The sequence below is a fragment of the Bemisia tabaci genome, chromosome 8, assembly GCF_918797505.1.
Source record: "Bemisia tabaci chromosome 8, PGI_BMITA_v3".
NCBI classification, from domain to species: domain Eukaryota; kingdom Metazoa; phylum Arthropoda; class Insecta; order Hemiptera; family Aleyrodidae; genus Bemisia; species Bemisia tabaci.
The window spans coordinates 42,342,052-42,413,683 of NC_092800.1; the positions used below are offsets into that span (position 1 = coordinate 42,342,052).

The 71,632-nt window shown below is 38.6% G+C and overlaps 4 protein-coding genes across 7 annotated transcripts; 1 reads left to right on the forward strand and 3 right to left on the reverse strand.

The window, feature by feature from the left end:
* Positions 1-6,050: 6,050 nt before the first annotated feature.
* Positions 6,051-20,823, reverse strand: Atac1 (Ada2a-containing complex component 1). Of its 2 annotated transcripts, none has more exons than XM_019040436.2 (7): positions 20,635-20,823; positions 17,982-18,130; positions 14,197-14,313; positions 12,355-12,543; positions 10,962-11,064; positions 9,242-9,597; positions 6,051-8,280 (listed from the first exon to the last, which is right to left on the reverse strand). In XM_019040436.2, the coding sequence occupies exons 2-7, from the start codon at positions 18,105-18,107 to the stop codon at positions 8,023-8,025; spliced, it is 1,149 nt and encodes a 382-aa protein (XP_018895981.1). In that variant the 5' UTR covers positions 18,108-18,130; positions 20,635-20,823; the 3' UTR covers positions 6,051-8,022. The 2 variants fall into 2 exon arrangements, with proteins under 2 accessions (XP_018895981.1, XP_018895980.1); XM_019040435.2 differs by lacking the exon at positions 20,635-20,823 and adding an exon at positions 20,314-20,612.
* On the reverse strand, positions 15,174-16,595 carry LOC140225298 (cyclin-dependent kinase 1-like). Its single transcript, XM_072303700.1, has one exon. It carries the CDS (start codon positions 16,420-16,422, stop codon positions 15,481-15,483), a length of 942 nt encoding a protein of 313 aa, XP_072159801.1. The 5' UTR covers positions 16,423-16,595; the 3' UTR covers positions 15,174-15,480.
* Positions 20,824-25,843: 5,020 nt separating the features above from the next.
* On the reverse strand, positions 25,844-39,744 carry LOC109029796 (RUS family member 1). 3 transcript variants are annotated; one of them, XM_019040440.2, is made up of 10 exons: positions 39,527-39,744; positions 38,191-38,319; positions 36,718-36,887; positions 35,333-35,493; positions 33,422-33,614; positions 31,786-31,901; positions 30,839-31,041; positions 29,640-29,899; positions 27,850-28,054; positions 25,844-27,230 (listed from the first exon to the last, which is right to left on the reverse strand). In XM_019040440.2, exons 2-10 carry the CDS (start codon positions 38,261-38,263, stop codon positions 27,127-27,129), a joined length of 1,485 nt encoding a protein of 494 aa, XP_018895985.2. In that variant the 5' UTR covers positions 38,264-38,319; positions 39,527-39,744; the 3' UTR covers positions 25,844-27,126. The 3 variants fall into 3 exon arrangements, with proteins under 3 accessions (XP_018895985.2, XP_018895983.2, XP_018895982.2); XM_019040438.2 differs by having other exon boundaries at positions 39,457-39,744; XM_019040437.2 differs by having other exon boundaries at positions 39,449-39,744.
* Positions 39,745-44,198: 4,454 nt separating this feature from the next.
* On the forward strand, positions 44,199-53,144 carry LOC109029799 (retinol-binding protein pinta). The gene is made up of 4 exons (XM_019040444.2): positions 44,199-44,551; positions 47,370-47,778; positions 49,240-49,591; positions 51,572-53,144. Exons 2-4 carry the CDS (start codon positions 47,404-47,406, stop codon positions 51,718-51,720), a joined length of 876 nt encoding a protein of 291 aa, XP_018895989.2. The 5' UTR covers positions 44,199-44,551; positions 47,370-47,403; the 3' UTR covers positions 51,721-53,144.
* The last annotated feature ends 18,488 nt before the right edge of the window (positions 53,145-71,632 follow it).

Below are 71,632 nucleotides of genomic sequence, written 5' to 3' on the forward strand. Positions count from 1 at the left end.
AGACAGTGGTTCCTTACTGAAAAATGTAGTCCAGTGGTGGGACACCCTGGTTGGCACTACTTCATATAGGTATAGGTAAGAATAAAATCACCCTTCTCTAAGGCAGTTTCTTAAAATGGAATATAACAATATAACAAGCTTACTATTTCATCCAGAAGGAGGGTGACTTTTTAAAGGAAATTAACGAACTGCATAGCTTCAAAACTCAAAACACGATTTATTAATGAAGATCAAGTAACAAAAAGTATAAAAAACAAGTAAAAAATACTTAAAAATACATATTTACGTTTTAATGACTAGACAGGTGGCATTTAGAGTTCTACGAGAACATGATATATTTTAAGAATCGGAATAATTTAAAGTTTACTGATCTCAAAAACGAGTTGCAGAGAGATAGTGTCAAATTCATGGAGGAATTGAAAAGCTTGCCTGCAGAAGAGCATCATCAAAAAGTGTTCGTTATGAAAGCAAGAAGCATTCGCAAAGTTGACAAAGCAACTTAGCACATTTTGTTGTAATGAGGCAATAAAGCTTCTACCGCCACCTAGCGGTAGCTGCTGTAACCTCTCTTACTTGTTATTGTAATGTTCAGACCGGAATAAAAGGCTCCTTTTCGTACTCCGTATTTTATCGCATTACTTATTTATTAGATAGCTCAACACATTTTGGCCACTAATTCTGCATATCCGTTGGGCCATCATACAAAAATGATATAAGTTTTTGAAAGTCCGCAGATTGTAAAATGTACTTTCAAAACAAAGACAAATTTTACAATACACTCTTCTGTGGGCAAACGCTTAAAGTACTGTTGTAATGGCAGGACACTAACAGGGATTCCGTAACAAATTAGAAGAAAGGGGTATCACCCTCGATGAAACGCAAAAAGAGTCTCCAATCTGAAGATGCTCCTTCAAAATGTTAGAACAAAATCACAAGAATACCTTGGAAATGTAGGGTCATTATCACAAAAGGGATTTTGGGCTGAAGCAAAATTTCCTATTAGAAAACGAGCCTCCATGTGCTCGACATCCACCTTACGGACTCCGTTACGAGAAAAATAAAATTTTTACACATTTTGGATCGAATGACACAATTCTCTTGCTACAATTCTGCAAGCTTTACGCAGGGTTCATCCCCAAAAACCACACAAGGAAAATGCAATAATCGCAACTGCATACCGTAGTACTTGGTCACAATGGAGGCATCATCGCATGGGTCATCGTAGGTGATGATGACACCACTCCCCCCCTCCCATACGCAAGATCAGAAAGATCATTGAAGAGGCTCTTAGATAGAGTGCCCCTCGCGTCCCCCTCCATCCTTCCGTCCTGATACAGCAGCTCAAGTCGTCGCTGCTCTGGGCCCTTGCGTCTCGAAAAATATCGAACATCGATATCGCTCCGCCATCTATCGCCCTTTTTGCTAATTAGCGATTTTGGTTGTCGAGTTCCCCGATAGATCGCGCATGTCGTGTCTTGTCAACATCACGGATAACTTACGCGTTGAAGGATTGACTTTGGAACTATCCGATAGTTGTGACTATCAAGCAAGAACACGTATACCTGATGGAGTGTTCGCTCTTGGCGCCTTTTCCATGTTGAACAACCAAGAGCCATCTGCCAGGTACAAGGCGATTGGGAGGCAATCGGAATTGCTCCAAATCCATATCTTGTTACCCTTGGAACGCTGAGGCAAATCGTGACCCAGTTGAATGATGCTACCTGAGGCACGCATCTACTTCTACGATCACAACCCTATCCCCGGATGCGATTGGTTTGTCGACCCTCAAAATCCGAATAATGGACCAGTGCTGATTAATCCGGACAATATAATTCCAGCACAATATGGACGGCCACAACTTCAACAAGATCTGACTGGCTTGATCGCGTACAATGAACTCCTGAAGAAGCACAAGTTTTGTAACGCGAAAGTGAGGTTTAGTGGCACCGGAACCGCTGAAATGTTTAATTCACTCAAGAGACCGGCTCCCTTCTGCCAGCCGCCGCCGGACTATGAAGGGTTCCGCCGACGCCGCCCCAACCCCATCCCTGCGGGTTACGAGGCGCCGTCTCCCATGCCGGGCCTCCCACGGTTCCCCCCGCCGTCACCGAGGCCACCCTCTCGAGGCTATCCGCCCTTGCTAAGAATGCCGGATCCTTTGGTGCCCTGCTCTCCGGTCCCACCTCAGTCTCCGCCGCCAGCCAATCCGTGGTGGTCGGAAGACCCTTTATACGAGTTCGGGTTCGAGCGGTTCTTCCCGCGGACTCCTCCTCCCACGTCATCACCGCTGCCGTCTGTTTATGAACTCGATCCAGGCACCCCCCCTCCAGAGCACCTTTGGAACCGTCACATAACCGATTGGGACGAGTTCGACCCCTTCACGCCACGCAGATTTCGCCCTCCGAGCCCACCACCCCTGATTTCATTCAGCCCCCCCGGTTCTCCACTCATTCATTTGGAGCCGGAGGAGATGGTGGAAGTGAGGCCACGAGGTCGCGGCTTCCCAGCTTACGAGTCGCCGCCGCCCAGCCGTCCATCCTCACGGCCCGGCCCCTCTAGTGCTCGTGAGCGTGTTCGGTCCCTAGCCCGTGGACGCGAGGCCACCCGTCAGCGAGACGCCTCCCGCGCCCGCTTCCGCGGATCCCGCCGTCTAGGGCCAGGCCGTAGCTCGAGACCGCGCCGCTCCCCGTCGCCCGCCCGGATGATGCAATCCCCGGAACGCGACCCCCTCTACGCGCGAGTTCGGCTCAGGGGCTCTGGTGCGTACGTCTTCGCCCGACGCGGCTGGCACTAGTCTTTCGGTCTGCGTGTCGCCCCTTTTTTGTTTCGCCCTCTTGTTTTTACTTATCATCGTCGTGCCTATGTTTTAATCGCCCTTGTACGTTGTTTCACTGTTTGTTTTTTGTGCCCCGTGTCTCTAGTCGCCCTTGTAATTACTTCATCGTTTGTGTCCCTCATGTTTTGTCGCCTTTGTAAGAACCCATTTGCCCTCGCGTCCGTTTTATCACGCCGCGTTTTTTGCTACCGATTCCTCCTGTGCCCTCCGCTAACTCAGGTTCACTAGGCCCCTAGCTCAGCTATGCTACTACCACCCTTCTCCTCGCCTTGGTATCGCGGCTAGCAGCCTAGATCTGTCTTGTAACCCCACCTGAAGTAAAGTACCTTACTTTCATTTCAGAATGGAGCCACTGCCGCCCATTGAAGTCTGGGACTCTCCGCCCGTTTTGGAGGAGCCTCCCCCCTTCACCCCAAGGCCCACCCCCACCTGCCCCTTGTGTAGCCTGCTCCACTCCTTAGGAGACTGTCCCCAGTTTAACGGCCTCAGCCCCGCCAACCGACTCTCGGTGGTCCATGGCAACGGGCTGTGCGTAAATTGCCTCTGCAGTCACGAGCTCGATTGGCCTCGAGTCCGCTGTGACTTGAGGGCACAGTGCACTTGCCGCGCCCCACATCACCCGCTGTTGCACGACAGCCGTCAGATAGTGGTGCCGCCCACTCACCCACCAGGGGTTCGCGCCTCTCTCAGGGGTCGTCGCCCCATCCCCAATACACCCTATCTGCATTTCCTCCATCCGGGAGTAGCCAGAGCTCCTCGCGCTCCAGCTCCGAGACGCTGAACGGCAGCCGCCTCGGCCATCACCCTTAGTTCGCCTTTGTAGTTTGCCCCTTGCCCAGAACCACTTTGTCGCCCTTGTAGTGTTAATCCTCTCCCTCCGTGTTTCGCCCTTGTATCTATGTTTTATTAAGTTTTTCGCCCTTGTAAACATCGCGCTCCTCCTTTCGCGCCGTGCTCTTCGTGTTTCTAGTTCACTGTTCTTGTCGCCCTTGTACCTCCATTTCGTTTTGTTTCTCCCCCTCTGTCGGCCAATACTTCAAGGTAAAAACACCCCCGCCTTGATGAGGGTATACCCTCCTGAGATATTTTCCTTGGTTACCGGAGCGGACCTCGACGATTCGGACTTTTGTGGCGAACTTTGCAGACTTGCGATTTTTCGATTTTTGAAATACGGAATAATTCAACGGTAATAATTTAACTGTTTGGCAATCCAATATCTTGGAAAACCAGCAAACAAAAAGTAGTATCTAGATCGTCTACGCATACTGAGTACTATACTTTAGCTGACCTGCGTTTAGGAGTTACTCCCAATAAAAGGAATTTTGAAAGAATTAGGATTAATGAATGAAAACTGTCCAATCAATATTTTTGAAGATAATTCTGGAGCTCTTCAATTGGCCATAAATGGAAATTTTACTGAGAATTCAAAGCATATTGACGTAGCCTACCACTTCGTGCATGACTATGAAAAGCAGGAAGAAATAAAAGCTGAGAAAATTAATACGGAAGAGAATATAGCTGATAATTTGACTAAGCTCTTGGAAAAATTACATTTTATTACTTTCGAGAAAAATTAAACATCAATTAATTGTGGGCGCTTGTGAATCATCATTGATATAATCATATGGCTTGATTTCTGTTTCCTTATTATAACGAAATAGATCAGATCTTTCATTCATCATTCCTCTTTGTTTTACAAATTGTTTCTGTTCCACATCTGGGCTCAGAAGACTCTGTTATATTTTCTCTAAAAAGTGTAAATCGCCTACACTTATTTAAAATTATTAATAATGGGAGATATAGGAAATGATATTGTGAATACTTTCTCTCGATCCGATACAATTCTTTTTCCAGTCACTCATGATTTCTTACAATATGTGTTTCTATTTCTTTTTGTGATAACCATTCTGTTGTATTTCTTAATATCTTGGTGTTTACAAATCGCAAACACAAGAAGAACTTATCAAGAGAGATTCAAAAATTATATAGTTTAAATAACGCCCAGAGTTCCAATCCTCCATTATGAAAATCAAGTGAGTTTCCTTGTATTTTGTAATATCAAAATTTTCATTTTTATCAAATTATGTAGTTTCCTCATTGTCATGTAATTTTTCATTTTTCTCTTTCTCAGATGTGAATTTATAAGGATACTCATATATAAATTTAAGGAGGCGTGTTAGAGTTATCAGCTTTATCAACGAACGTTAATCTTAATTACTTTAAATCAAAAATCTACCCGTTCATGGAGGTGGCGCGTGCGGAGAAGCAGAAGTTGGTGGAAATTCTTCGACTCTTCGCCTCCTCGAGACTCGCTGGCGCATCAATATAGCCAACCACGCCAAGGCTTTCAAGATGCGGTGTTGGTGCGAGTCACCACGATCCCTCCCGGAGGACTCCAATGTCCACGCCCTCTTCCGCTCCGCCGGAGAGAGCATCCAAGTCCACGCACGGTAACTGGAGAAGAACGCGTCGACTACCAACTTTAAAGGACTCTGAGAGGCTCTCATTGCCGTCCTGACGGTATAAAACGGCAGACGGGCCTCGGAAGTGGCCGCAGGCCACAGCACCCGCCGAATGCTGTCGGCCCGGCCTGGTTTAGATTAATGGCAAAACTGTTCCTGAATTCATTTCGAAGGCTAACTCTTATGATATTAAGTAATTAATCGGTTGATACTTCTACATACTTTACTTATAATTTAAGCTAATTGTATATATTTCCTGTATTGGAGGCTTAAAATATAAATCTTTAAAAAAAAAAAAAAGGCAGCGTGTCAATTACACTGAGGCCAAATAGTAACTGAAATAGCTGGTATGTTCCAGGACCCTTCAGTCGACATCTAAAGCTTTCATCCCATCTCAAATGAGGTAATGTTAATAACTACTAAAGCAACCGAGGAAGCGATTATTCCAAGCAAAAAATCTTATGTTGTTCTTACTGCATTTTTCACTGCACAAGCAAGACTTAAACTGTACACTTGTTTAGAAAAATTGCAACGCCGAGCACGATAAGTCCCCCCCAGTAACTGAAATGGCTGGTATGTTCCAGGACCCTTCAGTCGACATCTAAAGCTTTCATCCCATCTCAAATGAGGTAATGTTAATAACTACTAAAGCAACCGAGGAAGCGATTATTCCAAGCAACAAATCTTATGTTGTTCTTACTGCATTTCTCACTGCACAAGCAAGACTTAAACTGTACACTTGTTTAGAAAAATTGCAACGCCGAGCACGATAAGTCCCCCCCAGTAACTGAAATGGCTGGTATGTTCCAGGACCCTTCAGTCGACATCTAAAGCTTTCATCCCATCTCAAATGAGGTAATGTTAATAACTACTAAAGCAACCGAGGAAGCGATTATTCCAAGCAAAAAATCTTATGTTGTTCTTACTGCATTTTTCACTGCACAAGCAAGACTTAAACTGTACACTTGTTTAGAAAAATTGCAACACCGAGCACGATAAGTCCCCCCCCCCCACAGTAACTGAAATGGCTGGTATGTTCCAGGACCCTTCAGTCGGACATCTAAAGCTTTCATCCCATCTCAAATGAGGTAATGTTAATAACTACTAAAGCAACCGAGGAAGCGATTATTCCAAGCAACAAATCTTATGTTGTTCTTACTGCATTTTTCACTGCACAAGCAAGACTTAAACTGTGCACTTATTTAGAAAAATTGCAACGCCGAGCACGATAAGTCCCCCCCTCCCCCCGATTTTCCCCTGATCCTCGACTTCACTAGTTGTTCTCGTAATCCCCCCCCCCTCGATTTCTCCCTGATCCTCGACTTCACTAGTTGTTCTCGTAATTTTTGTCTTACCTAATCTACGCTTTTGAGATTAATGTAACAATGCATGGGTAAAAATCTTCTGTTCAGGCTGTGATACAACCATAAAGAGACTTAAAGATTGAAAATACTAGTAATAGAACTAAGACGGCAATCTCGCCATGCAAAATAACTAAGATAAAATACTCGCTTTTTTGGACGGTTCCTCGGTCGATTTCGCCTAGACGATTCCACTTTCATAAATCTTTACGTGTAAGGAGTTGTGTCCTACCCTTTCTTCTTGCACAACATGTGTACTAGGTTTGAGCGATGTATTGAAGAGAGAGTCTATGACTTTCGGCAGCGAATTGGCGAAGAGTTCACCCACAGGCAGCGTCTATTTCAGGTTATTTCAGCTATGTATTTTGAGGACATCATTACAATGAAACGAAACAAATAAGAAATCCCTTTCTCCGAGAATCTTTTCACTTTTTTCAATCCATTTCTATGATTTGTTACCTTTGGAACTGATTCTGCAGTTTAAATTTCAGTCCGCTTCTTTATTAGACTAAAAACTGAAAATCTATCAACTGAAACTCAGACATGATGGCATGTCAAGCTGAGCTTGGAAGGAACAATTTTTGGTAGTTTTCTTAAAACAATAGAAAATAAACACTAAAGATTTCCGGATGATGTGAAAAACCGATGAGTTCTATGGGCCGCCGTACAAGAACCGCTTGAATGAAAAAATTATGGGAGTGATGCAGATAGCATACACACATACAGCAGCACACATACTCAACTCAAGGCTACCCTTTGTATGGCTTCTGAACGTATTCAGGACGCGGTTTTCCTTGCGGTTTCCCGTGATAAGTGGGCGGGATGGAGGCTCACAGGTGAGCCCCACGCAGCTTCAGCGCTCGATCCGACAACCGGGCCGCTGCTGCAGTTGGATCAGCTGCAAAGCTGAAGGACGTGCTACATTGAGATGTTGTTTTCTAGTAGAAGAGTGGGTACATACAACGCTCTGCGTCCAATAGGGCTTCGTGGGGTATGGTAGGAAAGCCTAGATATATATCTAGGCCTCAAGGAGGCTTAAAATCACAGAACATGAGTGATTTATGCACCCAAGCCTTGAAACTTATTAAAGCTGATGAAGCCTGCATTAAGCAAGTTATAGACCCATTAAAATACTAAAAAAATGGCATGGTGATTGAGGAAATTATCTACACTAATATTACATTTTCCTTCTTTGTGTGGTTTTGGGAAACGCTCAAAAAATAATGTAAGAATGATGTAAAACGCAAGTAATTATCTGCAAGTTACAAACTTTACAGGTGTTCTACAATATTTCTTTGTTTGAAGAACCCATACACAGCAGCAAACATGTAATTGAAAATTGATCAAAAAAATAGAGGATGACCTACTCTGGTAAAAAGTTAGGATCCAAATAATTATTTGAATCAAAATTATCTACTAAATAGTCCGGGTCGTTGAAAGTACCTGAAATGGGCGTGAGGATGACTTCAAAGGGGTGTGAGATTTGATGTTGCTCAGACGCAAAAACCTCCGGAGTTTTGACATACTCGTTCATGCAAGCACAGCAAAGATCAGTGCGTCGAATACACAAGACACAATGCCAGCGAGGGCCAACAATCGGGTCTTCTTCGCATGCTGCACACTGAAACAACAGATGAATCAGATAGTCAAGGATATTTTCAATGAAAAGTTCCTAGGCCGAATTAAGAAACGTGGTTGAGGTAATCATGACCAAAATTTTACCGTGAGGATTGGTCTACCATGGACACTAATGACTTAAAGTTGTAAATCTCGCAGTGAACTTGATATAATGGAATAATTTGGATTTTATTTGATCTGTCGCAGAGATATTATAAAACAATGTAGGCTAAAAACAAAAAGGCTGATTCACATTTACCGAATTCTCATCCATTAAAAGGGATAATACTTGATGGACGTCCTGTTAACTGAATCGGTAATATAGGCTTAAGTTCCTGCCAGGATGATATGAGCAAACCTGGGGTGCAAGAGGCTCCAAAAGCTCACTATTTCTTATGATCTAGCGTTTCTATGCCAAGGCAAAACTGGCAATTTTTCTCATTCTTGACAATTAGAACCCTTCAATTTTTGAATTTTCTTTTTGAAAGTTATGATTTTGCCTCACATCTTAATCTACTTCACATTTGCCATAATTTGCAGATCTAAATGTGTATCAGTCATATTTGCTTCCCAAGGGTGTCCTTGTACAACATTTTTATACCCTGGGAAACAGAGAGCCCACAGGTTTAAAAAGAAATCACACTAGCAAACCTTATCAAACAAATATAAAAGTAAAGTAAAAGTTTGACTAAACTAAATTCAAAGGGACTTGCTAAAATCACTTCTATATCCATTTAATAGTTAGAGTAAGACGTACTAAATAATGCAGTTGACAATTCTTCAGGTCAAATCCAGAAAATTTAGCAATGACAAGCTCGACCAAAATCATCGTAACATCCTAAAAATTAGTAAAGCAAAAAAATCCTAGGATCAGAGGTAGTTCTATCACGGTTTTACTTCTGCTTCTTCTTCTTCTTTGATAAAAAGTACGAAGGGGGAAAAAAATAAGGACACAAGAATTTTACCTTATATCCGATGTGTTCGGCAGACATTTCATCCGAATCTTGCAACTGAAACTCTTCAAGCTGAGATAATATTTCAGACTTAAGTTCTGGATCCAATTCCGCTTTTACAACACTTTCATCACGTCGGGATGGAGAGTCCATGCAGTCATTGAAAATGCTCTCTCTAACATTGTAGCGTGGTAAAAATGTGGATGAGCGGAACATTTTATTGTTGACTCTATATGACAGATTGGCTAAATGTCTGTTGTTATAGAGTGTAGATTTCGCTGTTGCCTTCTCCTGATACTTATTGAAGACCTTCAGCTTTAGATAGTACTTCTGCATTCGACTTCGCACTTGCTGAGGCGTTCTCGTACCTACAAAAATGAGAAATGGTCCAGCATTACAGGTAAGAGCACAACTTCAGTGCAAGGCAAATATTTAGGTTTGAATATTTTTTATAATATTTTTATTTGAACTCAGAACTTGTGACAAAAATAGTTTCAAAACATATTTTCACCCAACCCTATACAAAACAAACAAAGATTATCAAATTTTACAAATTAAAATTGGACTCCTTTTGGAAATAATAAATGATGTACGATTTCCAGCTAATTTTGGAAACAACGCATGTGCTATGTACTAGTTATCCTAGGCAAAAATGCGCTTTTACAAATGAGCCAGATTCAGCAAAATGTAGCAAAGTTTTTCTATAGTTGAATACACAGTTTCTATACCAAAACCACAGCAGTACAGGACCTAATTTTTGCTGATATTCAAGGTGAAGATCTTGAAAATAGCATATTCAGGTCCCAAGCACTTTGCAATACTTTTGTTTAAAATACTCCTAGAGTTCTGACCTTATTTTGGTAATGTCCCAGACAAATAGTCAAAACAGGTATTTTATCAAATGCCTAGGGAGACACCCAAATTTTGAAATTTTAACAAGTTTTGTATGTTTTTACAAATGAGCTTTTGAACTTTTAATATTCTGAAAGTAAGAATTCATCTAACTACAAACTAGGATTGTATTTTCCTTTTCAAAAAGGTGCTTACATACTTTTAACCATCAAAATTGTAAAAACTCTGTATTTTAAAAATGCTGTTTTTTTGGAATGAATGTTCAATTTTTGGGCTAAAAATCATTACAGCAACCAAAACATGATGCAAATTTCTGAAAACGATTCCTAGAAAGGAACTGTATGATAATTCAGGAAATTCACTAGAGGAATTTTTGGAAATAAATATTTGTCTTCATCAAGGTACACTCTACTACAGGTATGGACAAACGGGGTGCCGAAGTGGCAGCGCTAAGAAAATAGGCGATCGAGTGACGTATGAAGTCGTACCGTCCTTTTGCCGCAAAGGTTTCCGCAGTCGTACTCTCGATGCTGTCAAATCTACGCGTTTTGACGACTTTCTAAAATTCCCTTTGTCCATACCTGTAGTAGAGTGTACCTTGTGTTTTCATAAAAATGAAGACAAATATTTATTTTGTTCAAAATGAGCAGAGGAGTTAGGATTTCAATTTGAATAAGAATGTCTAACACTGTGTCTGGGAATTCGAGAAAATGCCTGATTTGATTAATTGCATGCAATAATTACATGTACATACCTGCAAGTTTCTTGATAATAGAACGAAAAAACCAAGGAAAGAATAATCCAATAAAGCATCCAAAAACATTGATAAAACTATTAGGAATTATACGGAACATTTTCAGAAAGATAGGTGAGGTCTTACCCATAGCATCAGCAATTTTCTTACACCTGGCTAGCTCGGATTTCTCAAGAGGATAGACATCTAGTAAATGTTCAAACAAGAGCTGTTCGTCTTCCGACCAGAGCTGAAATCAGAGAATCATCTATTACTAGAGATAAAGAAAAATTCTACTTGGGAGCACTTAGGAAGAGAAATTCTATGAAAGTAGCACCTTCAAAGAAAAATTCTATGTAAAAACACTTATAGTCTACCACTTGAAGTCACTCACCTACTTCTGAGTGAAAGTATCTTTGTAGCATGCACAACCTACATTTATTAGCATAAAAAGTTGACTGATGAACATTACACCAAATGACTCGTAGCATAGAAATAAACCAGAGTTGGGTTAAAATACAAAGAAATTACGAATGCAAGCAATAAAAACATTAGCTTGGTAAAACCTAACAATCGACATGATAGGTGATAAACCTAACAGGACTAACAGTGCTACCTGCTAGTCTTCCAGGGAGTAAGTTTAAAAATTGTCCGACAGTTACAGATAGAAACAATCCGGGGTAGAAAACTGCATGAGGAAGGAAAACAGACACCACTACCTATTCCGTTTCCTCCTCCTTTGTGTGCTAGAAAAGTGCTGAAAAGGGGTTCCAATCTGGACTGTTAGCTTCCTGCAGCAGCCATAGCAAAAAAAGCGACTCAATAATGCTTGGAAACTAGGCAAAATATAAAACTTTGATCATCGCATTAGTGGATAGTGAAAGATGCAGGTCTTTCTGACAGAAAAAATCAGTGGAAGCCGCTTTCTTCAAAGGCGTATTTTGGGCTGAGGGCCTTTTTACACCAACCTTCTTAATAATTGAAAATATTAGCTGGACAAAACATCTTACTGTTTTAAATTCTGTTCATCAAATTAGTCCACAATTTCTTATGACTTGGTTTGAGGGCTCAGTTCCTATTGTTATTTGATCAGTGTTTGAAACTCACAGGCACCAACGCGCCAAATGCGTCTAAAAAATCGGCCATGGCGCCTAAAAAATGAAGGCTCTGTGCCAACGTGGCCCCTAAAATTTTCCCCACTAAAAATCTGAATTTTCATATTAAGGGCGATTATTTGAAATTTTCAGCACTACAAGTGAAAGCTTTTTCTATTCTTCACGATTTCATCTTCAGTGCTTTTGTCTCCCCCGAGTTACAACTACTTACTAGTTCTGTTACGAAAACATCTTGCGTCTAATTTTTTACTAAATGCGCCGTAATATATAGGCAAAAAGTCAATTTGGCCCCTAACAAATCTTCAATGGCGCCTAAAAATTGGGCTTGATGCGCCGCATGGCTCCTAAAACTCAAAGTTGAGTTTTGAACACTGTATTTGATACATAAATAGAACGTGTTGGATATTAAAATAGGTAAAACTCACCTTGTTAAAGCTTGGTTTGGTTTCATCTGCCACTACTTTGCCGCGTACTTTATTTTCAGAGCTTCCTGAATTATTGGGAGAGGAGAGCTGTTTCAGTCTTACTTCCTTTGTATCTTTTGAATGGACTTTCCGTGTGTTGTAGTTTTGAAAATTAACACTATCGCAATATAAGCTCGGGTCCGGGGGAACCTGTAATCAAGTTCATGAGAACAAAAAAATAAAAATGAAGTACTGTTTAGAAAACTTCAGATACTCTGTTCATATTGTTACCAAGAAAAAATAAATGTTGACACCTCAAGTGTAAAATATTGGCTACTTAGATCTATCACACTGAAGTGCAACAAATTAGAATCAGTGCCTTAACTTAAAAGCCACAATTTATTTAATTTTTCATATTCAGTCTCGGAAATTTTTTACTTCTAGTCATTTTGACATGAAGAAAACATCAATGGTAATATAAACAGTAAGTACGTAGAAGACCCAGGATGAAATGAGTAGAAAATGTAGATCAGTTGTGTCACTTCATCTCAATTCCATACCTTTATCCGGTCAGATATTGATTATCAATTGCTGATCACCCTGAAGTCCCATATCAGATACAATGACAAAAGAAAAAAATAAAACTGATTAATTACGTACTCAATTTCAGCTAATTATTGTCCTGTCCTGGTGACCAGGGTTTCTACTTTATTTCAACTTTTAAATTCCTTGTATTTTCCCTGAGTGATGGCATCATAAAAGTAATTCTCTGCGACAACTCATCCGAATCAGGGGTGAAAAACAATCACTGACCCAGGGTTTTAATAGCTGATGACTTAGAGAGGCTACTCCTGCCTTCTAAATTTCTTGTTCAACTTCACTACCCCACAATCCTATTCTAAAAAATATTAGATTGTAATAATGTGTAAATAAATACACTTTCAGAAACCATGCTTCACAGACATTTCATGATAATTTTTGACTGATACATATAATCCGATAAATAGTAATTTTTCAACGTCCGAACAACTGTCAAAAAACTGTAGTTGAGTTAGGCAAAATGGGACTTAAAGGGAAAAAAAGAATTGATGAGACCCGCAGATTTTGAAAAAGCGAATATTCCAGAAGTTGACTTTGAATTCCCTGTGTTTTCCCTCAAAATTCTATTCCCTGGGTATCCCCTGTTTTCCTGTTAGTAACGGCCCTGTGCCGACAAAGACTAAATTTCCGTGTTTAGCTTACAGGCTTAGGCCACAATCAAGGTGCAAACAAGGTTGGAATATTGGCGACTTGGTTAGTTTATTTTTGTGGCGACAATTTGATTTGATGAAAAACAGAAAACCGCATTTCATTACGTACTTTACAGAGATGAAATATTAAAAGAAAAGTTTACAATGGCCCCATTTGTAACTGAATTTTTATGTAAAAAACTCTGGTTGAGTACAGTTCCTGTCACCGCTAAAAAGAGGCAGTGTCCAATCTTTCGTTATCATTTTTATTTTCTGACAACAAGCCAAGAATGTAATTCTTCCCTAATAATATCAAAGTTTCTGCAAGGTAAGTTTAGTTCACCTTCAGAAATATCGGCGGTGAAACTACCAGACCATGTACCTCGTTTGCAGTGTTTAAAAATCTCTGCTCCCATTGTATCTTTTTAAAAGAGAACAAATTTATATCATTTCTTGAAATTTTCACAGAGTTCTCTTCGCATAGAGAAGAAAAAACACGGATATTTTGTAGAATTGGTGTTGAGTAGTTTTCCATTTGAAAAATAATGTATAACAGGAAGTCTACAACGTCGCAAACCAAGATTCGTGGTCTTGTAGTTTCACCGTCAATATACTGCTTGAATATGGAACAAACCTGTGTGATAGCTTCCAAAGAAGTAGGCGCTCTGGTTTTTAGTGCAAGACACTGACTTGCAACTAGCAGAGGATCTTTGTCAATGCGGAGTTTCAGTTTGGCAAGGTTGGATATATACTGAAAAAAAAAGAGGAAATCACAACTAATAAATACTCATAATACAAAATTTTGATTGAAAGAAGCAAACTGGGCTCATTACACTAATTCTGACAGTCATGACTTAATTTTCACATCGATATTAAAGTCGCGTATATTCCATGATTGGAGTTAAAATTGTGTGATCTTCAATATTCTTCATTCTCAGAGACCTTGGGGAACCCTTTGCCCCCCCCCCCCCCCTTTATGTTTTGTTTTGTTTTATAAAGTTTTGGGTTAATTAGTCCCAGATTGCAATGCACGTATCATGTAGAACTCATTCATTTCCTGTAAAAGTTGGCATTGATTAACCAACGCAGGTTTTTTTTGTTTGAGGCATTTTACTAAATTATACATTTAAAGTGATTGTTTTATTAACTGAGGAATGAGAGTTAAGTTCGGACTTTGAATATTTTAGATCTTATGATTTTTTTCAAAAAATAATTATTTTATTTTCTTTTTTCTTTTTTTTGGTCTAGTATGGCTCCGGAAAATTATGTTTCATTATTGTACTTGGAAACTACGGGTGCTTTGATTTTTGTAAAAATTTTTTATTGCCAGCCTTACATTTTTTAAGTTTGAAAAACGACTGCCACCAGGCTGTGTAATATGAAACATCTAAAGTAGCTGAGGATTGCTAGTGGGTGTTTGCACCAAGCAACTTTAAGCACACCTGCTGAAGGGAAACTGAGATACCTTGGTAACTTTTTTTTAGAAATAAAAAGAGAACATTTAACAAATACTTTCCTGCTTCCTTAAAACTACCCTATGTTAAAAAAAATTCGAAATTGGACTAATAAAAACAGTATTGTTACGTATTTATTTTCTCGAGAATTAGCATTTAAAGGATACTTAAATAATAATGATTCTACTTATTAATCGATAGGTAGTACTTGCAATTAGGGGTGTCATTACACAGCTATCTCATTGGCAGAATACTAGGATAATGATTTCAATTCATGATTACAAAAGTGATGAAAAATAAAATCAGTATGCATTTAGATCCTTGTTCGAATGCGGTTCAGTTGTAAAAAAATAGAGAGCCTTTGAATAGTTAACAAGAAACTAAAATCAGAGAGGAAGTATTGAAGGAGAAGATTATGAGCAACTCTAAATTCGAGTATAAATAAGGAGGAAAGGTCACACAGTTCATGTTTCATACAAATCTGATTTTGGAAGGACATTTGCTTCTTTGAGGTCATCAAAATACTTGTGATGGATCATATCTCGAGCATTAATTCTTTCGGCAGGATCATAAATGAAAGTTTTTTGCAGCAGATCAAGTCCGACAGGATCGAGTTTGCTCACTGTCTGAGCCAAAATATTGGTCGTCCAGTTCGGGAATGTGGGTTTGTAATCTGGAAGTTGTGAAACTTTTGGCCAGATTTGTTCATTTGGGGTTGAAAGGATCCCAAATATTCTGAATAACTGATCTATCTCTGAGTCACCACGGAACAAGGGTTTGAGCATGGCCATCTCTGCAAAGATACAACCTATTGACCAGATATCAACAGGGCAGGCATACAGAGTAGTTCCAAGCAAAATTTCTGGTGCTCTGTACCATAAGGTGACTACCTCATGTGTGAAAGCTCGAATTGGCACTCCAAAAGCACGCCCCAGTCCAAAATCGGCAACTTTAATCATACCATTGCTGGAAATAAGTAGATTCTGAGGTTTGAGATCTCTATGGAGAATACGTCTTTTGTGACAAAACAGGATTGCTTGTGTGATCTGATACAAATATGATTTCATCAGCATTGTGTCCAGCTTTCCAACTGTGTTACTTGTGTCAATTTTGCTGTTGGGCAGTTGACAATCCAAAAATTTCTTGAGGTCCATCGTTAAAAATTCGAAAACTAGATACATTCGATTTTCTTCCATTAGAACTTCGTACAAACTGACAATGTTGGGGTGGTCTAATTCTTTGAGCAGTGTGACTTCTCTCAAGGCTGTAGACGGAATACCTTCATCATTTCCTTCCATTCTAATTTTCTTGATGGCCACAATCTGGTCAGTCTTTTTGCATCTCCCTTTGTAAACGACACCATAAGTACCCTCCCCAATCTTTTCAATTTTAATATAACCATCCATGGTGGAATTAAGTTGTAACAAATTCACAAATTGAACAGGGTGAAATAGGATATTGCAGAGTGCAAACAAGCTACCGTTCAGTCCATAAGTGACTTCCCTTCACACAAATTTTTGGGAAACACGAGGAGGAAACTCGATGATAACGGAAGGGATAAAAAAAAACCGCCGGGCTACTTTATGGCTTTTTGTTGTGTCTCTCAAGTACTCTAAAGTATTAAATACTCTATAGAAGACAAAGCTTTATCATATAATCTTATAATCGGAGGAAATTAAAACATTGACTCATTACAGCCAAGCAAGTTGATCATTTTTATTAGGAAATCCTTATCACCAGAACGTATGTAATAGGAGATAAACTGTAATAGATGTCGCTCCTAAATTATTGTCAAGAGAAGATAACAACATCTCATAGCCACTTAGGAGATTAGGAGGACTAATAATGAACAAGTAGATAATGATGTACGCTCTTGTAATTAGTTATGGTTATAAGATACATGTAACCAGCTGAATTATGATGACAAATAAAAGATTTGATAATAAAAAATATATTCTACATAAGCATCTGTAATTTTTGCATAAATGCCACGCTAGGTAACGCAGTAAGACACGTAATTTTTAAGCATTTTGTAATACATCAGAAACAACCGCGGATTTGCCGCAATATTGCGGTGATTCTCGCATGATTTCTCATATTTTCTTGCAAAATTGCTAGGTAGGTAGGAAGCGCATTTTGCATCAAACCGAGATGAATGCGCGCAATGTCCTTGGACTTAAAGAATCCGCTTGCAATATCGCATGCCTCTGAAGATATTGAGATGAAAAACACACTCTCTTAATTTTTAACAGTCAGAATTGAAGCAAGCAACTATTCAAACTCCGGAGTAGGTATGTGGTATCACGCAAAATTGAAGGAGCTTTTCTTCTACTGAATTTACTACGCTTATGAAAATTGTGCTTGCATCGATATTAAATTCACGTACTTTCCGTGATTGAGGTAAAAATTGTGTGACCTTTAATGTTCTTCATGCACTGCTGTGATATTTGCATTTCCACCGTGATATCAATGTAGATGACCACCACAATGTAGTTATGACATCTGTTAACTGAGAAGAATACAAGTGCTGCAGCAGATGCTGTTACCTACTTAGTGAATCGTAATCCTGTCATGATATTTGCAGGTTTTTGTTTTCATCAATCTTTGGCAGGAATTCACTTACTTTATGGGACCAAGTATCATTTGTAATGGTAAATCTTTGTTTTTTACAGAGAGTATATAAAGTCTGCATCTCTCTTACAAAAACAAAGTTTCGGAGGCAGTGGTTCTTAGTTTGGAATGCCTAAGCATTTCTCTGTCCATGGCGGAGCAATGTTAGCAATCTAGACTGATCCGTACAATTTTAATACAGAGTATGTATATGCCTGGAGGGGTCTACACACCTTCCAAGGTTAGCAAGGTTTCAAACTTTAAAAATAGACCAAGCCACTGAAATCTTAGATTGTCATAAAGGGGAGCAGTTACTCGTGCACAGAATGGCATTAAAAGCTTAATGTATAGATACCTTAGTAATTGCAATGCGCTCATCTTGAAGTTTCACAAAAGCATCCAAGTTCCTTTGGAGAAGCTCTTCTAGGGGATCTTCAGTTCCAGAGTCACTAAAACTACTGTTTGCTTCACTTTCGTCCATGGTGAATCATTCCGCCATCAAACCTGTAGGAAAAAAAAGGAATCATTAGCACCTCATGTTAAGAGGTGGATTGGTTTTAGTCGGTCGGCTCCTCTTTCTTACCCATTCTGATGTATTCTGAATAAATAGCGCCAAACCGGCACTACTTAGTACCCCTTGGTTTTGTGGCAGATCAGTAAAACAACACAGGAAATGTGTCATTCAATAATAATTTTTCTTGTTTCACTAAGCTCTTCTAAATTTTTCTTATGCAGTTTTGTTGTGAGGCAAAATGCGGCAGAATTTCGGTATCCGACTCCACCTTGTTTACATTGGAAGGTTAGGGATCCACAGCGGAGAAGCCATTCAGTGGTACCAACTTAACATGTTTTTCACTAGGGCGCGGGGGATTCGAACGCGGGGCGCGGGAACGCGGGTCATTGCCCACAAGCCTGAGTAGCCCAACCTAGGGTAACTTACCTGACGTAACGTAACGTAACCTAACTTGTAGTCCTGTAGGTTCGGTTAGGTTACGTTATGTCAGGTAAGTTACCTTAGGTTGGGCTACGTAAGGCAATACTCGGGTAAGTTAGGTTAGGTTAGGTTAGGTTAGATTAGATTAATTTATATCTCATTTTTTTCCCTCTAAACAACCAATTCTTCCGTTTTCCGTTTCCGTAAAATCGCCATTTTACCGGTTATTTGCGATTAATGCAATTCTAGTGTCATTCACGTTTCATGGGTTGGTATCTCTGCACTTTTTCCGTTCAAAATGGCGGAGGAGTCGGTTACCGAAATTTCGCCCGAAATGCTACTGCGAAAATTTCACTTTTACTTACATTTTGCCAAAAGGAATCATGCCCACTTTAACATTGTTTCTTGAGCAGCTCGCACAAGCACACCCAATCTTTCCTACACGTCTCTTGTTCCTTAAAGCATAAATATGTCCACTATTCGTATGGAAATCACACAAATTAAGCTGTACTTACTACTTTTCCAGCAATAAGATACAGGCGACGGCTCGATATCTTTGCTTTGCTCATTGCACATTTCCGTGCTGCCCCTCCAAAGGACCCCGCACACTCCTAATGGGAAAAAGCACCACGATCGATTTTTAACTTTTGTTTTTTTTGCATTCAAATCATCTCAATATGCTGATCAAAAGTCATGATGGCGCCAATTTTCTACGATGCACCGTTTTCGCTCGATACGTCCGGAACGCTTCAATTATTCGGCAATAAGAGTCTCCAATTCTGCATGCCTTTTTGCTTGACCCGTTGCCTACGAGAATGGAGAGGCCGTAACTAGTCAGTTGTGTGACGTCAAGCTAGTAGATATTTACCGAAAACAACAAGCATCTCCGGGTCATCGGTGCATCGATGAGTGAGGCAGTCGCTGCGTGGACCAATCAGAGTGGCCCTCGATCGGCCGAAGTTGCGCGAGATCCGCCGAAGTTGCGCGAGCGGCCCGTTTGAATCTGAGTGGAGTAACGATTTTCGGCATTACGCTTTCATTTCCTCGATTTTTAGACAATGTCACAAGTGGGTTAGTTAGTTTTCTAAAGTGAAATTTCATCCTCTTTCGGAAAGGTTCTTATGAAATTTTGCGTCAGATCAACCCTGAAAAAGATATCGGCAAGAAATCATCGCGCGGCAAGCGTTCTCCCATAAGAACGCGTGTTAAACCGCGGCCGAGTTTCATCTACTAGTGTGACGTCACAGAATCATAGTTACGGCCTCTCCATTCTCGTAGGCAACGCTTGACCATCCAAATCAGATTTGTGAGGAGCATAAGAACAGGGAAGTCGGAGAAAAACAGTGAACATCAAACGGACAAGAGCGGGAGGGAGATAGCCCTAGAGTAGGCAGGAATAGATAAGGAGGCAGACCCTCGGTACGTTTTGCCTTTTTTGTATCAGACCTGTTCTCAAACGCATTGTTCTTTTTGACTCTTTAACGCCTAATGATTGATGCGTTCTGGGCATACTGTGCGAAAATGGTGCATCGTAGAAAGTTGGCACAATGATGACTTTTGATCAGCATCTTGAGGAGAATGGACTGCGTTAACAAAATTAAAAATCGATTGTGATGCACTTTTCCATTAGGAGTAAGCGGGGTCCTCTACTGCCTTAGGCTGCTGCCTAAATTCACTTATGTTTACCATACACACTACTCATTATTACCTGCACGGAGTCAAAACATATTTCAACCATAATCACAGGGCTTACCTTTTTCATTTCGACTATACGATCTGTCTCTCCCAGAGTGATGGACTTGAAATTAAAGGAAGACACCGAATGTTCCATGAGGGGTGGATGGTCACTTGATTGTTCCAAAATGCTCAAAATACTAAAGATGCGGACATCATGTAGCAAAGGTTACAGGATGAGGGTGGTTATGTAGTGGTAAGTTCCGAAAAATACTAACGCAAAACCATAGAATAATACTAGCTAATTATTATTCTACGGCAAAACACCAAGGACAAAATTGGACAAAGCCGACTAACCTCTCGAAAAATGGCAGAGTATGTGAGTAATAAAGTGAGTTACCTGCTGACTACTTTTTGGTTGGAGTCGCAAAATTACGCGAACGAATTGGTCAGACAGGGCGCCAGCATAATGAACGCTAACACAAAATCAATAGGCTAATTGTAAGTACTTCTATGGCGTGGCGTCAGGAATGTTTCACTTTCACGCTTCTTGGAAAACGGACGCTACGCGGCTACGCTAATAGCATGTACCGAGAGTACCGAGACAATGGAAAATTGGAAATGCCAGTGCCAGTCCAGTCTCATGCCGTTGCCTGATAGATACGGGTACACTTAGCTCGTATATCCGGCGGTATCAACTAGGCTGAAGGCGCGTCTTCACCCTGTTTTACCCCCTAGCTGTCTTACCTTCCCCGCCTAAAGTCGGGCCTAGTGCACGGGCAAGTAAGAACCACACAAAGTGTCAACACTACTAGCAAAAGTTCACGGAACTACGCGCGAAAGTTCAGTTCCGTAAACCTATCTCTGTGGGGACAAGGCCTTTCATTTGTAAGAAATGAACTAGAAAATTAAGAAAGAACGAACATAAATGTGGTTTAATTATTTTAACTTCCGCCGCCGTGCCGCGCTGACCGCACTGTGTTTGGCGCAATGCGTGAAGTATTCATGTAGTCTTGTAGGCACTGTGCGTTTCACGCCGCGCCGACCGCTGTTGACCGTACTGTGTTTGACGCAATGCGTGAAGTATTCATGCAGTCTCGTAGGCGCTAATATGTGTTACATACCGACCTCCGCGTCAAGGGCTTCTCCTTTTCATCTAAAGTCCTCGTCATCATTTCTCTTTGCGCCGCGCCGCTCCAGGCCAAATTACGTGTTTGGTTTCTCTCTTAACTCAACTAATTACTTAAAGGTGCGCAGTCTTTTGTATCACCGAAAGACGAAAAAATTAGAAATTAATGAACTCTCAGGAAATGAGAGATTTTGTCACCTTTTCTTGTTTGTAATTTTTTTCTGAATCCGATTTTTTTTGTACCTGATTTTTTTTGTAAAAAAATTGCAAACTTTGCCGCCCCCTAATTTTGCCGCCATGAGCCGCGGCCCATGTGGCCACCCCCTTAATCCGGCCCTGTAGGAGTAATTTCAACTTCTCCTCCTTAAAGTTCATTTTGGGCCCATTTTAAGTCTAATGCTGGGTACCTACTACCTCCCCCCTCTACAGGTTGTCATTTCCTGTTTTTTCTGATTTAACATGGCCCAAATATGTTTACCTTTCCAAGAAGTCACAGCATTTTTTTTCAATTTTGATTATATGTATAATACGACGTAATTTTGATTATATGTATATATATTTGATATGCAGGGCTGGACCTGAATTTCCCCTCCTTAATGATACAGACCGAGATTTTGTCTCTCTCTTTTTGCACCATGTAATACTTGAATCATTCTACTGAGATAACAATAACTGATTTTAGCTCTTAACCGGCGGTTATTATTGGATTTTGTCTGGGTAAAGTCAAAATTAATCATGAATCCTAGGATGAGGCATAGAACTCAGGTCTTTTCTCAGCAACTTGATTTAATAAGACCTTTTTTCACTGCAAACCATGAGATCTAAAGGAAAGGTATCGATAAGGATCGATCTTGGGCCCACCGTAAAGGTAGCTGAATTTCCTCTACAATTTTTTACTCATTTAGGGCTTATATTTTACAGAATACATCATGATATGGTTGTTTCAGGTCTCTTTTCAAATCTGATATTAACCGTAACAAGAGTCTCAGGGCCTTAGAAGAAAAATGCGGATTTTACAGCATTCGAACGCAATTCCGCTAAACTTGCATTTTTTGTCAAAATCACCATCAGACCCATGTTGAATAAAAGCCTAGGAGGCCAAAATTTTAATACCCATTATAAAACACTGCATCATTGATGAAAAATTGAATTCTGTAGCCGGGTAAAATTTTCCAAAAACTACAAAAATCTTAAAATGTTTCTTCCCTGCAAAAAAGGAATATCAAAACAAAAAAAGACTGGAAAATACCATGTCATGAAGCACTCTGTAAAATACAAGTCTTCAATGAGCAAAAAATCTTAAACTTGAGGAAAATCAGGATGGGCCCAAAAACGACCCTTATTGGTACTTACCCCTCTGTTCGGAGAAAATCTCACAGACACAGGGACCAAAAAGTTATATCTACAATTTTCGGTTTGATGTAGTGATGTAGAAGGAGATTTTTTTAAAACGCCATTTTACCATGAAAGCCGTTTCCCTACCTACGCCCTCAAATGATAACTTTAGCTTTTTTCTTTTACATTATTGCTGCTATGCACACTAGATGACCTCAAATATAATATTTCTCTTGATCACCTGGATACTTTAAATTTTCAGTTAGTTTTCTTTTTCCGCCCAACCAAAAATAAACACATCAATGAAAGCCTAAGCAATTAAGAAATTTAAAAAAAAGAGAAGAAAATGATTATGGAGCATTCAAAATAAAAATTCATAGAATTATATTAAAAGATGCTATGCAAAACAATAATAGTCAGTTGTAAAACTTTACAACAATGAAAGTGCACAAAATTTAGAATTTTCCAAACACAGTTGTACAGTCAGATAAATTCTGTTTGAAGAACAATAGAGATGTCATAAAAACTAATAGAACCAGAGATATGGTAATCTTAAGAATAACTATTACCTACCTGAGACAAACAACATACCATAAACATAGAATTTGCTCTGCACATTTCAGAGCCAAATATTTGTGTTATAGAATTAAAGAGTTAGTGGTATAAATTTTGTTTAAAAAAATAAAAAGATGGAGAGAAATCAAGCTTCCTACTTGTATTTCATGTACTTGGACAAGGCTTTAAAGAGCTCAATTCATGAAAAGAAAAATTGATTGCCGTAGCTATCACAGATGAAGGATTCTGGAATGCAACTTTGTAGTGCTTTAAAAAATATCCCTGATATCAGAAAATAACAAAAAACCAAATTTTAGCTTAAGACTTAAGGTAATTCCTCCTTAGTTCTTGGCACGGTCGAATATATAGCATCAATTAAGTCAAAAAAAGACAAAGGCCAAAAAAAATTGTGAGGTTCAAAGGAATGAAGGCAAGATTCTTTTTGGAAAAAAATGTCGTGTTTGATTCAGAGATGGACTACTGTATCAAATGCTTCGTTTTTTATCCCAAGAAGAATCCTGCTTTCACTTCTCTAAATTTTGAACATTTTTTTAATGAGAATGATTCTTTAGATTCACGCGCAGGCACTATTGTCTTTTAATTGACTAAAAAGTCAATATTCTGCCTAGACTTTCTAATTAATCCATGTGATATACCGCTTGCCAGTTCCATCAGGCCAAGAACCCAGGACAAATCACCTTTAAGTTCTTGAAGCTTTTGTATTTTTTGGTCTGAACTACATCTCACCCTCTTATTAGAAGGTTACAAGATTTTGTTACTTTTCTAATTTACACATTTCTTGTCACTTTATTTTAGTAAATTTCATCACAAATATTGTACAAACTTCCGAAGAATGTAAGTGAATTTCACGAAAAATTTTAGTTTTTCATGCTATATATTCTGCAGTTTACCTTGTGTTTAGCATCAATGTAAGTAATTTTTAGAATTTAACAAAATTTTGATACCAATTTTTTTTCATAACTTTTTTTTAAACGTAAATCTCAACTTCACATAAGTTCTACTTAAAGAGAACAAAACAGGGTCTCCTGACTTGCACATCTTAAAACTTTTTTTTACAATTTATAAATTCCAAAAGTAACAGTCAATGCTACTCAAGGCTAGAAAATCATCTGCCTCACATCAATAGATATTTAATTTGAAATGACAGCAAAAAACTTCAAGAAGTTAAAAATACTTTTTATGCACCAATAAAACAGTTAAGTTTGGTTACTATAATTATCATTTATATTCTTCATCAATAGACAGAAAGATATAGACAAAGTCAATTGATATCAACAAAGTCTCAGTATCAAATAGAGTATTCAATCAAACAACGGTGAACCTAACATGAAAAATGGGGAAAATATGTGATTACAAAAGACAAACATCCTTACAAAAAATAGACAATCTAAATGCAAAAACAGAACTGTGCATAAGGGAGTACAATAATTTACTTTTTAAATCACAAACTAGATCACAGACTGCATCTAGAAAATATAGCTATCAAGTTAAACTAACATAATTTTGCAGAAATGATTAGGGGACGTTACTAGATTTGTTTAGTTTATCTTGACCTTCCTAATCCAGAAGAATAAGGCAACAAGCACAAATTGCTACTATGTGCAACTACAAGACTAAAACGTGAATGCAAAATTGAATTTGGAAAACCTGAGCAGCCGGACAAAAGTTGGGTCTGGGAACAGGACAACTTGCTGCCTCAGTCGTGGGTGTGGAAGAAAAACACAAATGTTTTGTGAAAAATGGACAGACCACGCTAGAGCTGATGAGGAAAAAATGTGTTAAAAAACAGAGCCAAAACTAACTGCCAACTTCACCCACCGACCACATGAGGTTTAAACTAAATTCAGCCCCCATAGACTGACCAGGGAATGGAATATTTATATTTTGAAGCTAAAAAAGGAAACAAACCGTAAACGATCAAACAAAGCAGGGCATTGCTGAAACCAACTCTTTTTGAGAGTGCACGGTGCGTCGGAACGAGTTTAAATTTTTTGACGAGTCACAAGCAAAAACTCTTCAGGTTCTTGAAGTAGAATGTCTACTGAGTCAAGTCATGCTACAAGTTTATGCTAGACAACGGACTGCCATCACGCGAAAAGCAAGGATCCGGTAGTGCCCGCAGTAAGATCAAGGTTTACATGCATTTCGTAGTGAGGAGGAGGGGGGAGGGGCAGTGACTCCTGCTGCATATTTCATAATATCAGAAGCAGTGATTAATGAATTAAAAAGGGATATTTTGGACTTCCAATGTAATAGGGAATTTTCAAGCATTTTCACAAACTGTGAGAAAGGCAAAGCAAAGCCTGATGCCCCCCTCCCCCTTCACCTGAACAGTCAAAATATCAATTATGTAATCAGAAATGCCCTTCAGAATTACTCATTGACGACTGTAGAAAAAACAACGTTAAAAAAAAACATCCCCCTGAAAATCCGAAGTTTTCGAAAATGTATGCAATTTTTGGCTCTGAGGGCTCATTTTAGGCCCCCAAAATTCACCATATGGTTAAAATTGGTAGTATAAGTAATCGGAGGCTTAAAATATGCATGTTTAAGAAACTTGGGCATTATATCCAGGAAGAAAAAATTTTTTAAATAATATGACGGGCCTTGATATGGGTAATTTGGCTATTTTAGCCCAAAAATATCTTTAAATCGACTTTATTTTCCAGGAGCTTGACAGGATTTTTTTCTTTTTGGCTTAAATGACTCAGTAGACACTCTACTTCAAGAACCTGAAGAGTTTTTGCTGTGACTTGTCAAAAAATTTAAACTCGTTTCGATGCACCGTGAGTGGGAGAGACCACTTAAAAAGAGAGCCATCCTTGCTCTCTGAAAGAGTCAGCATTTTTCGAGTGAGGAGGTTGGTGCGGTTTGCAACTGAAAGGGTGTTTTGTATTTCCAGTATTGCGAATGAAGAAATAAGGTTAGAAACCATCGATTCTGCCTTGAATGCATAGTACTTGAGTGTTTATGTTACGAGTAGAAGTTGGAGTACAGGAGCATTGCAAAATGCCCGATCAAATCGAAAAGGCCTCAAAATTTTTGGGCATATTGCGATCTGACCAGTTACATCACCATGTGCTTATGATCCTGGTGACAAAAGTTACAGTTCTTCTAAGAATTCAAATTGGCAATAGTCATCTATTGCAACCACTTGCGAGTCTTTGCAATGTAAGTTTGATCAGATGGAGAAAGATGCTTTCTCATGACATTTCCCTTGGGCTGTTGTCTGGGGCCACTCTCTGTGGCCCGAATCAACATCATAGAGAAACAAAAGGAGGTGTTTACATCATGAGATTTGTTTACCCTGTGACGTAGGTCGGTACAACTTGGCCAGCGAAATCCGGAATTTGAAGTATGAAAAACGGACCATAATGTCCCATTTTTTTGCTTGAATCACCTCATGATATAATTTCAAGCACTTTTTATAGCATGACTTTTTTCCATAAATTACACCACTTCCAAGAAAATCGATGATAAAAGTCGCTGTGCCGACCTACGTCATCTAAAAAATTCCAAGATGCCCGAATTGCAAGCACCTCCTTTTTTTTCTCTATGAATCAACATAGCCTTGAGGACTATTATCTTGTCAAGTATGGAAGGCTAGAATTTCACTTGTATAGTTTCGAAAACTCTAAAGTTGAAAGAGACAATGTGAAATTAGTGTCTGCCTTGCCATGAAAACTGAGAAACTTAGGTCTAACATGGCGCAAGATAGCTTTTGCGCTATGAGGGAAGAACTGACCTTGCGTCAAGACATCATCAACTGATGCTTGATCAATGTTGGTGTTAGACACCTTTTGAAGAATTCACCTGGGTATAAGCTACACCACCTTCATTAGACTTTTCTTCTCACTTTTTCTTTCTAGTTTCTGATCTGTTGTCACTTGATCGATACAAAGGCCACGATGCTCTCCACTCATCAACAATGAAATGGTGACGATCCGTCTTCCACCCTACGAGAGAAAAAATAGAAAGATCAGAATTATAGCATTTAAAAGAAACAAGATAGCAGGAAAATCTGCTTGCATGTGAAACACATCCATAAATAAAACCAAAATGCATGCACTCAAGTTTTAGAGCAATTGTATTTTCCTTAAAAATTTTGTGCGCTGTTTTCACCCCTCTTTCTGATTTTTTTCTGGGCAGCTTCTAGATGAATACAACTTCATGTTGTGCAGTTTGAGGTTTCAGTCATTCGTCACAATTTTCTATGTCTAATTTACGTACAGTTTGCTATTTACCATAGGCGCTTGCGAATAATCTGAACTTTTCCTTTTGTACCTAGAAAAATGAACTGATGATATAAAAAGGCTAGATTTTATGTATAGGCAGGCATGAATAAAAAACGAGGACCCCTGAGACCAGCTAAAACCCATTACATATCAATTTGAAAAAGTTATGAAATGAAGACCGAGACAAAAAAAGGATTACAAATAATAAGTCATAGGAGCAACGCAAACTATTAAGCTTGTTTAAAATTGTTTTGATAGTGAAATTTATACCAGTAAGACTCTCAAAATTTTCATGGTGAAATAATCACTAAATAGAATGAATTACATAATATGAGCTCACCTTGAGTTTCCAAGAGGTCCATGAAGATTTTGAAAGCTTTACTTATTTCATTATTTGACTCTAAAACTTTCGCAATTTGTTCTTCTGAGGGTATTCCTCCAGAATAACTTTTACCCGTGCAGACAAGGAAATCATATGGTTGAGTAACGTCACTCATAATCCTTCCTGGATTTTTGTTGATCATGGCTGGATCAGGGAGATGAGCCTTTAAAATAAATGAACTCGTAAACATAAAATGCGACAGAAAAATTTTGCTTTAAAGTTACAAACAAGCCAAGAAAAGAACATTATGAGCTCTATGGCAAAAAGCATATCAGATATTTCACTTCAGATGACAATAACTTTTTTATTTGGAAAAGTCTCGAGATTTTCAAAAATGTTTGCAAAGAATTCCTTGCCAAATTTCCTAATTGTGTTAACTCATTTTTGCCAAGCTGATTATGGTAACTTTCATTAAAAGCTCACCAAAGCCCAAAGAATCATGTTATCTACATCTGTGTATTCATCACATTACCACGTGATAAGAACGCTACCTTTGGAGCTACTGAGAGACTGGTCATGATTTACTTGATATGGACACAACTGGAAGATAGCGCTAGCCTTAAAGCTATCAAAGGCGAAAGTCATTTCCTATCTCCATAAATTGCTATTTTTTTCTTGGGCTTTCATAGCCTGAAGAGGACATATAAGTATTGCAAAAACACATTGACAGAGAGAAAGTTAAAGCATTTTTATTCATTACACAAAAATAATCGAGAATGGGGTCTGGCTTTGATGAATTTTTTTAAAAACAAAAAAAACCTCAATGGATTAGTTGGCACCCATTTTTCAATTAATTTTCTGAAAAATGGCGTGAACAAAGCTGCTATGAGTTTTTTCACAATTTTTCAATCCTATATGGCAAGAAAACCCTGTTTTGAAAATGCCAAAAATGTAACTTGGTCGAAATGATATTTTTGGCGGGCTCTGATGATGCAGCCAGGCAGGGGAAAATGGAGTTTGCTGATTGACTGTGCTCAGTTTTACAAGGTCGTCTTTTAATTAGTTGAATTTTGGTTAGCCTTTTCTTCCTTTGAAATGATTTTTGCACTTCTTAATGAACTTTTTGCTTCTTTTTTTTTACGAAGTTTTATGCAAAAAATCCGTACTACATATACAATCCTGCAAAAATCCCTTGCCACTGCCATATTTTAAATTCTCCTTATCCTATCATAATTTCCTTGATGAATCAATACTCTTGCACTTGCAAATTTTATTATGCTTTCTAATCGCCAAAATTTCTTTTGACATTTGTCACCTAGTTGATGCTGTTAATATTGTCCAATATACGTAGTGACTCAAAACTATTGTACTGAATTAGTTTTTGAAGGAGCATTTACGGCTCAGTTTGAAGGGAGAGAAAAAGATGATTGAGGACCATGCCAGAGGAAGGACGTATCTTGGATGGCACCCTTTCATAAATTTTGCTTTTCTTTCCTACGACAGATGGATTTCAAAACTTTAGGATCTAGGTTGAAAGAATAATCTTGGGTTTAACCGACTGGTCCACATAATTTGTAGGAACACCATTTCAAACGCGTTTTTCTTGATACGATGTGCGCCCTTCTTCTAGCATTGTCTTCAATAAATATCATTCAAAATGGTCGGCAGTAAGTATAACTTGTTCGCTTCAGATGAAATCAGACTCCATGCCTCATCCTTTAGGATCCTTAAGGATTATGATCTCTTTGGACGAGCTTGTTTGTGATTGTAATTTTTACAGATTTCCTATTTGGATTTATTGTACTGACCAATCTCGTTGTCTTGGAGACAGAGAGCATGATAGCCATACAGACAGCAGTGAAATAGGCTTGGATGACATCATGAGCTGATTCGTGTTCTCGAAATACCACACGGATGATACAATTTTCTGGATCAATCAAAAGCATGAAGTTGTCGCAACAAAGTTTTTCCGGCATCGATTTCAGCTCTTCAGCAGAAATGACTCTATTTTTCAGAGAATGTTGCAAAGAACATCCAAGATAAATGTCAAATCCACAGAGCTGCTTAGCTGTAAAATCAATTAAAAAAAACTATTAGAAGGATTACAAACGTTAAGTCTGTACAAGCTAGGGTTTACTTGTCCAAAATTTCACTGGTATAAAAAAAGACACCTCGAGGTTAAATTTTAAGATGCTAAATGCCCAAAGGGTTATGGTTTGACAGGTGGCAGTAGAGGTTAGGTGCCGTAGAGCGCCAGGGAGTGATATGAAGCTACCTATATCATATAAATAAAATAAGACATGGTGACAAAAAAAAAAACCGACTTTTAATAGAGCTCATTAAAGTAGGGTAAATCCTCCAGTTTAATTTAAAGATCATTTCTTTGTGGTTTTTCAGGATGAAACTCAGAAAATGAAAAAAAAAAAAAAAAAAAAACGGACGGTGGGAAATGATGAACTTAACATTTGTGGATGATGCTACAATAAAAGTCGAGGCACAATGTATAGATTATCATTTCTTTTCTGGGGAAAAGATATTGAATTTATACCTGCAAAATACATTTCATTTTCTCATTCATTATATTTTTATGATAAATAAATCGGGTCGTGCGAAAACCGCTAATTTTAATTTTTTCAGTCTTAAGTTTTTTTGAGTTCATAATGCTTTTTGGAGGTGGTTGTAACCACGAAAGTGGCATTAAAGCTTGTCTTTGGGTTTCCTCAATCCCAAAACGAGTCCTTTCCTCACTTTTAGGGTTGTGTCAAATCTTTAAAAGTATTATGAACTCAAAAAACTTAAGATTGGAAAAATGGACATCAGCAGTTTTCGCACGCCCCGATTCAAATAACATGAAAGCAAAATCTTGATAAGTTTAGCTTTTCTAACATTTTTTGAATTACGAATTCACGCATTTGCTTTCGTTATTAAAAAAATCTTGCTACATCTATTTTAACATGTTTGCAATGGATCAAAATAAAAATTTTCTTTTTGACACACAATTACTCACTAGTTAGGCCAGATCCTGGAATAATGGATTCTTGAGCGTTGACTTCTCTGGGAGTTGGAACTTCATTTTTAGACGAGAAATAGTGCTTAAGAATCAAATTCATTCGTTCTGTATTTAGTGAGATCAATCGTAGGGAAAGCACAGCCTGATAATTGGCATAAATGTGACAGCTTGCAAGAATAACAAAAAGTGCCCAGACACAGCTGCAGAATTTTTAAGTTAGAAGAAAAAAGAAATTAAATGTTAATAAGGCATTTTGAAAAGTATTCATACCAGCATGACAAATTATTAGGCTTGTAGCCCTTATACGTCCTGAAACTAAGTAAATAGTCGCATAATTTTACTCATGTGGAGTGCAACCTTGATTTGACACACCAATTAAAATCTGACAAAGTAAATCTGAGTAATTCTGATTTTGAGTTGAAGGTACACCTTCTGTGCCAAATTTTAATACATTTGCTATGAATGCATTTTCGATCCACAGTTCAAAAATGGAAATGAAAATGCTATATTTGATTCGATTAGCCTCTCCGCTAGGTAAGGACGAGCAGTAAACTTCATAGGTGCGGATCAAAAATTGGTTACAAATTCAAAGAATTATTATTTATTTATTTTTTTTTTTTTAAACTTCAGAAGATAAAAAGAATGTGAGTTTTAAGTCTAAAATAAGATGAATTGCTCTTTCATTATATGGTCAATTATTGAAGCTTAAAAGCTTCAGAACTCATCAGGACATTGCAAAGGGACAAGCAGAGCTCAATCTTATAAAGAGGTGTACCCCTATATCAGCTTTCTTTATTTCCAGAAGGCCAACTTGAAGAGGGCTCTTTGAATGGTCATTGGTAGGATTTTGACATACTCTGGCTGATCAGTTTGGTCAAGAATTTGCGACTTTCATGTCCCTCTTTTTACATTCTAAACCTCATAAAGGATAAAAATGAACTTACAAAGCATTTGTCACAGTTGTTAGGAGAAAAATTCCGACAAAGGAAGCGAGTAAATTAATGCAAGTTTCCTGACTTCCATCTTTGGCAGATACGTCTCCCATGTTTCCGCGAATAGCCTACAACATAGAATAGAAAAACATGTAAAGCAAACTCACTTTACCTGCACATTTTTACTGATTATACATATTTTGATTGAAAACAAACAGTTGAAACTTAAGCACACAAGAGAGAAATATTGAATGTTTTGAAACAAGAGAGGCCCATTACGATGGAATTAAATTAAGTAAAAAATCTTTTAAGTTGAAATTTTCCTCCAATCCCATGGTATCCCCATGGAAACAATATTACAGCAATAGATGCGCATTAAGCTGGGATATTGGATTCCACTTGACTGAAATTCAGTTATCTTGAAACTGTCATCGGGTGTTTTTGGTGGGTTGCTAGCAGTGTGGTGAGGGAATTACTGTACGTAGATATGAGAAAATTCCTCAACTATCCAATTGGCAAGTTGCAAGGAAAAATTAGAGGGCTAAGAGAAGAAGTTTTGAAAATGAAAAAGTTAGTTTGTATAAAATAAGTAATGGATAGTTTAAAAAAAAATTACAGAAAACGAGATGAGGGAAAAGTTTTGAAATCTGAAAAACAGAAGAAAATACGAGGTTTTTAAAAAAAAAAGACCCTAGAATGTATGTTTTAAAGACTATGCAGTGCTATCTTGCCTGTGGTGTGATAACATTAAGTACAAAAGCCATCGCTTAGATTTGCTTAGTGATGTCTGATAACCAAAGTCTTGAGCGATTATTTGAGCAAATTTAACTTACGGTTCAAAAACTTGCCAAGCAAAATGCTTGCCTGAGCATTTATCAAATATCATTAGGCGAATTATAGGCTTAGGAGAATTTGCCAAGAACAAAGAAAATGAAAATTCGATATTGGTTGGAGAAATGAAATTACTGATAAAACTGGGCTTTTGATTGGATATTATAGACAAATTGAATTTTTTAGAGAAGACACATATTACTCAAGGTGATTTGTCAAGCTCAAGTGACAAGGTCGAACTGGCATGCAATATATCGCATTGATTAGGTCCAAAATCTCGGCAGATTTTGAATTTTTAGCAAAAAAAAGGACGATAGCCCCTGCGCATAAGCCTAAGGAATTATTCTTAACCCAAAAACTGGCATTATTCAGAGAAATGAAAGCAGAATAGTGTTAGGAAAAAACCTCGCATTCAATACAGAAATTGATGGGTGATAAAAGGCTATCGTCTTTTTTTTTTCTAAAAATTCAAAATCTGCCAAGATTTTTTACCTAATCGATGCGATATATCGCATTCCAGTTCGACCACGCCATTTGAGCTTGACGAATCACCTCAAGCCAAAATTGGCATTACTTGGACATCTTAATAAAATGAAGAAATTGAAGGTGGAAGCATTTTTGATTAGGTACCAGTGAAGAAATTCTGGAAAAATAAAGTCACTAAAATTCAAACCTTCACTCTCTTCATGCCCACTGCATTGTTCTCCTGGAGAAACAATGGAATGTTCAGTTTAACTGCTAAATTTTTGGACAAAATAGGTTGGAAAGTCAGCAGAACGTTGGACATTTACTCATCAGGGGAAAGAAAACTGCAGACCTGATGCTGGGTGATAGCTGCTCTTGTAGCTCCTCCAGCAACACCAACAATAGCTTTTGCAGATTGAGATGCACAGAGTATTATTGTCGTATAGTTAGGAACATAGGGCAAAAGCATTTCTGCTAACATTGCAATATCGTTGAGCACATCAGCCATAAGTCTCCAAGCTTTGCACTCTGCATCAAGTCTTGATCTATAAATGGAAAAAATCACTGAATATCATCATAATGTACTAGGAAAAACGACAAATAAATTGTTTTTCAAAAATAAAAATAAAACACCTAACAAGAGCGAGAATCATTTTATATTATATTTTTTTAAAAAACAGGAATTTCGGGATCCTCGGTCATAGACAGAAAAGCAGGGATTTGGGCAGCCTATGCCATTATATTAGAATTTTGAATTTTCAGGCATTTTTTCAAGGATTTGGTTATATCCCAGATTTGCTAGCTAAAAACTTGAAAAGTAAAAATTTACCAAACTTATAATGAAAATGTGTGATTCTTTAACTTTGGAGGAAGATGTGCATCAAAATTCTCAACTTCACCCCTCACAATTTTACTTGAAAAATAATAAAAATGTCAACCTTCAGATTATATATTCAGGCTCATTCAAACAAAAGTACAACCTTTAAAGTCTTTAAATAAAGTTGAAAATCCGTTTCAAACTTTGGTTGAATAATGTTTACGCTCGCTGGACTATTCAGCAAAGCCTGTCTAAATCTGCAGAGGGGCTAACTGTGGTAAACAGGGTGTCTAAAGAAATATATATATTAAGTCGCTTTACAACGCACTCTGGCGTTCTACGACACCCAAACGCCACATATGCTTGTCTTCCCAGAGGTTATCGGGCAACTGACACCGCAACATCTCTTCGTCAACGCCCTGCCGCCAACCCTTAACGGGACGTCCCTGTCGCCTCTTCCCAGGTGGTACCCAATTCAAAACTTGTTTGGGCAACCTCTCCTCCGACATTCTTTGCACATGTCCATACCAGCATAACTGCCTGGACATGACGTCATGCACGATATCTTTCTCAACCTTCATCACCTGGCGAATTCTCTCATTACGGACATGGTCTCGTCTCGAAATCCATAGACAAATAAATCAACAGTGAAGCTACCAGACCATGTGTCTTGTTTGCTGTGTTTAAATTCTCTGCACCCATTTTATTTTTTTTTTTCAGTGAAAACAAATCAATATCATTCCTTAAAGTTTTCACAGAGTTTTCATTGCAGAGAAGAAAAATCACAAAAGTTTTCAAGAACAACGTTGAGTGATTTTCAAATTAAAAAATAAGTAAAGTTTTAAAATAAGCTCCTTTGATTAAGATTAATGATAAAAAATCCCACTGTTACTGATAATTGAAATGGCTATTTGGTGCAGAAACATTTTTCATGAGAGTTGACATAGTATTACTCCACCATTTTTCAAGGAGAAAACTTCTCTTCAATGCAATATTTGTCTCCTTATCATTAATTTACACTCGTTACATTTCTATCTCAATCAAGGAAACGATAAAAATGGCATATATTAGTAAGGAGAGAAGCAAAAATGACCATCAAATGGAAACAAGAAACATTCTAGTGAGAACTACAAGAAATGTTGACATGGGCTGGGACTGGGATAGCTTTGAGTTTAGGGCTGTCGGATTTTTCAACAAGTTACCTAAAGAATTGAAAGAAATCTTTATCAAAGCTGAGTCGCCAAATTTGTTCATTAAGGTATTAAAAGAACACTTTTTACAAAACCCTCTCTACACCTTGCAAGAGTTTTTTAATTTGTAAGATTACTTTTTTTTGTAACTTTTTCTAATGTGACTTGTATTGAGCCTTTCTGTTCAGGCTTATGTACTAATCTTTACAAATAAATAAATAAATCATTTCTTTGGTTGAAATATAGAGAGCCTCACCCTTTCCACCAAGCGAAGGCAATTCTTCCCGTCATGCCTGTTCCGTCCTTGAGGATCCAAGTTACAGCTGCGGCTAGAGGGGTTGCAGCTGTGTCACCTACTCCGACTCCTTTCATGATTGCATGAGTGGTGAGGCTCCCACATATTGAGCTGCAGAAGGCCTAAACACAAATCAGAACCTTCATAAAAAACTGAAAGTATCCAGGTTCTACTGGTTATGATAATGTTTTTCATGACTACAACTTCCCTAGTAGCAGTGGCTGTTGAGAAAAGCTGTAAAAAACTCGTAAATTTTAAGAGATCTCTTAAAATTTACTATAAAACCACTTGAAAATTATGTAAAAAAAAAACCTCTTTAAATATTCGTATTATGAAATCCTTTTCGGGGCTTTTTCTACATAAATTTGAAGAAAAATTTTAAGTAAAATTTACTTATTTTTTTTTAACTTCCTGCGGGCAAAAACGAGGAAAAAAAGTGGTGAACAGAAAAGTATAAAAGGAACAGTTGCAACCCATAAAAATTGAGGATATAGTTTATTGATTTTTTACGTAAATTTGATGTTTTCTTTTAATTAAAATAACACTATTTTTTTACGTAAAAGAATTCCCCAAAAGGGTTTCCTAAAACGAGTATTTTAAGAGTTTTTTTACTTAAAATTTATAAGTTTTTCACATTTTTTTGGACAACTTTTTGTAGAACTTTTTTTAAGAGCCATTGCTACTAGGGTTTAGAAATAGGTACATTGTTAAACTATAAAAAAAGGGAAAATAACAAATGATAAGCATTGAGACTTTGCAGGTGTCTGAAATTTGATAAATTTAGTTTTTAAGAGGAGAACACTGGGTGATCTGATCACGAGGATACCTTTGGTTTATAAATTGAACTATTATTGGAGGAGCTATGACTAAATGATCTAATCTACTATAATACATGTGTTTATATGAGAAATGCCGCCAGATGACATCACTAGGCGGTGCATTTTCTAACTTTTAAATGTATTTTTTTACTACTTCCCATGTCAAAAAACAAGTATAAAAATACTGCGAATATGCTCTTTAAGCACTCTCAGATGAGGCAATAAAAAATTTGCAAGCAAAGTCCCCATTGCATGAACTTGTGGCGAGGAAAAACTCCAACTTAATGACAATTTGAGCTGCAGTGATAGGTATTGTACTTTTCAATCTGTATAGGATTGAGAGTTCCATTTTAATCTTACAATAAATCTTGATCAAGGAAAATAGTAAATTCTAACTTTGAAAGACTATCTCTCAAAATTTCGTTCTTTGAACCATCACCTGAAAATAATCATACCTACAGTTCACGTCAACATATTTCTAACTTTCATAATTGAAAAAATGGAAGTTAAATGCAATAACAGACATACCTGGACTGTGTCCCAATACTGATAGGACCAATAGTCATCACTAACAGTGTATGGGTAACCTTGCGGTAAAAAGACCTCATTGAAGAATTGCTTGAAAAATAGTAAAATGTTTGAGCGCTGGCTGCCACTGCGAACTTTCGACTCATCTATGCGGATGACAGAGTCTTGGTCTGAAACCACAAGTAGAATAGGCATAATTTATTAGGACACAAAGTTGACAACTGGCGAATGAAATGAGTAAACTAAATTACCAATACATTCAATGCACTCCACAGTTGATAAAAACGGTGCTTATGAAAGAAATTCTAAACAAATGGGTAGATATGTTGGTTATTTTCTGTGTAAGGGCCAGTTGTGATAAGATGAGAATGTATGCAAATCATCTACTTATGCCTCACTTTACTTGAACCGATCTGTCATAAACTTAGAACTTTTGTTTCATGGAAATGTGTGTAAACAATTTTACTTCGCACAAAGTCTTAAAACATTTCAGCAGTTCCATTATTTTAGATAGTCGCTGTCTCTAGATTCTAACTTCAAAAGACTATTTCTCAAAATTTCATTCTGTGAATCATTACCTGCAAACTGTCATACTCACCATTTACGTCAACATATTTCCAACTTTCATTAATGAGAAAATTGAAGTTAAAGCAGAAACAGACATACCTGGACCATGTCCCAGTGATTTCATTGGATATTGCTCATGCTCTATTTTAGTTTTCCAACTTTGTCAAGGTAAAATTCTAAGAGCCATCTTGGCTGGCAAGCCTAATTTTTAGGAGCCATCCATAATTTGTTTAGGACCAAAACGGTTTTTCATCTAAGTGCATATTTCTGATAATGGCGCATGAAACTTTGCAAGGAGCGCAAATTAATACAATCAGAGTGTAAAACAAGCCTGTCGTAATGCTTCACTTATTTGTTCCTGTTTTGAGCTGCACCCCACAACACCTTTACTGAGTAAGGTGCTCTATCACTGCTTCAAGAATTCAGGACGGTTTGTGTCTGCCTTTATTCAGCACACTTTAGGAATGATGCTTGGTGAAGTTTTCCGACTTCACCAACTGCTCTACTTGCAACTTAACTTTTTCCCAAGAATTATTTTCCCATCTTAAATGCTGGAGTCTTGAGATAGCTGAGGTGCTGATTTGAGAGATCTCTCCTTCCCCTCCCATACATAATTGGCAGTTGGTGATATATAGACGGTGAAATTCTCAAACCGTGTATCTCAGCTTGCGACGTTGCAGACTTCCTGTCATATTATATTTTTCACATGGAAAACTACTCGACTGCAATTTTTAAAGATGCCATGATTTTTCTTCTGTGGGAAGAGAAAATTCTAAGAGAACTTTAAGGGATGATTTTGATTTGTTCACCTGTAAAAAAATAAAATGGGAGTGGGAATTTTTAATTCCGCAAATGAGATACGTGGTTTGGAAGTTTCACCGTCGATATACTCTAACGATTACAAACCTGCAGGTTTCACGTAGACTGATTCTGCTCCTAGGCAGCCATATTTTTCCTTCAGAAGAATTTCTTGCTCCATTTTTAAGTACAGAGATGATGAGTGCAAATGATACCTGTTCTTTGAAAACTACTGACCTGAAATATGGGAAAAGAATAAATTAGAACAAGGTCGTTAAGAAAAAAGCAACTGAATAGAAAGAAAGAAAAGCAGACTAAGTATATATGAATTGTTCAGTTCTTGCCCCTACACCCATTTAAAGAAAAAAGAGTTGTATAGTTGCATCCGACAGAAGCAGTTATCCTGACATAAACTCATGAGGGAGATGTTCAGTTTCAAAAACCTTGACAGAGGTTGATACATTGCCTATGAGAATGGAGAGGCCATCACTATACGTTCCTGTAACGTCACGCTAGTGGATGAAACTCGGCTGCGATTTAACATGTGCACTTATGGGAGAACGCCTGACGCAAGTTTCTTTCGGGCCGATATCTTCTCGGAGGTTGATCTGATGCAAAAATTCATAAGGACCTTTTCGATAGAGGATGAAATTTCACTTCAGAATACTAACTAACCCATATGTGACATTGTCTAATAATTGAGGAAATGAAAGCGTAATACCAAAAATCGTTGCTCAACTCAGATTCAAACATGCCACTCACGCAACTTCGGCCAATCGAGGGCCACTCTGAATGGTCCACGCAGCAACTGCCTTACTCATCAATGCACCGATGACCCGGAGATGCTTGTTGTTTTCGGTAAATATCTACAAGCTTGACATCACAAAACTGACTAGTTACGGCCTCCCCATTCTCGTAGGCAACGATTGATATAAAGTCTGATTGCAGTTGGTCAATATGAAGTTTCGTCCTGACAAAATTGACAGGAGAAATTTAAATATGCATTGAGTCAATAAGTTAATTTCTGAAGGTTTGCTTTTGATTGACTGGTACAGTTCCATAAAAGACCATGTTCTAGAACTGATCTGTATACATAATGACATACGATTCACCGCACTGCTCTTTGATCAGAGGTCTAGAACATTTCTTGAATACTTGCTCCAACGCAGAAAAAACCTGGTGGTGGAAAGTAGGTAGGTTTCAATCGGCTGAGGTAAGCTGCAAGAACAGGCAGCCATCCAGGAGCGGAAGACGAACAAAATTAATTACTTGATATTAACAACTGCCAGAACTTTGCAATGACAAATTGCATGCAAATGTGGCAAAATCTGGAAGGAGATAATGGCAAATCTGAATACATACATACCAACTCACACTATGGAAGCTGCCAAACGAAAAGTGTCCAAAACTTTTATAGAGCTCACAAGGTAAGTAAGTAACTTACACTCAAAGTACCAGCACGTACTCCGCACCCACTTTGTTTCGGTATCAACTAATTGTAGAGAAGCCACATTTCATCCGGTTAGGTGTCATAAACGGCGCACAAAAGAGAGAGAACATAAAATGAAATGTATCATATGTAATGTAAACAAAAGCACATGTATATTTGAGAATTATACGTGAGCAAGTAAGATGTTATTCAATGTTTTCATGCTGATAAGAGATAAAAAGAATAACACGGTGACTCCCTTCCCCCTCCGCAACCAACCAATAACAACAACCGACGCTGTGAATGATCAGATGATCAGACCCGGGTAATTTGAATTTGTGGGCCTCCATTTAACAAGACGTATTTCTGCCAAACTCACATGAGCCGCGGCCCATGGCGGCAAATTTAGGGGGCGGCAAATTTTGCAATTTTTTTAAACGTAGGTATGAAAAAAATCGGATTCAGAAAAAAAAATTATCAATGAGAAAAGGGGACAAAATCTCTTTTCTGAGAGTATAGTAATTTCTAATTTTGTCGTTTTTCGGTGATACAAGAGACAGCAACTTTAATTAGTCGAATTAAGAGAGGAACTAAACACGCAATTTGACCTGGAGCTCAGCGCAGAGAGGAGGAATGATGACGAGGACTTGAGATGAAAACGACAAGCCCTCCGGCGCGGCGGTGGGCATGTAACACATATTAGCGCCTACAAGACTGCACGAATACTTCACGCATTGCGCCAAACAGTGCGGTCAGGAGCGGTTGGCGTAAAACGTATAGCGCCTACAAGATTACAGGAACACTTCACGCATTGCGCCAAACACAGTGCGATCAGCGCGACGCAGCGGCAGAAGTTAAAATTATTAAACCACATTTATGTTTGTTCTTTCATAATTTTTTGGTTCATTTCTTATAAATGGAGGACCTTGTCCACACAGAGATAGGTTTACGGAACTTAACTTTTGCGCAAAGTTCCGTGAAATTTTGCTAGTAATGTTGACAAGGCTTTCGCAAAAAATGTATCCAACACGAATGAACGCGTCTTGGACACCCTTCCCCCTCTGGCATTTTCACTTGATGGTTTTTATTGATGTTTCAGAACGAATGAGAAGGGGGCGGCAAGTATAGGTAAATCCCTCACTATGTGCATTAAGACATGTCCCTGAGACCAGGCCCGCCACATCCCATCTCGGGCCCTGGTACCAGTTTTAAGGTCCGGGCCCCAAGCACGGAGGGGGGGGGGGGGTCCGAGGGGCATCCCCCGAGAAATTTTAGAATTCATACGACTAATCGGACGCATTTTGAAGCTTCCATAAAGAATTTTTCCATCAATTTCTGCGGAATAATTATGTTTTATTTTCTACTTTCAGCACAAAATACTTGCGAATTGTTGCATTCAAAACATCTGGAAATTTTTTATTTTTTTTTTTTTGGGGGGGGGGGGGCATATGATACTATTTTCAGTTCTAAGAGGGCCAGGCCCCCCTGGACTCCCCCTTCGTTTGTCTATGGCAAGGGAGTTGAGCCATGAGCCATTGAAGTCGAGGATGCCCAGACTGGAGACTCTTAGCATCTGACGACGGAAAAAAATGAAACGCAGTTACTAAAAATATCCCTCTGTACTGAAAATCTTGAAAATAGATATAAATTTTCCAAGAAGTATACTTCTTTGAAAATTTAAGAAGAATTCTAGAGTGCCCCAGCGTGTTTCTGAAAATCTATTCACCTTTTGCGAGATTTTTAGAGTAAATTTTTCACTTTTTCTTACGAAACAAGGATTGCATGTAAATTCGTAGTGGTTTTTCACGGGTAACACGGGCCTCCTCCGGGGCCCGGGCCCCGGTACCAGGGACCCAGTATCCCGCCCTTGTGGCGGGCCTGCCTGAGACCCATAAGAATGTATGCATAACAAGGCTCACGTTATAATGCACACAGTTTCGTTTCGTAGAAATACGTCTATTTTTCGTGCACCGCACCTAAGACATTCTTAAACTTATATTTTAAAAATAAGTGTATTCCTAAACTAAATATTTCTAAACTTATATTTACATTTGAACAATCTCGGTGATCCCGAGGAGAATACAGACGGATTATCCTGTAAATGCACAAGACTTTTTTTATATACGCGAAGTCCCAAGTCGGGTCAACTGGACCCGTATTTAAATACATTAATTTTTATATATTTTGAAGTATCATCTATTCTATTTCTATGCTTTTGAAGGTAGGTGATTCATTTTTTTTCTTTTAAACAAAATTTAACCCTTTAGGTAACCCAAGTAGAAAATTAAACCCCCAAGGCACTTTCTCGTCCCTCTTCATCCGCCGTTTGTAAGTACCCTATAACTCCCAGAAGAGACAGTCGGGTTAATTTTGACCGGGCTTGAGATTTCTGCATGGGTGCAGATTTGCATCGATCTTTTTTACTTTTTAGGCGTTTCAAGCAAATTTTCAAAAGTAGAGAAAGAGAAAAAAAAGAAAAAACAGAGGTTATCACCTTGAAAAGTTTGGGGGAGTGAAGAAATTTTTCAGTAGTAAATGAGGAAAAAATTCTGGATTGCTTGAAATTTGACTTTTTGCGCCCTTGAAGTCGTCATAGAAAATTCCCTGCCACGACACAATTCAATACTAAGATACCAATTTTTAAATTTAGCCCCATGGGACTAGAGTACCATAGAACGCTTTGGAGAGACCTCCAAACATTTTTTTCTCCCTTTTTTTTCTTCAAAATGATCACTGGTTTGGACACATTATACCATATTTTGAGCAAACTTTACCTTAACTTTTCTCAAGTCTCAAAAATAAGACACCTCAACGCGGATTGATGACAGCGCAGATATACAACAATCCGTGCTTGATGGATGTCCGTGTTGCATCTGCAAAATTGAAGGCGCATTGGCAAGAGGCGTCATCAATGCTCAGTTCTATACAACCAATGAGATGTCTCTTGGCCGGGAAAAATGTTAAAAAACGAAGCTCGATTACGTCTCTTCTACCTTCGGCTGTTTTGCTCACGTGGCCTTTGAAGCACCACTACAAATAAGATAAACGGAACATAAAATGGAATAAATATAGAACAAAAGCAAGGACGTGCGTTGATGACGGCGCAGAGATACAACTATTTGTGCTTGATGGAATCAGTGTTGCATCTACGAAATTGATTCGCGATGGCGCAAGTCGTGAATGCGTTTGCGAGGGATTTTTACACGCCGTAAGAAAAGTAAACTCTATTGATTTTCTTGCGGATTGATCCCGAAAATTATGCAGCAATAGCGTTTTTTCTTCCAACAGAGTTTCCCGTCATGATTTCTAAGTCCACGAGCATTTATGAGAGACTTTAACGCAACGTAAGAAAAGTAAGCGCAATAAGTTTTCATAACTTTTCAGCCTGCCCTGAGTTGTTCAAAGTGTGAACAACGTGAAGTAAAAGAGTCAATGAAGAGCCGATATTAAGATTGTCGTATTTTCATACCGTGAAGACCTTTACTGAGGCCGTATATTAAGCAATTTGACTTGCGTTGACTTTTACTTTTTCATCAGCGAGAGATTTGATTTTACGCGATATTAAATGTCTTGGTCAAAAAGTATTTTCAGTATGGTACAACACGAATTTTCTGGTGAACTTGTGGAAATTTTCCTCCCAATTTTTCACAGAATTTCATCCTCAATTCAATCAGCAGTTTCTGAAAATTTAAAAGAAAAATATTCATGACGTTTCTTAAAAATTAACATTTTATCGGAGACAATTTGGCAACTCTTGAATGTTCATACGGCGCTCTTCCTTAGCACGGTAGTATAGTACTTTGACCATAATATTCAGTGCTCCCATTTCCCGGAACTAGTACCGAATTTCGGAACTTTTGAGATTTTCCCGAATTTTTCCTGGAACTTTTGAAGTTACCAACATTTTCCGGAACTTTTGAAAAAATCTAAAAAAAAGAAATAAGGAAAAACGTCGTATGAACCTTCAGGCGTTGCCAGATTTTTTTTTGATAAAACACGGATTTCCTGGTGAACTTGTGAAAATTTGTTCGTCCAAATTATTCCGGAAATTTTCTTTGCGTTTTCACCGAACGTTCCTGAAACTTTCAAGGAAAAATTTGCATGACTCTCTCCAAAAATCAAAGTTTTATCGAAGGAATTTTGACAACTCTACAATGTTCATACGGCGTTCTTCCTTAGCACGGCAGTGCTGTGAAGCCGATAAAAAAGCCGTTACCTTAATCTTGGTATGAAATTTCAAATATTTTTTTACGCAAACTGATTGCGGTATAGGCGCGGGTCGTAAGGCAGTAAGTTGGAATGTTTTAGCCAACGTGCTTTAAAATCAGCATCAAGCTGAAAGTCTCATTACTGTACAGTGTTGCACCAAACAGAGTATCTCTTAGAGGGCAAATTGTGGTCATGTGAGCTTTTTCCCTCTGTATTGAGATTCTCAGCTTTATGCTGATTTTTAACCCACGTTGGCTAAATAATTCCAACATACTATTTTTATTTCTCATTTGAACTTAAATTTCTCGGCATATGTGAAATAACCGGTAAAATTCTAAAACCACTCAAAACGACCGAAGAATATATCATTGTCCGCACGATCTTCAACATCGACCCTGAGAAACCAGCCTTCCGTCTCTCGTCTTCACATCATCATTAGAGGAAAGAAATTCATTATTTCCGTCGAAATGCAAAACTGTCCTTCTGTCGTTATCTTATCGTTGGAACTAACCATGCAATCCATTGCAATTTTGCAATCTTTCCTCGTGGTGCTTGCATGGAAAACGCGTTAACCGTCCCAGGAAGTTGTTCGATTGGTTCTCCTTCTTGTGGAAGAAAAAATTATTTTCTTTATTTCATACACTACATTCAAATTCATAAAATTTTTGAGCTAAAAAATGCAATAGTTTCTGTCAATATCCGTAATTCAAATCTTGCGAAGCTACAACTTTGAGTATTTCTAGGATTTACAAAGATTGTGAACTTTTTTTCTGTTTTCAGCACTTTTTTTTTAGCAAACTTTGGATTCGTAATTCAAGAAAAAAAACCCAGGTAGAGTCTGAAATATTGTTTTTTCTATTAAGATTCGTAGTTAAGGACGTACTATAAATATTGTTTTATCATATCGTATACTTATCACACATTTTGAACAGTGGCGTGGCATGTTTTGCGATGTATCGATTGATCTGCAATTTAAACCTATGGAAATGAATCGATAAATGGGGTGTTCGCAGCGAACACCTTCATAATCGATTCTTTACCATAACTTCAAAAGGGGAAATATCGATAATCGATCATTCACGCCTTGCCACTGCATAAAATGTTCCGATCAACTAATAAGTTGGTGATCATACTGCATGTTTAGCAGAACGCTTTCTTTAAATGCTTTCTTTTTTATTTTCTTTGAACCTTTCTTTAAAATATGTTATTAAAATTTGAAAGTGTGAATAATACATCCAGGTATGGTTGCGAAAGTCTGCAGTAACCACTCAATTTTATATGTTTTTCCCAATCAAGAGTTCTTTGGTAACTTACTTTGCGGATCTAACAATACACATGATGATCAAAGTTCTTCGGTATAAAAGTGGGATTTATTTCATGGTGAAAATATGTAGAGAGATATTTATGTAATTGTAGTGTTTCAAACGTTTCACTCGTGGATTATTTTTTCATAAAATATTAACAGATTTTTTCGCTGAGCATTTTTTAGTGAAAAGAACACTTAAAAAAACCACATAAGATTATGTAATTAAATATATTAAAATTCAATGCAAAAATTGGCAACTTTACTGACAGGGATAGTGTTTTTCTCAGTCTCTCTTCAGTCTTCAGTCTCTTCTCAGAAATGAATTTTATATCTTTTATTCTGATTTTTTTTATTCCCTCTAACATTTCTGTTTTGCGTTCAAGTCTTTCGGTGTATTTCAGAGTAGTCGTCACCTCAAGTCACTTTTATAAAAATATTGATCTGCTAAATTAAATGTAGCTCACAAGACCCTTCCATATATGAAGTCAGGCTTTCTGCCTCGATTTTTTGACCATCCTTCTCCCCTCAGGTGACTCATGCGAGCTGTATATTTGAGGCGCTGCCTTTTGAATCCTCCTTTAAAAATTACGTTAAAAATCCTCGCCGATTTGAATCGAAATTTTCCTAAAAGTGGAAGATTTGCGCCATTTTACGCTGAAAATATGTTCAGCTGTACCACACTCTCCCCTCTCCATCCCTAGGTAGTGTCGAGCACCCTCTTGACCCTTCCCCTCCCTCCAGAACCTTGACCAGTACCAGCAATGGACGGCCACATGCAGTTTCAGAATTAGTTCAGTTTTTCTGACGGATGGATTACGGAAAGACGCCTGTCGAGGTGGTTTTTCATCGAAGTGGCATGCCATAAAAATCGATCCTATCGAACATTGACATATCGGTTATATTGATCGTATCAACATTCGTCATATCGTTTACATTTGTTTAATAACTCTATTGGGTTTATTTATTTTATATTCTCTAGTAGACTGTATTGTGGCTGTTGTAATAAAGATTATTATTGGTGGAACTAATTTTTCTGTGACAGATAGGTAAATCACGTCTTCGGCACTTTTTCGCCTCATTACTGTTATCCTCGGACTTCTCCTTCTCTTTTTCATTTAACTTTTTATCCATTTTCCCCCTTCGTCTTCTTTTCTCCCTTTCTCTTTTTTAAACTTATATTACCAATATACCAAGTTGATCGTGATGATGCCATCTTTAGATTAGCGGTTTCGGGCCATATTAGTATCAACATATCATGGCATCAATATGCTGCCGGGCTAAGGAAGAACGCCGTATGCGCCTTAAGACGCTGCCATATTTCCTCCAATAAACTACGAGTTTATTGGACAAATTGTGAATATTTCTCTCCAAAATTTTCGGACAATTTTGTTGGCAATTTAATCTAGAATATCTGAAAGTTTCAAGGAAAGATATTCAAGAATATCCTTGAAAACGCATGATTTATATGGGAAACTTGGCAACATTTGAATATTCATACGGCACTCTTCCTTAAGATCTCGATACACGATCAAAGTCCCGAACCAATTACCATCAAAGTGTCGGGAGTTACCAGTCTTAAAATCATTAATTTGCTTAGTTTTTCAATGAAAACTTGGCAGAAATGTTTCCTGTGGCAGGAAATAATGAATGGTGGTACTCCATTCTGATCAAAATTTGACGGTCCGTCCAATTTTGATCAAAGAGGACTGTTGCAAGGCGACCATGAGTCATCTAAAGGTCTACTTTGATCAGAATCGGTTCGGAATTTGATTGTGTGTGCAGACCTACAGCACGGCAGTATGGTACCGACAAGATAACATGATACAAAAATGGCACGTGCATGGTACCAACATTATTCCATGTTGTTTTCATGCATGTTTCACCCACCAACATGCTCATTCTCATCTGGGTATTTTTTAAATGTTGCCGTTTTCTGCACTGATAAAAATTCTCGGCGTTTTTACCAAGGTCCGTTGGTAACTTTACCATCTCACTTTTTTTTACCAATTATTGGTAATTTTACCAAGACAGACTGGTAAGCTTAACTAAAAACCGGTATTTTTACTGTTTTTTCAGGTAAGAATACCACTTTTATTGGTAATCAATTCCCGGTAACTTTGCCATTTATCTCGGTAATTCTACCACAGTCGATAAAAAATATCGGCGTTTTTACCAAGGTCCATTAAAATTACCGAGAAAGTTCAATAATTTTACCGAGATTTCTCGGTAAAATTACCAATTCCATAAATGGTAATTTTACCGAGAAAAAACTGGGATCAAATAGAACCCTGATTCTGTAATTTTACCCTTTTCTTGGTAAATACACCGAAATTTTTTTTTCAGTGTGTGTGTCGAGAAGTCTCCGAGCCAGTGAAGGATGTCCGACTCCGAGAACCCGGAGCCCGCTCGGGTGGCGGAAATGGTGGAAAGCATCCGGGAGTGGCTCTTCAAGCAACCGCACTTGCCCCACATCGAGGACCGGGAAGTGCTGAAGAAGTTCCTGGTCAACTGCAAGTTCCGGCTCCAGCAAACCAAGTCCAAGATGGAGAACTACTACTCGGCCAGGACGGGGTTCCCGGCTGTGTTCCAGGAGAGGGACCCGTGCGCCCCGGAAATGAGGCTCGCCGCCAGGGCCACGCCCTTCTTCCCGCTCCCGAGGAGCACGCCAAAGGGACGCAAAGTCGTCATCTGCAAGTTGGACTGCGACCCGGACGAGTTCATCCCTTCGGACTACATGAAACGCATGTTCATGGTAATGTAGTACATAGTGGTTATGATCTTAGGAAACGGTGTCCCCCAGGGGTCTAATTCTCCTCCTCTCCCTTCAGAAAAATTGACCTATGATGTTGCTGATAAACACACTTGACCCCCGCCCTGGTAAAAATTGGCAGTAGAATCTGTGTTCCAAAATACCATAGACCTAAAGCCGGCTGTAAGATTTCCAACAGCTTCTGTAGCCGGCTGTATAATTTCTTACGGCCTTTTATAGCCGATGGCGATTAAGCAACAGCCAGACGATAAAGTTTATGCTGAACGTTATTAAATACGGATACTAGGACTTAGTAAGTTTTTGGACTACCGCTCTCTTTTTGTGCCATAGTATCTTGATTTATTTTGCGAGGAAAGCTCCGTACTTTTGAAGGATGCCTGTCATTCTTAATATGTTGGAGCGCCTTCAATTTCTTTGATACTGTGCAATACCTCTGGTGTGAAATAGTTGCTTCAGACGCCGTGGCACGCTGAGGCGCGGCGGGCGGGCAGAGAACACGAAACGCGCATTGGCGCCTACAAACCTAACAGGGATACTTCACGCATTGCGCAATGCGTGAAGTATCCCTGTTAGGTTTGTAGGCGCCAGTGCGTCGCCGCTCCGCTTTGTGTTAGGATCTAATATTTAATCTCGCGGAGTCAGCGTTTTTCAACTCATGATTTTGAAATGTTTGCACACTCTGTATGGATTATTCTAATTTTTATTGATGAAAAAATAAATATGTTTTAAGGGAAAATATAATGTGTGTTTTGTAAATATTAAGGTAGTTCCTTATTAAACTTAATTATTTCCAAAGCACACGAATTTCTACACAATGTCTTATAGCCTTTTATAGCCAATGGCGATAAAGTGTAAAGCCCGGCGATAGGAACTATAGCCCGACTGTATACTTTTTTATAGCTTCGTATAGCCCGGCTATATGATTTGCTCCGCTTTCTACAGCCAGCTGTATGATTTTCAATAGCCTTCTTTAGTCGGCTATAAGAACTCCTATGGTATTTTGAAACGCAGCTCTTATCGCCAATTTTTACCAGGGCGATCATCCGGAATAATTGCGACAGTTTGGAGACAAAGTTTCCAATAAATAATTTGCCAATCGGATTTCTTTTTGAGACATTCGGAGTTCCTGTTTTCATATAATTCTTGTTACGATAGTAAGAATCCCACTGAAAAAATTGGAATTCTAGTTGTCTGAAATAAAAACCCGATTAGGAAATTATTGATATAATGCTCCTATAACCATCCTGGAAAATTCTTTTCCGTGCAGACCTATATCTGGATAGCGAAAAATTCGAAACTTGGGAGTAGAATTCATTTCAGAAACCAAAACATTTCCGCTTCAATCCCCTCCCTCCAACCTTTTATTGGGCCTCAATAAAAAGGACCTTATGAAAAGGTACTTTACCTTTTATTGAACTACGCCCTCTTGCACTTCCCATCCAGGTGTTCGACGTGATGTTCTGCGAAGAGGCCTCCGCCCGGCTGGACTACGAGGTGGTGGTCGACTTCCGCGGGTTCTCCTTTCGGCACTTCCTCAAACTGACGACCGTGGCGAGGACGTTCATGAGCCTCGTCGAGAACGTCATGCCGGCCACGCTCAAAGGCGTCCACTACGTCCACGTCCCGCCGTTCATCGACAAGGTGGCCGAGTTCTTCAAGATGCTCGTCAAACCCAAACTCCGCGAGCGCTTCCTCATCCACAAGGACCTCGAGGCCTTTTACAAGGTCATCGGTGACCAGGATATCCTCCCCAGTGACCTCGGCGGGAAGGAGGCCTCCATCGACGAGCTATGTGGTGAGATATTTACGGAATCCTACCAAGGGCCTATTAAAAAAAAAGGGGGCGGGGATCTGTGGGCCAATTATGGAAATGGAGATGTTACATGTGTGAGGGATTTGCGATTTGACCATTGATTCTTATGTAAAAGTTCGCGAGAAACACGATCGTCCCACTGGTTTTCTCTGAAATCAGCTCCCAAGCTTAAAAAAAGCTCTCAAAGTGAGACCAAAATGGAGGGGATATCCCACCCTACCCCGAGAGTCCACCTCTACATCAAAACAAACTCTCCATGCAAAGATAGGGAGCAAATACATTAGCAGGGTTGCCGTGTTTTCAGTTGGCAAAAAAAAATTTGGCAGAAAAAATTTCAGTTGGCAAATAAAGTGGCAACCTTGCTAATGTATTTGCTCCCTATCTTTGCATGGAGAGTTTGTTTTGATGTAGAGGTGGACTCTCAGGGTAGGGTGGGATATCCCCTCCATTTTGGTCTCACTTTGAGAGCTTTTTTTAAGCTCGGGAGCTGATTTCAGAGAAAACCAGTGGGACGATCGTGTTTCTCGCGAACTTTTACATAATAATCAATGGTCAAATCGCAAATCCCATGAAATTTATAGGAAAAGCGATATAGACAAAGAAGACAAAAGAGTTATGGATGAAATATCCTATGAAAGGAAGCGGGTGGTTGCAATGGATAAAGTAGGTAGGTAATAGACTATAACGAACAGCCGGTAATCCAGAATTGCGCGAAATGCCTTTATAAATTATAAAGGCCTTATTAAAATATTGAAGGATCGTGCGAAAAAGGCACAAGGATTGCGCGAATTTTAAAATGAAGTTAATTTAAGGTAGAAGTTTGGCAAAGCAGGAAACACTTGGAAAATAAACGCATTATTATGTTACGCTAGTTCAAGTTAGTTTGTTGACAAATCATCGATGTCTTACTCTCTGATGACAAATGAAGTGTCATGATTGAATATTGGTCGAGGGTATAAAGAACTTACCTAACTTTTCTCGGAAAAAAAAAAAAAAAATTATTATGGAGAAACGAGGCAACGTTGAAATGCTAATGCGGCGCGGCGTCAAAATACAACATGGGCCTTTTAAGTTCTATCATTCGATGCCGCGATTATTGTAACGGCAGTTCGAATATCGCGCCGAACAGTACAGCCGGCAGTAAACTATATCAGCGCCTGCAAGACTGTAGGAATACCTCACGCATTGCGCCAAACTGTGCGGTCGGCGCACAGCCCATACCAGCGCCTACAAGACTGCATGAATACTTCTCGCATTGCGCCAAACGCAGTGCAGTCGGTCTGTTGGCCTGAAATGCATATTAGCGCCTACAAGAATGTATAGGAATGCTGTTGGACTGTGAGTCATCATTTTTGACTTTCTGCTCAAGTTTTTACCATAATTAAAGGGGAAATATGTATCCTCATTGTAACAATTCAGAAACTCAGATGATATTTAATTTTGTTTTGGTTACATTAAAAGAAAATATAACGAACGGAAACATCGCGTCGAAATTTTCGATACCACCAACCACCATGGTTGCCAGATTAACGCTTGAACGCCAGATTAGCGAATATTCGCGCAATCATGTGAGTGTTCAGTACCAGAGAAATTCGCGCAATCCTATGCATATCCAAAAAGGTAAAAGAGGGGGCATTCGCGCAATTCTATCGCAGCCCCAACGGTCACCCACGAGACACCCTTTGGTTAGTCCATAATTTTCTCCCTTAGTTTATAAGAACCACCAAACCACCTATTTCAATCAATAAGATCGCTCTATACTCCAGTAAAATTCCGTAAAATACTCCATAATATAAAATTTAATATTTTTAAATAAATATATTTTTAAATACTTCTTTTAATTATTTTTTGAAAAAAAATATGGTTCTACACTTTTTTATTATTCTTAATTTTTTAAAAATATTTTTAAATTTTTGGAAAATTAATTGATTTTTCGGTTGATTGTTTTAATTTGTTTTCCAGACGCATACCAGAGGAAAATCGAGTCGTACAAAAAATGGTTCGAGGAAGAAGAAAATATCCGATCAAATGAGGATCTACGACCTCCGTCTTCAACTAACTCCTGGCTCATGGGGACAGAGGGTTCTTTCAAACGATTAACTGTCGATTAAATTGAACACTCAGGGGAAAGAGCTTTCACTGAAATATTGAGCTCCTAATTATTTTTACAGAATGTGATAGAGCTGCAAAATCAAAGGTGTGCATCAAACTGTGTTGTCAGGCTGGAGGGGGGTTTATGAGTCATGGATGAAATTTTTGGTCGGTGCGAGTTTCGGAAACTTAGTGTTTAAACTTTGTTTTTAAAGTAACCACTGATATAGCATTTCAATGCTTAATGCGTATAAAAGGTCACTTTGAATCTTTGAGGAAAACCTTACATATTATGTTGAATGTAAAATTACAGTGATGCTTGCAGTATTACTCGATTAATTTATGAATATTTATGCCCATTTGTAATATCTATGGTTGCCTTGAGTCACCGAATAAACCTTCTAATTGTCACTCTTGTGTGTGAACTAATCTTTATCAAGTCTCATCGCTCACTTCAATCTCAGACTTTACTTCTAATCCCGCACCAATACTACCGTACTAAGGAAAAACGCCGTTTGAACGTGCGAGAGTTGCCAAATTTCCTTCGATAAAATTTTTATTTTTGGGGAAAGTTATGAATATTTTTCCTTTAAATTTTCAGAATCTTTTGGTGGAATTGCGAACAAAATTATCTGAAAAATTAGGAGGAAAATATTTATTCATAAATTTATCAGGAAATTCGCATTTTATCACAGGAGATTTGGCAACGTCTGAAGGCTCATACGGCGTTCATCCTTAGTTTGGCAGAATTCAGGATACTGCTCAAGAAGCAACCGAGTTTTTGTTAATGTTTAAAGACAATCTCTAGGGCAAGGACGGAGTCGCTGCAAAAAAGAGTGTCACTTTGCCTCTTTTTGGCCAATGGAGTATGACTGAAGTCAAAGAATCTAATAAACCAACCTTAACGTTTTTCAGCATTTAGAGCATCACTTTCTTTTACGTGTGCAACGAATCCGATGTTTTATTCTGTAAAAGCTGAAATATATGAATTCTCGATTATTATATTAGCAAAATTTAACGTGTGATTACAGAGCACAGCTAAATGAAAAGTCCTAGAACACGCATGCTGAGGAGTAATACCATGCAAAATATAGGATTGGTATATAAGTCCAAAATGATTTGTGCTCTTAGATGTCTTCAAATTATATGCGGGATTCTCATTTTTCAACCAAATTATATGTGGGATTCTCCATTTTTGATTATTCAACGGAACTCTACAGAAATTGCTCCACTAAACATTTTGTTTTCGTCGACTAATGTTTCGCTTTCTATTGACGGTTACGCATTGATAAAAATCGGAAAATGCGTTTTTCAGATTACGATGATAAAAGTCTTCAATGTTTTTTAATGTTTTCAAGGATAACCAACCATTAGATCCTATTGAAATTCTCTGTATATTTTCATCGCTTTCTCTAAATAAATCACAGCCAATTGCAATGAAACATTTCAAATAGTTTTCTTTGATTGAGATCGAGTCGGACGTTTTTTAAGGTGATTCGACGGTTGCTATTTTTTGCCAGAGCGATGAAAGATATATCGCATCAATTCGTTTCATAATTTAAAGGTACTTATCATTTTTTTTTGAATTTTGAGATCGCACTGCTGTTGTCATTATGAGACTAAAGAATTCTAAGGAGACCAAGAAAAATATAGCATTCGATACTAATATCGAAAGTGCAGTCGAATGAAAAAAAAAAACCTAACGCCTCTAAAAAACCCACGCCTTTAATACATTGAATTCCTTTGTGAAATTAGATACATGAATTCTTTAGTCTCATGACAATAGAAGTGCGATTTCAAAATTCGAAACGAATGACAAGTAGCTGAAATTATGGAACGAATTGATGCGATGTATCGCACGTTGCTCTGACACAAAAAATGACAACCGTCGAATCACCTTAAGCGTTACAATTGAGGTTTTACTTTTTCGCCTTTAGCCATTGATAAGTGAAGAGTGGAAATTCAAAATCTGGAAAGTGTCATCCGGTATTGCTAAAATTGTGCATCTTGCTCCGTAGCGTAAAAGGACCTGAATACTTCCCTTCATTAAATTTTAGTGAAGAAATGTTCTATGAACTTTGAACTTATAGAAACTGGTGCTCAATCGTAGCAACACCTGGAGGCACTTGCCACGTTTTGAATTTATGCTCTCCCTATAAAAAAGATAAAAAAGCACTTGATGAAAAGATTCTCAGATTTTGATTTTACTTACTCACAGGAGGAATAGAGGAACATATTTTGACAAGCTCGTTTCCACACCACCTTAGGAAAGCCCGATCAGGTAGAGGATACGGTGCTGCTCCTGGAGGTAGAGCTTACGGCGCGGTTTTTTTAACGTGGTGTCGCCAAGAGCCCTAATCCACGGGGAAGGGAAGAAGAAAAGGGATAGGGAAGAGGAAAAGAGAGAGGAAAGAGGAAGAGGGAAAGGGGAAGAGGGAAAGGGGAAGAGGGAAAGGGGAAGAGGAAACAAAAAAATACACTCACCAACGCCGATGCATCTCCACCTGTCACTTCTCCATGCCGTTTTTTTTTTTTTTTTTTTTTTTTTTTTTTCTGCTGGTTTAATGGCTTCGTGTCTATTGCACCTTCAGCCAACTTTAGACAATGTTTAGTGTCCGTAGACATCAGGCTCCATGCTCCAGGCTTTTCTAATTTTCAGGGATTAGGGCCGAGGAGAATCTGTTTCAGCAGATCTACTCGTCAATTCCGTGAAAATTAGACGCCACCACCGGGATTCGAACCCGGGACCTATTGACCTAGAGTCAGACGCGCTGACCACTAGGCCAACTTGGCCGGCATCATGCCGTTTTTGATACTCCTAAAAACAGCTGTGCCCGCAGAAGACGAAAGTAGCGCCCTCCGCAACTGATTATGGAGGAGGAATAAAACAGTATCTTACCTTCGGTTGCGGGAAGATCCAGCAGCAGCAGCAGCAGCACCTGGAACAGAGAATAAAAAAAAAGAAAAGAAAGAAAAGAAGGAAAAAAAAATAAAAAAAAATGCGACGATCCCGGTACGATGGCACCCAGCAGCAGCACCTGCAACAGAGAATAAAAAAAAGAAAAGAAAGAAAAGAAGGGGGGAAAAAAAAGAAAAATGCGACGATCCCGGTACGACGGTGTCCACCAGCAGCGGCCTCCCCCAACCCCGGCTTCCAGCGTCCCGGTTCCTTTCCCACCTCCTCCCTTTTTTTTTTTTTTTTATTTACCTTATTTTTTCCTTTATCTTTTTTCTGAGAATACGAGTACCTAAAACGATGATTAATAAAAATTTAACCTGGTACGGCCGTAGTAATGATAAAATACTATAGAATATACCTAAAATTTATAATTTATAAGCGAAAAAATTTCAATTTGAAAAATGACTGCTTTATTTAACTTTGAAAAATAAAAATTTAAAATTTGAAAATTAAAAACATTTAGATGGTAAAATCCATTAAAATTGCATATGTACACTCTGTAAAATAAATTAATCGTTGGGTCGAAATCATCTCCCGTCAATTTGTCATCCCCCTCCTCCTCACGAAAGAATGTAACTCCATTTCAATGTTGCCAAATTTCTCCTCGCAAATTGCATATTAACAAGGAAAATTAGAGCCATTTCTAACTGAAAATTTCACCGATTATTCCTCGGATTTTAAGGTGATTCGATGGACGCCATATTTTGTGTCAGAACGGCATGCGATATATCGCATCAATTGGTTCCATTTTTTCAGCTACTCGTCATTTTTCTCCAATTTTGAGATCGCAATTCTGTTGTCAGGAGACTAAAGCACTCACTTACCAATTTTAACAAAGAAATTCAACGTAATAAAGGCGTGGTTTTTTTAGATAGAAAATATCGCATTCGACTGCAGTTTCGATATCAGTATCGAATGCGATGTTTTCTCTCTGAAAAAACCACGCCTTTCTTACGTTGAATTGCTTTGTTAAAATTGGTAAGTGAGTGCTTTAGTCTCCTGACAACAGAATTGCGATCTCAAAATTGGAGAAAAATGACGAGTAGCTGAAAAAATGGAACCAATTGACGCGATGTATCGCATGCCGTTCTGACACAAAATATGGCATCCATCGAATCACCTCATTATCAAATCGTCGCTTGGCTGACAAAAGGGCGTAACTACACATTGAGGTGATCCCGGAAAAGCATCGATATGTATGGAAGACAGGGCTCATTATAGAGTGTAGTTACACCCTTGTGTCAGGAAGGCGACGAAATTACGAAGAAAATTCTTTGAAAAATTTCAATAAAAATATCTATGAATTACCCCGAAAACTTCTGATTTATCCAAGGAAATTTGGCAACGGCTGATGGTTTACACGACGTTTTGCCTTAGCACGCGCGTTCCTTCGGACACTGAATTCGTGTTGGTGAGGTGGACTATGCCCCGCCCCTCCTTTTCCAAGTTTTTCCCCCAACGCGACGGGTATTTTGTCATCACCTCTTTGTCAAGACCCAGACTCTTATCTCTCTTTTACTGCCGATTTCCTTCTCATCCGAGACTCTTTAAGAGAATTTTCTCCGATGCCTGTCGCCAAACGGCCAGACAGGGATTCTGTCGAGCGGATGTTCGGCATATCTGGCCACCCGTGCCCCCCTCCCCCTTCCACCTTACCAGGGACTGATCGGAGACGTTACGTGAAACGTCTAAGGTAGTCCGGTGTGTGAAATTGAAGGTGACGGTTCAGACCTCTACAGTGGCTTGTGATTTTGAGTAGCTAATTTTTCTGTCAAGTTCGGTAGTTCCTCGCTGTTAATTTTGAAACGCTTCTTATCCTGTCCAATTCCACAATGCGTTGAGTTTCCTAAGAGTTGATGGTAAATACCACCTGTATTCGTCGTCGTTTGATGCGCTTTCGGTATGGCCCTTCCGTGATACTAAAATGATATTTGTTTCGAGGATATCATTTTGGAAAACAGATTGTTCGTATGTAAATCACTCCGTATTTTTGGTAAGTCGGTTGCGCATAGCATGAAAAATTGGAGTACATTTTGCAATTTGGAACTATAAATTCTCGCCCGGTTTAAAAACAACACATGTGCCATTCGTTTCCCTATGCACATAAGTGTTTTTCCATAAGAGTTAGAATTTATAGTTCCAAATTGCAAAATGCAGTCCAATTGACCCGCGTTGGGTTCAGAAAGGCATTTTTCGGTTGCGGTGTTTTAGAAGCTTCATTGTTAGTTTATACTGAAGAGGAAAAACTATTGAGAGAATATTCTAAACTATTGAGAGATTTTCTAAAATTTTTAGTTTTCAGCATTGTAAAATTGTAAAGATAATCTACTAAAAATGTTAACGAATTTCATGCGTTTGAGTTAATTATAGTGACCAGTGGCGTGGCGTGAATTGCGATATATCGAATGATCTGCCATTTAAACCTATGGTAAAGAATCGATTATTAAGGTGTTCGCTGCGAACACCCTGTTTATCGATCCTTTTCCATAGGTTTAAATGGCAGATCATTCGATTTATCGCAAAGCATGTCACGCCACTGATAGTGACTGAAGTGTTAATGGAGATCCTGAGACACCGCAATCAAGAAATGTCCTCTCTGCACCCGACGCTTCAATTGTCCTTCTCATTAACGAAATGTTTTTACGTACATAATCGCTTGCCCGAGGTATCGGTGAAGGGCGATTTTCCTTTTGATTTCCTCGAGATTTTTTAATCCCGAGAGTTTCGCAATCAGGTTACTATAATTTGTCACTCGTGTCGGTTATCACTGTATGAGTTATCGGCAAACTTTTTTCGTTATACTTTCATGATATTTGGTATAATGATATCGTTTTGATATTAATTTTTATTCTTACCTCTATACTCTCTCAATGTTGATTTGATACGTCAATTGCCTGAACCGCAAGATATTTTAACGATTCGGAGGGGATTAGATGTGGCCCTATACAACCTCTGACTTATGAGGCTTGAAAGAAGGGGGGGGGGGGGGGCTCTTTTGACTTTTCTTTTCCAATCTTATGGGATGATACGGAAATTTTTTAATTCGAGATTGTTTTTGATTTTCTGCGATACTTGTTAAACCTCAGGCTCCAGAAGGCCCTTTTCAGGAAGGTCGCAGTGTTTTGATGAAGAACGACCCTTCAGAAAAATTGCCTTTAACTCGCCGCAAAGTTATCGGCGGCTAAACCGCCAAAAGTTGCAGTTTCATTGTATTAAATCGCAACATTTCTATATTTTCGTTGTAGTATGCAACTTTAGGAATATTTTATTAGACAATTTACACGAATGTTAAGTTATGGCTTTATCTCTTAAGGCATTTAATTCTTTCTTTTACAGTCAATATTTTCCGGTCGGTGCAACATTCGACGAGGCGGTACACGAGGACTGAAAATGTTTACTCTGCATCAGAGCTGTTCCTGACTTTACAGATCATCCCTTCATCACGGTAAGATTTTTCTTATTCTTTCCTGATTTCAGAATTCCAGGGAGAACCTCGCTCACCCGACCAAGCCCCTCTCGAAACAAAATCCTGGCCACGTGTCTGCTCTACGGGAAGAGGGGGGGGGGGGGGCTATTGAGCAAAGTGACGATACGTAACGATTTTGAGAGATTTTATTTCATAAGGATTTCAAAAGTCCTTCAAAGCTTTATATCCGTGGTCCAGAGAACTTTTGATAGATCGGGGCATCGTAAGGTTGCATCGAATGCACCCTAGCGAAGAGCAACTGTTAATCTTGTTAGCGTAGCAAGCGTCCTTTACTTCCGAAAATTTCCTAGCAAAAGGAACACGAAATTTCGAGGTCCACTTATAGTTTCTCGGCAGGGGAAATTGGCGAAAAAGCATGAATTTTGCAGTTTTAATTTCTCTCTGAAAAGCTTGTCTCGAGTAAAATATCAAATTACCGGAAATTGGTGGGTATTGAGAAAAACAGATGTCATTTACGGATTCAGCACTAAATATTACATAATATTCAACCATCATATTCCCAACAATTTTTTTTTGCAAACCTGTGTAACTCATTGAACCAAAATACGGCGAAAAAAAGATTTTTCACTAAGAAATTTCAATAAAATCCATGACCGGTTATCATTTTCCCGGATATGTTTTCTAAGGGGCCGCTCAAGTACTACGTATCGCATTTTTTTCCAATTTTTGACCCCCCTCCCCCTTGTAACGCACCCGTAATGCAGACACCCCCCATTTTTGAATTACGTAACGCTGATCTGAGCCCCCCCCCCCATTTTCAAAATATCAGGAAACTCCGAGAAAATAGCGTGAAAAAATTCGTGTTATTCTGGAGATATCGCTAGATAACGCTGAACGACGGGGAGAGATCAACAGAGGTGTGAAGGAAGGATCACGCGCCGAACAGTGGCGTGGCGTGCTTTGCGATATATCGATTGATCTGCCATTTAAATCTATGGAAAAGTATCGATAAACAGGGTGTTCGCAGCGAACACCTTAAAAATCGATTATTTATGACAGCTTCAAATGGGGAAATATTGATCGATCGAAAAGCACGCCACGCCACTGGCGCCGAAAAGATTCATTCGGGAAGGACGGGATTTTCAATTATTAGCACGTATTTTTTTTCAAAGCCCCCCCCCCCCCCCCCGGCTCGAATTTGTTTGGTAACGCTGAGCTTGACCCTTCCCCCCATGTAATGTAACGTTATACGCTGACTTAACCCCCCCCCCCTTAGTATGTTACGTAATTCTTAAGCGGTCCCTAAAATATTCCATGGTACTATGGTAGTTTCCCTTTCCCGCTTTAAGATTTTGGGGTTGCGGGTTTATACAGATTTCGTTAAAGCCACCCGTGCTAGTAAAATACGTCGTTTCTAGGTAATTTTCAGGCTCCATGTCGCAACGCTGGCCAGTTGGAAAAATCAGGTCCTTCCTTCCGTCTGATCTCGTCGGCGTCGGCGTCGTCGAAAAGAGAGCCAGACACCTTGTTTTGCGTAGGAAATCTGGATAGACGACAGCGTCTAGACAGGGTAAGAATGGAACCGGCCAGAAAAGGCAGGTGGAGCAGCCAAAATTGGTTTCTCGAAACTTCGAAACGGTTACATAAGAGAGAGCGACAAAGAGACTTATCGGTTTCCCGTCTGGGGAAGTGTCTCTGAAACGGCAAGAGTAGGAGGAGGGTCGGGTCCCCACACACTCACACGCACACGTTTTTCGCCAGACCTGAAGTCTCGGAGATTTCAGTTTCAGACCGGCCGAGTACACGTGCCACTCCCCCCCCCCCCTTCCAACGACGCCCGGCCTATGGCATTTTCCTTTGCCAGTTGTCTGTCTTGTTCAGAGAATGCCTCCCACTTGCGCGCTGTGTCCGTCCGGTGGCAAGTAGCCTCGCTTAAAATCTGAAATCTGTTCATTTAAGTATCAAAACGTTTTTCCTACGGTTGTGCCGCCCCTCTTGTAGTGCTTGTCAATTGTTTTCGAGGACATTTCAAGATATCGTGTGTAAATCCTCGCTTAATGTAACCGTGATGAGAAAGGCATTTTCTTTGTAACAAATTCTCGATGTGATCAGTTCACCCATGTGTTAAAATCCCGATTGCACTGCGCGCGCCGGCCATCCGTGATTCTTGTTAACTTTCAGGAGCATTTTCGAAGGCTCCGTTTGCGTTCGTGAGATTCATAAGTGACTACTTGTGCTTGCCCTCTCCTAATCGTGAAAAAGTAGCAGCTTCAGCTATACCTAATGCCGAGTGAGTTGGTCTAAAAACATTCATTTTTCTATGAACACTCGAGTTGTCGGACGGTTGGCTTGCGTTTTCCATTTTGTCCGCTTAATATGGGTCTTTAATATTCTATTTACTGCTTTATTTTTTTTCCAAGTTTTCAATCTATGCATAATTTCGCAATGATTAAAATATTTATAGGGTGTGATCATTTCAATGCTCAAATTGGGCAGCACCTAAGGTGTATATTGATATTTCGACTAGAAACATGTCCCTAAGAACTTATCCGAAAATTGAACCGTGCTGGGGGCGATAAGTCAAATTTTGCTGATTTCCTATTCGAGCAGGACAATTGATTGCGGGTGGAAATCATTTTTTTATTTCTTTCTAATATTTCGCATTCTGGAGAGGTGGTGGTGTAGGTATGAGAGAAGTATCCTGTGAGTAAAATTAAATTGAATTTCTTCACTTGTTTCTGCATCAAGAACTTAGCCTCAAAAATCACAAATCATGATTTACGAGCACCTGGTTTTTTTATTGTTATTTAAAGACGATTTTTAAGATTGAGTCAGTGATTACTTCTACCGACAAAATTTCCACCATTAATTTCTCTCTGCGGAATCTGTATCCTTTCATACTCGTATTTTTTGAATTATAAACTTGAAAAGCTCCTAATCCTATGTATAACCCACAGACTTATTTTCTCCCATTTTGAAATTGTGGCTCCCTATTTTCACTTTAAATCATAGCTCTCATCCCTTTGATACATTTCGATTATTTTCTTTTCGTTTTATTTTTCAGATGTTCCAGCTTCACAACTGGTCTGTTATGAACTTCCGAGTCGCAAAAGGTATGTAGTCTTATTTTTTGACATTACCGTATGTTTGGATAATTCAGCTTCTTCCCATCATTTCAATATTCCAATGATGCGTAGACTTAACTTTTTTTTCTTCCACATCACTTTTCGTCGGCAGGGATACCATTATTAACCTCATTCAAATTCATTCCTTTTATATCCCATTTATTCACCCATTTTCCTTGATTTTCACGGTGTTTCCTGCTATTTTTTCATTTTTCTTATTTTTTTTTCAATTTCCCCTGACAAATTATTTTCTCTCCCTGCTTCATTTTTCATGTGGCAATTTCAACGATTCTAAATCCTTTTACATACTGTCTGTTGACTCTCCTCTTCTCCGTCAATTCTGCCCCCCCCCCCCCCGAAAGGACGTAACTCCATTTCAACGTTGCCAAATTTCTCCTCACAAATCGCATATTAACAAGGAAAATTTTGGGCAGTTCTAACCGAAAATTTCACCGATTATTCCTCGGATTCAATGCGAAATTCAGACAAATTTGGACTTAAAATTGCTCAGGTACATTCTAGTAAAATAAACTAATTGTTTGAAACAATTTGGCAACCTTGGAATGGAGTTACTTTCCTTCGTCCGAACGACGACGAATTGGATTGCCTCTCATGAAGGAGAAAAATCACGGATGTATTTAAGCATTTATTTTAAGTTGCATTTCAGCCAAAAAATTAAGTATGATAGGAAATCTGCAAGGTCGCCAGCCGAGCCACGCGGTTTGGGTGTTTGTGCCGTCGGCATGAGGTCAATACTCCATCAATTGAAATGTTTGCCCCTTGCCCCTTCATTGGCCTCCATAAAACCGGTGCGGAATGAAGCATGCGACTTATTGAGCTTCTGTGTGTGCTGTGGTATCACTCGAAATTGAAGGCACTTTTTCATTCGTGGAGCCTATCGTCGTCGCGTTGCGCTGAATGTCTCTGTCAGTCGTCATACCGGACTTTAACTTTACATTGGATTTTCTCCCGCAAATACGCGGTCAGTGGAGAAAAGGTTTAGCTTAAGGCAGTTTTGTGCCCATTCCCTACAAGGGGAGAGGAATAAATACGCCTGCCAAAATGCCTTCCGTAATATTCCAACGGTCCTCTTGTTTTCTGAGTTGAATTTTCCAATTTGTTGAAACTTTCTTTCATGGTCGGTGCCACGATAAGGATCAGCAACTATTTCTCTCATTCAGCGAAAAACTAATTGCCTTTGGACATGTCAATAGACTGATTTAGTGGCTACGTCATTGTTCAATTGTAAACATACACGCAACCTCCACTGGAAAAAAATTCTCTTGGATCTAGTGTCCAGAGTCACGAAAAATTTGACAAGAAAATATACTGTTGATTCAATCGGATTTTTGCTTGAATCAAAAGGAAATCCGCTTAAATGAAGAGGCTGGCCCTTAATCAAGAGTAGTTCTTCTTGTCGAAAATTTTAAGAGTCTGGATTCAAGATCCAAGAGACTTTTTTTTTCCAGTGTTGCCTTTGATTCGCGTCGTTCGCGTCATGGTGGTCAAATGCACTTATGCGTTTCTTACGATCTAAATTTTGCCCTAAATGAGTCCTTAATTGATTTAGGGCCTAACAATGGCTAAATTGTAATGAATTAACGCAATTAACTCACGAAGAATTTGCACGTGAGGCTACATTAGGTGACATTCTTTCTGGTTTGAACCAATACTTTGATATTATCTATATCAAATGACGTAATAAACAAAATCAGTCGTTCTGGCTATTCCAAGAAAGACTATTTTTAAGAAAATTCTCCCCATAAATATCATACAGGGGAGGGCCGGGAGGCATTCGGTTTATTTTATGGTGTCAAATATCACGCTCCTAATCAGTTAGAACTCATGGCGCTTGTGATATTTCGAAATTTTGATCTATAGATTATGCAATACAAACCTCAAAAGATCTAGATTTTGAGCAAATTCCGGCATTGATGGAAACAATTCTCCTCAAGATCCCTCCACGGGTGCAGAATGTTCACTAACTAACGACCAATCTGTCGTTCGCGAACTGCGTAGACAGTGTGAAAATTGCGTAGGCTACAACCTTGGATAGTGGATTAGACAGGGTGAGCCAAAAGATCCCTTCCACGCGTCGCCCTTTAAACTTTTTTACACTAATTGAGGTAAAGATTTGAAACTTTGGGGATGTTCCAAGGTCAATGGGGAGCCTACTTTTTGGCCCCCCGTAAAATTTTCAAGTGGGGCCCTTTATTTTTATTGCTGCTTTGGGGGGGCAAACGGAGCCCCACTATTATTAATTTCCAAATGGGAAGACTCCTGCTTTGTGATAGCTTGTTCGAAAGAGCAAAAAAAAGAAAACTTCTCATCGCAGCAATACCCGAAGTCAATATCTCAAACCGTTCCAAAATGGCGACGCGGTCAAAGTTCATAAATGGCCGAAAATTCCACAACACTGGTTAATTGTCGATGGATTTGCGCAAAACCTTTCGGTATGTAGGTGGTATTATGCGATAGCGAAGAAAAACGAATTTAAACGTTAGATTTTCAAAAAACCGAAATTTTCCAAAATGGCTCAGCCGGTTAAAGTGCAAAATGGCCGAATATTTGTCAGCCATCGGTTTTTATTGCTGAATAGATTTGTGCCTGAAACTTGGAATTTGAGAGTATTTATTGGCATTAGATATAACACATTTGAAACCTTAGATTTCCCAAAACATACTCAAATGTATTTGGCCATTTTTGAACTTTATAACCGGGCCGGCCATTGTTGGATAATTTCGGATTTTTTGAAAATCTCAGACAGTTTAAAGTCGTTTTTCATCGTGTCAAAATACCCTCCACATACCGAAGTTTTTGCGCAAATCCGATCGACAAATAACGTGTGAATTTTCGGTCCATTTTGAACTTTAACCGGCCGCCATTTTGGAACGGTTGAGATATGAATTCGGGTTTGCGCGAAAAAGTTTTCTTCTTTTTTATGCTCTTTCGAACAGAGCTATCACAAAGAGGGGTCTTCCTATTTGAAAATTAAAAGTTGGGGTCCGTTGCCCCCCAAAGGGGCCCCCCTTGAAAATTTTAGGGGGGCCAAAAAGTAGCTCCCTTTGACCTTGAACATCCCCCAAGTTTCAAATCTTTACCTCAATTAGGTAAAAAGTTAGAGGGGGTGGAAGGGACTTTTGGATCACCCTGTATAAAATGTAGTTACTTTTTGATTAAAATGCGCTCCATTTTTGTGTGCACCTTCCAAACTTGTGTAGGCGCGCTGCCCTACGGATTTCCAAGTAGCGTGCGCATTTCGGAACTTACAATGGGCCAGTTGCGCTGGTGACAGAATCGTGTTTTAATGCTTGATTCTTGTAGATCAGCTAAAATTAAGATGATCTGCCCAAATAGCATCTTTTTACGTTGAATACTAACCGAGATAACTTCCTTTGAAAAGTCGGATTTTTGACGTCATCCACCGCGGTAGTGCATAACCATAGAGTGCTTAGAGTCGTAACGTAAGTAGGAAAGGTGGCGCCATGTTCTGCTCGACGAGTTCCGAGCCCGGTGTGCGGGGTCACTTTTTCGATACAAATTCGATCCAATATGGCGGTGTAGAATATGGCCGGGTCCCCGTGTATCGCAAACAATCGATTATGTATCGAAAAAGGGACCCAGCGCTGCACAGGAATCTCGGAACTCGGGACCCGGAAAATGCTTAAAAGTGGCGCCAGCTTTCCCACTTGCATTACGACTCTATGCACTCTATGTGCATAACATGGTATGTACTAACGCAGTGGATGACGTTATCAGTCGAGTTTGCCAAGGCGCAATATTTAGTTAATATACAACGTAGAGAGTTGCTGTTTGGACAGATCTTATTATTTTTAGTTGTTCTGCAAGGATAAAGCATAAAACAAGATTTTGTGACCAGCGCAACTGACCCATTCTGCCATGCTAAGGAAGAACGCCGTATGAACCTTCAGGCGTTGCCAAATTGTGTTTGAAAAACACGAATTCCCTGGTAAATAACTTGTGAATATTTTTCTTCCAATTTTTCAGAGAATTTTGTTCGAAGTTTGATCTTAAGTTCCTAAAAATTTCAAGGAAATCATAACTTTCCTCAAAAAATGAACATTTTATCGACGGAAATTTGGCAACTCTCGAATGTTCATGAAAAACACGAATTCCCTGCACTGGAAAAAAAAACACATTGGATCTAGAGTCCAGACTCTTAAAAACTTCGACAATAAAAAATAATCTTGATTCAATCGGATTTTTGCTTAAATCAAGAACCAAGCCTCTTAATTTGAGCGGATTTCCTTTTGATTTAAGCAAATATCTGATTGAATCAAGAGTATTTTTTCTTGTCAATGTTTTCAAGAGTCTGGACTCTAGATCCAATGTGTTTTTTTTCCAGTGTGGTAAATAACTTATGAATATTTTTCTTCCAATTTTTCAGAGAATTTTGTTCGCAATTTCACCTAAAGATTCTGAAAATTTGAAATAAAAATGTTCATAACTCTCCTCAAAAATAGACATTTTGTCGAAGGAAAGGCAAATCTCGAATGTTCATACGGTGTATTTCCTTAGCACGGCAGCATTTGTGCGAATCGCGAGTCGAGCAAGAGTCGAGACCTTTACTGGAGATCGGGTAGAGATCAAGAGATGTTTGAAGTATCCCATCAGTTTTGCAGGCACTTCCAGTGATCGTTTTTGGCGCAAACTCCAAAGTTTCCTAGAATTTTTTCAGGTAGATGAGATCCCTTTTCACAGATCCGGTCACAATAATGAAGCAACAAATCTTTCTAGCATATTAACAACAATGAAAAAAAAGTTTGGTCTCTTTTCCGCTGACTTAGACTTTTAACACAGAGTAGAAAAATTGGATTGGGCTATATGCGTGACGCAACTATTTCAGTGCCGTGGCGTGCTTTGCGATAAATCGAATTTTATGCCATTTAAACATATGGAAAAGGATCGATAAACAGGGTGTTCGCAGCGAACACCTTTATAATCGATTCTTTATCATAGGTTTAAAAAGCAAAACAATCCATACACCGCAATTCATGCCACGCCACTGAACCATTTCGATTTCCAAGTAGGTGTAATTGCGTGTCCACGCAATGAAGGAGAATTTTTTTTCCGCTGACTTAGAAACTTAAAGGCTGTGTCCGCACCGAAGATCGCCACAAAAAGATCGAGGCAAAGAAGTTGGATGGGGCGAAACGCTTAACACGACTATTTCGATTTCCAAAACGATAAAATTGCAAATCGACAAAATGAAGAAGAACTCTTTCCGGCTGACTTACAATTAGAGACATCAACGCAGGAGCAGAAAAGTTTGATAGGGCATTAGGGCAAAACGTGTGGTACAACTATTTCGACTTCAAGAATGATAAAATTCCATATCGACAAAATGAAGAACTCTTTCCGGCCATATACGTAGGGGCAGAAAAGTTTGATAGGGCAGAACGCATGATATAAATATTTCGACTTCCAAGATGATTAAATTGCATATCGACAAAAGCAAGGAGAATTTGTTCTCGGCTGACGCCAAGACTTTAACGCAGGAGTAGAAAAGTTGGATGGGTCAAGAGACAAGCCAAGAGCCAGACTCCGCCGCGCCGCACAGTGGATCGAGTCGATTAGAGAGGTCGGACATGAAATTTTTGACCAAAACTGCAATTTTTGGTGTTTATTTCGACACATTATACATTTCAAGGGGCATTTTCAGAAGCGAATTTCTCGAGGAAACCAATGGAGCCACTTTTTAGACCTGAAAGTTTTGTATAAACGGAGTTATACGCGGTTAAAGTTTCCAAATTTTGTCCGACCACTCCTATTGACTCGATCCACTGTGCGCCGTGCGTAGGTGAGATGAAGCGATGCGTGTAGTATACCTACAGTTTTGCAGGCTCTCTCCGCGATCGTTTTTCGCGCAAATTTCAAAGTTTCAGAGTCAGAATTACGTACCGACCATACATAGAAACTTTTGTGTTTATTTTCCGCGATGCGTTTTAAACCTCAGGGACTTATCAGCCCTTCTAAGGCAGAGCTTACAGTCTCCATGAGGAACAGGCTTTTAGAGGAAATTATCTTTTAATTTTGGCCTGATCTCACGGCGGCGTCTTATACCCTGGCCCCATTTTCATTGTTCATCCCTATTTTTCACACGTTCATATTTTCAATTTTTCTTAGGTATGACTAGGGCATGTGAGAGACATATAAAGTTCCGCGTGGAGTAAGAATTCTAATTAAAATGGCGCCCGGTAAAAGCCTTTTTCCTCCTACAGGCTGTGATCAGTCTTATAACAGGTCCATTATTCATATCTCGTAAATGTCCGTGCATTTCCTCGAGATGGGAAAGGAGAGCTAACATGTTTGTTCAAGATTTTTTTTCTAAGTATGTAAAACTAATCCAGAGGCATATTTCAAAGCCCAGGAATGTTTTTTTTTTTTTTTTTTTTTTTTTTTTTTTTTTTTTTTTTAAATTAACAAGTTAAGACCCACAATTTGTGCACAGATGAGCAATCATTGTGGTCAGTGTAAAATTCCATTTGTTTGAGTCTTAGCAAGTCAAAGCAGCACAGGTTTCAATCAATTGCGATTACATAGCAAAATTACTGCTATTAAATCGGAGTGTTGAATATGTTGTCCATTCTTTGTTTGAAGGGACTTCTCTTAGTCGCGATAAGTTGCACTTTTTTTGTATTTCGAATTGCCTAACGGCCTCACTCATGAAACTATTAGATCGTTTATGATGGGACTTTATGAACCAAACAATTTAAAAATAACACAATTTAAATGATAAAAAATTATAATTTTTTCCATTGACTTGTACCATTCTTTCAAATTTCCGTTGCTCTATGCTTCATGGGAACGATAATATTATATTTATGGCATTTTTATTTTGGATTTATCTAATAAAGCATTCATTTCTTTCTTTTACAGTCAATATTTTTTTGGTCTCCAACCTTCGTCAAGGCGGTGCGCAAAGACGGAAAATGTTCACCCTGCACCAGAACCGTTCCTGAATTTACAGATCATCACTTCATCACGGTAAAATCTCTCCAACTCCCTCCAACTCTCAGAATGAATGGCGAACGAACCGACTATTTGTCTATTCTCTCAATTTTTCGAAGTGAGCTTTTGTAGTATACCTTCAGGAGCACTGTGCCGGGTTATTTACAATGTTTATTGTTATGCGCTGAAACACTCATTTTCTGACTGTTGCGTGGTTTTTATCGTCTCCTGAAAAAATGTCATTTTTCCGAGATGGGTCGTTTTCGAATTAAATTCTTTCTGATATTCTGTCTTAGTAGACCCGAAAAATTGGAGAACGGAATGTCTTGAAAGTAAGAAATTCCCAGATTTTGCAAAAGCGCATACTTTTTGAATTTAACGGCAGCATTTAGTTTTATTTTCTATCAAATGAAATGAATCGTGAGAGTAATATAGGCTACATTTTGGAGTTAGACTAATTGAGCTTGAAGGCTTCCATTTATGAACGTATCTCAATCAAAAGGAACTGTCTTCATCGTAACCTGGGCTCTGACACTCACAGTCGCACGAATTAAAGCATAGCGGGGCTCTTGTCACAATGGAAATATTTTCTTTTGATTCAAATATGTCCACCTATGAACGAGTCCGAGGAAAATTATAAAGACCTTCCTCAAAGTAACGTTAACCAATTCCCCGCAATGGCGGCGAAAGGGAGGGAAAAATTCAAATGTATTCAGCATCATACACCAAACAGGGTTACACAAATTGCATTGATGAAAAACTAAGCAGGTTGCATACCCTCTAAATTGCAGGGTATTTTGGAACTTGCAAAAATCAAAATTAAGGCCTCAATTATTAAGTGAATACAAACTTGAAAAAGAGGGATGAAAAGCAATAAACAGGTGAATCTCAAAAACTGATTAAATTGACCTCTTTTAAGTAAGGAGCTTGGAGGACACTTGCAAAAAGTGCTGTTTTTACTAGTTCAAGAAATACGTGTTTCATTGTTCAAAATTACACGGAGCCTTGTAGCGAATAGAAAGTTGAAACTCATTTTTTGATGCTGAAAAATTAGATTTTAGCAGTGAATTTTTCACAGGGGATATTTTGGAGACTAGTTTTAGTTGAAATCATTAATATTTTAATTTTTTCATGAATTGCACATTTCCCACTTATCTGCCACACCCGTTACAAAAATTCGTTTGATGGACTAGGGTTTACTATTTGAATATTGCGCTATTTAAAAGATCGACACGGGATTATTTTTTTTCTGCCATTAAAAGCTTGATTTACTTTGAACGTTACATTTGATGACCGTCTAAATGCCGCGAACTTTTGGCTCCTGCATGGATTGCCCATTTCTTTACAACGCCGAGTGCTTATCATGCATTTGCTAACATTTACCAGCTGCTTGAAAACCAATTTCAGAAGTTAATTACTATGGCTACTGGATTTCCTGGTGATCTTAATACTACATTATGCAATGAGGAACTACTATTTCCGGCTCATTCGTGAAAGCACCTATATGTATAGGGCAAGTCAAAGTGATCTTCCATTTGAAGAGGAGAAGAAGAGGAAAAAGAATAATAAGAGAAGGAGGAAATAGAATACTAAGAGAAGGAGGAAATAGAATACTAAGAGAGGTAAGAAAAAGAGATAAAAGAAGAGAGAGAAAAGAGAGAAGAGAGAGAAGAATAGAAAGAAAGAAAAGAGAAAGAAAACATGGAGGAGAGAGAAGAGGAAGAAGAACAGAGAGAAGCGAGACAAAAGAGAAGAAAGAAGATAGTAATAAGGAGACGGGAAAGAGTGAAGTAAAAGACTATGAAGAAAGGGTGGGGGGTCGAGAAAGGGGAGAAAGGGATAGAAAATAGGAGGAAGAGAAGAAGAGAAAGAGAAGAAAAAAAGGTGGAAAGATAAAAAGAAGAGGAGGAAGAAGAATAAGAGAATAAAGAAGAGAGGAAAGAGGATGAGAAATGAGAGATGAGAAAAGAGAGATGAGGAAAGAAAGGTGAGGAAAGAGAGATTGATGAATAATTCGAGGAAGAGGGAGAAAAAGAAGAAAAAGGTCCAAGAGAGGAAAAAGGGAAAGTAAAATCAGGAAAACAAGAAGGGAAAAAACGGAAAGTGAAAGAAGGAGATGAACAAGAGTAAAAAAAAAAGTGCAAAATGTACAGATTTAAGAGAATTGAACGGAAGCAGAGAGAAACGAGGAAGAACAAAAAAACAAGAAGAGGATGGAGAAAAAAGGACCATAAAGAGAAAGAAGAGGCACACCTTTCTGCGTGAGAACGCAACACTAGTGACACATGTGCGCCGTTTTAAAAATGAGCCTATAATATTAATTCCTCATTGCAAAATATAATTTTACATAATTAGGAATAAAGTAATGTTATTTAAAATATTTCAGTTTTTTAATTCCTGAGCGGCAGGGATATATCTATCAAACGACGACGGTGAACCTACTAGACCGCGTATCTCGTTGCGATCGTACGAAGTCATCTAAATGGTAGGGGGTTATTGGTGAAAGAGGGATTATTAAAGTTTTCGTAAGTGTTCTACGTTTGGAAAATAAAGAAAATTTAAAATGAAATTTGTCATATTATTATCTTCATTCTACATTCTATCGACAATCTCCACTTCGTTCCGCTTTTTTTAAATTAGTAATGATAGTTTCATCCTTGTTACATAATTTCCATAGCAATATATTATTATTTTCATTTAAACAATTTTCGTTCTGGGGCTGCAATGCTCCTTTCTCGAACTTACATTTAGAAATTTTGCAGCGCTTGGACGTCTCAAGATTTGCCATTGATTGTGCGTAGCCTCTTGCATCAAAAAGCTTTATCAATTAAGTTGGATTTATTCTGCTAGAGAAGAGGAGGAAGGAAAAGAGAAAGAAGAAAAGAGAAGAAAAAGAGGTGGAAAAAAAGAGAAGAAAAGAGAAGAAAAAGAGGTAGAAAAAAAGAGAAGAAAAGAGAAGAAAAAGAGGTAGAAAAAAAGAGAAGAAAAGAGAAGAAAAAGAGGTAGAAAAAAAGAGAAGGAAAGAAAAGAAAAAGGGGTAGAAAAAAAGAGAAGAAGAAGAGGTAAAAAGAGATGAGAGATAGGGGGAGAGATGAAAAGAGAGATGAAAAGAGAGATGAAAAGAGAGATAAAAAGAGAGATGAAAAGAGAGATCAAAAGAGAGATCAAAAGAGAGATCAAAAGAGAGATCAAAAGAGAGATCAAAAGAGAGATCAAAAGAGAGATCAAAAGAGAGATCAAAAGAGAGATCAAAAGAGAGATCAAAAGAGAGATCAAAAGAGAGATCAAAAGAGAGATCAAAAGAGAGATCAAAAGAGAGAAGAAAAGAGAGAAGAAAAGAGAGAAGAAAAGAGAGAAGAAGAGCAGGAAGAAAAGAGAAAGAAGAGCAGGAAGTAACGAGAGAAAAAGAGAAAAGAACGAAGAACAGGATGGAGAGAAAGAAGAAAAGA

Excerpts from the sequence above, each read along its gene's own strand:
- LOC140225298 (XM_072303700.1), bottom strand. The coding sequence starts at position 16,422 with ATGGATGGTTATATTAAAATTGAAAAGATTGGGGAGGGTACTTATGGT.
- Atac1 (XM_019040436.2), bottom strand. The coding sequence starts at position 18,107 with ATGGACGAAAGTGAAGCAAACAGTAGTTTTAGTGACTCTGGAACTGAA. Across the intron at positions 12,544-14,196 it reads CTTTGGAAGCTATCACACAG|GTTCCCCCGGACCCGAGCTT; the intron begins GTTTGTTCCATA and ends ACTTGATTACAG. Across the intron at positions 8,281-9,241 it reads CCGAACACATCGGATATAAG|TGTGCAGCATGCGAAGAAGA; the intron begins GTAAAATTCTTG and ends CTGTTGTTTCAG.
- LOC109029796 (XM_019040440.2), bottom strand. The coding sequence starts at position 38,263 with ATGGAGCAAGAAATTCTTCTGAAGGAAAAATATGGCTGCCTAGGAGCA. Across the intron at positions 36,888-38,190 it reads AGTCTACGTGAAACCTGCAG|ACCAAGACTCTGTCATCCGC; the intron begins GTTTGTAATCGT and ends TTGTGGTTTCAG. Across the intron at positions 31,042-31,785 it reads ACAACTGTGACAAATGCTTT|CTGTGTCTGGGCACTTTTTG; the intron begins GTAAGTTCATTT and ends AAAATTCTGCAG.
- LOC109029799 (XM_019040444.2), top strand. The coding sequence starts at position 47,404 with ATGTCCGACTCCGAGAACCCGGAGCCCGCTCGGGTGGCGGAAATGGTG. Across the intron at positions 47,779-49,239 it reads ACATGAAACGCATGTTCATG|GTGTTCGACGTGATGTTCTG; the intron begins GTAATGTAGTAC and ends CTTCCCATCCAG. Across the intron at positions 49,592-51,571 it reads CTCCATCGACGAGCTATGTG|ACGCATACCAGAGGAAAATC; the intron begins GTGAGATATTTA and ends TTTGTTTTCCAG.